At 45.2% G+C, this 68,884-nt stretch overlaps 6 protein-coding genes across 18 annotated transcripts in view; 3 read left to right on the top strand and 3 right to left on the bottom strand.

Moving 5' to 3' along the window:
* LOC120739879 (transmembrane protease serine 9-like) overlaps positions 1–5,074 on the top strand; it is a 10,789-nt gene extending 5,715 nt beyond the window's left edge. Inside the window, exons 5-10 of the mRNA XM_040041836.1 lie at positions 304–446; positions 533–825; positions 1,788–1,964; positions 3,387–3,640; positions 3,779–3,876; positions 4,387–5,074. Coding sequence (XP_039897770.1) covers positions 304–446; positions 533–825; positions 1,788–1,964; positions 3,387–3,640; positions 3,779–3,876; positions 4,387–4,743 — 1,322 coding nt within the window. The 3' untranslated portion in view covers positions 4,744–5,074. The remainder of the gene's footprint in view (positions 1–303; positions 447–532; positions 826–1,787; positions 1,965–3,386; positions 3,641–3,778; positions 3,877–4,386) is intronic.
* Positions 5,075–11,757: 6,683 nt separating this feature from the next.
* Positions 11,758–14,168, bottom strand: eif1 (eukaryotic translation initiation factor 1). Its single transcript, XM_040041544.1, has 4 exons — positions 13,994–14,168; positions 13,184–13,347; positions 12,986–13,087; positions 11,758–12,905 (listed from the first exon to the last, which is right to left on the bottom strand). The coding sequence occupies exons 1-4, from the start codon at positions 14,022–14,024 to the stop codon at positions 12,861–12,863; spliced, it is 342 nt and encodes a 113-aa protein (XP_039897478.1). The 5' UTR covers positions 14,025–14,168; the 3' UTR covers positions 11,758–12,860.
* A 1,599-nt stretch (positions 14,169–15,767) lies between these two features.
* srsf2b (serine and arginine rich splicing factor 2b) lies at positions 15,768–21,018 on the bottom strand. 6 transcript variants are annotated; one of them, XR_005697269.1, is made up of 5 exons: positions 19,567–21,018; positions 18,939–19,238; positions 18,710–18,773; positions 17,529–17,595; positions 15,768–15,960 (listed from the first exon to the last, which is right to left on the bottom strand). XR_005697269.1 is itself a non-coding variant. In XM_040041502.1 (3 exons), exons 1-2 carry the CDS (start codon positions 19,923–19,925, stop codon positions 18,941–18,943), a joined length of 657 nt encoding a protein of 218 aa, XP_039897436.1. In that variant the 5' UTR covers positions 19,926–20,824; the 3' UTR covers positions 15,768–17,595; positions 18,939–18,940. The 6 variants fall into 6 exon arrangements, 3 of the variants coding, with proteins under 3 accessions (XP_039897436.1, XP_039897463.1, XP_039897452.1); XR_005697265.1 differs by having other exon boundaries at positions 15,768–17,595; XR_005697266.1 differs by lacking the exon at positions 18,710–18,773 and having other exon boundaries at positions 19,567–20,827.
* An 898-nt stretch (positions 21,019–21,916) lies between these two features.
* On the top strand, positions 21,917–30,573 carry mfsd11 (major facilitator superfamily domain containing 11). Of its 3 annotated transcripts, none has more exons than XM_040041490.1 (14): positions 21,917–22,193; positions 22,727–22,834; positions 22,916–22,971; positions 23,673–23,780; positions 23,864–23,943; positions 24,032–24,128; positions 24,642–24,700; positions 24,815–24,974; positions 26,676–26,719; positions 26,807–26,872; positions 27,038–27,163; positions 27,247–27,421; positions 27,759–27,894; positions 27,981–30,573. In XM_040041490.1, the coding sequence occupies exons 2-14, from the start codon at positions 22,739–22,741 to the stop codon at positions 28,140–28,142; spliced, it is 1,365 nt and encodes a 454-aa protein (XP_039897424.1). In that variant the 5' UTR covers positions 21,917–22,193; positions 22,727–22,738; the 3' UTR covers positions 28,143–30,573. The 3 variants fall into 3 exon arrangements, with proteins under 3 accessions (XP_039897424.1, XP_039897409.1, XP_039897417.1); XM_040041475.1 differs by having other exon boundaries at positions 21,918–22,193; positions 22,647–22,834; XM_040041483.1 differs by having other exon boundaries at positions 21,918–22,233; positions 22,647–22,834.
* Positions 30,574–31,542: 969 nt separating this feature from the next.
* Positions 31,543–48,880, top strand: LOC120739608 (glutamine-rich protein 2). 5 transcript variants are annotated; one of them, XM_040041430.1, is made up of 20 exons: positions 31,544–32,383; positions 35,450–35,530; positions 36,438–36,515; positions 36,644–36,706; positions 37,381–37,789; positions 38,375–38,463; positions 38,573–38,904; positions 39,841–39,937; positions 40,357–40,641; positions 41,279–41,401; positions 43,413–43,481; positions 43,728–43,892; positions 46,091–46,209; positions 46,629–46,694; positions 46,796–46,897; positions 46,971–47,135; positions 47,396–47,543; positions 47,646–47,757; positions 48,045–48,155; positions 48,439–48,880. In XM_040041430.1, exons 1-20 carry the CDS (start codon positions 32,057–32,059, stop codon positions 48,567–48,569), a joined length of 3,072 nt encoding a protein of 1,023 aa, XP_039897364.1. In that variant the 5' UTR covers positions 31,544–32,056; the 3' UTR covers positions 48,570–48,880. The 5 variants fall into 5 exon arrangements, with proteins under 5 accessions (XP_039897378.1, XP_039897364.1, XP_039897368.1 ...); XM_040041434.1 differs by having other exon boundaries at positions 31,545–32,383; positions 40,357–40,626; XM_040041444.1 differs by lacking the exon at positions 35,450–35,530 and having other exon boundaries at positions 31,543–32,383.
* Positions 48,881–50,887: 2,007 nt separating this feature from the next.
* On the bottom strand, positions 50,888–61,330 carry ubald2 (UBA-like domain containing 2). Of its 2 annotated transcripts, XR_005697246.1 has the most exons (4): positions 60,956–61,330; positions 56,435–56,491; positions 52,255–54,233; positions 50,888–52,222 (listed from the first exon to the last, which is right to left on the bottom strand). XR_005697246.1 is itself a non-coding variant. In XM_040041428.1 (3 exons), the coding sequence occupies exons 1-3, from the start codon at positions 61,073–61,075 to the stop codon at positions 53,886–53,888; spliced, it is 525 nt and encodes a 174-aa protein (XP_039897362.1). In that variant the 5' UTR covers positions 61,076–61,330; the 3' UTR covers positions 50,888–53,885. The 2 variants fall into 2 exon arrangements, 1 of the variants encoding a protein (XP_039897362.1); XM_040041428.1 differs by having other exon boundaries at positions 50,888–54,233.
* Between the last annotated feature and the right edge of the window lie 7,554 nt (positions 61,331–68,884).

The following is a 68,884-nucleotide window of genomic DNA, read 5'->3' as shown; positions in this document are numbered from 1 at the left end:
TTTGAGATAAAACAAGCCACTGCAGTCAACAGGCCTGCAAAAGGAGTGCATCCAACCTGCCCACTCACCTCATTTTTTGGCCAATTTTACGTTAGAATCTTTCCAATTTTTGTCTCGCCATGTGAATACTGGTGTTGTTTCTCCATTTCACAGCCAAAGCGTCATTCCCCACTGTTAAAATATGACTTGACAAGAAAAGTATTTTGATACGGAAGGAATTACAGCCACACAATAATCCTGGTATCAAATGAGGGAGACCTTTCATCTACTTTACTTTTTCTGCTTTATACTTTTTTGCCTTAGCGTCCGTTCCTTCACCCAACCTGATGGAGGTGCAGGTTCCCGTGGTGGGAAACAGGAAGTGTAACTGTAACTATGGAGCGGGATCAATCACTGACAACATGATCTGTGCCGGGTTAAGTGCAGGAGGAAAGGACTCCTGTCAGGTGATTGTTGTTACCTGTGTTTGGCACATTTTCACCTTCTACAGTTTCTTCTCCTCAGCTAACAGTAAATGTTTCTGCTCTCAAAGGGAGATTCAGGAGGTCCAATGGTGATCAAGCAGAGCGGTCGCTGGATTCAGGCGGGAGTCGTCAGTTTTGGAACAGGTTGTGCCAGGCCGAATCTTCCAGGAGTCTACACCAGAGTATCCAAGTACCAGACCTGGATCAGGAGCCTAATCTCATCCAACCAGCCGGGCTTCATGAGGTTCACGTCCACTGGGACCAACAGTGACCTCAGTGTCTCCTGCAAAGGACTGCCACCAGTGCCAACCACCATCCCTACAACCACCATCCCTACAACCACCATCACTACAACCACCATTACTACAACCACCACCCCTCCAACCACCACCCCTAAAACTACCACCACCCCTGAAACTACCACCACCCCTAAAACAACCACCACTCCTAAAACTACCACCACCCCTCCAACAACCACCCCTAAAACTACCACCACCCCTCCAACCACCACCCCTAAAACAACCACCACCCCTCCAACCACCACTCCTAAAACTACCACCACCCCTCCAACCACCACCCCTCCAACCACCACTCCTAAAACTACCACCACCCCCTCCAACACCACTCCTAAAACTACACCACCCCTCCAACAACCACCCCTCCAACCACCACCCCTCCAACCACCACCCCCAAAAAACCACCACCCCCCCTCCAAACCACCACTCCTAAAACTACCACCACCCCCTCCAACCACCACCCCTCCAACCACCACTCCTAAAACTACCACCACCCCTAAAACTACCACCACCCCTCCAACCACCACCCCTAAAACAACCACCACCCCTCCAACCACCACTCCTAAAACTACCACCACCCCTAAAACAACCACCACCCCTCCAACCACCACCCCTAAAACAACCACCACCCCTCCAACCACCACTCCTAAAACTACCACCACCCCTCCAACCACCACCCCTAAAACAACCACCACCCCTCCAACCACCACCCCTAAAACTACCACCACCCCTCCAACCACCACCACCCCTAAAACAACCACCACCCCTAAAACTACCACTACAGCAAGTGTAAATCCTAATAACCCCAAACATGACACAAATATGCAAGCCAACATCACAAATACTGCTACAACAATCTTAATCCCTGCCACAACCACCCACACCACTACAACAACCACCCTGCTTCCAGCCACTCCCCAGCGTAAGTGCCCATCATGGCAACACTTTATTAAAGAAAACAATTTAACTTTTACTCTAGTCTAAAATACTTGAACTGATGGGTTTAATTGGTCCAAGTTTTTATCTCCTCAGCAGTGGTCTGTGGACAAGCACCGAGGAGTTCTCACATTTTGGGGGGAACTTCAGTGGCGATAGCCGGTTCATGGCCATGGATGGCAAGCTTACAGAAAAATGGAAGTCACGTGTGCAGTGGGACTCTGGTGGCCTTGGACTCTGTGCTGAGCAACGTCGACTGTTTCTCAAGGTGAGTTGGAGCTGAGGTTGAAGTTTGCACAATTTAATCAACAAAAATCCGAACAGCACGCTGGGTGACGTGGATAACACCTGTGCACCATTTAAATACTGACGGGTTGACAAGTTGACCAGAACAGGGAAGGAAGAGATAGCAGAGTGCACAAGGACTGGAATAATCACAGGAAAAACATACAAAAATATAGCATGAAGAGCACAGCTGCAGTTGTAACTGTTCAGTGTTTTTAATTTTCTTCATCACTTCAGCTCTTTGTATGTTGGGATGTCGCTCCTCTCTAAATCTGCCTGACGAAAAACAGCACGAGTAAGAGTTTTAACATGTTTGCATTTTATGCTCAATCATAATTTATCTATTAGACAGCAAAAAACAAAGAGACAAGCAGCACCAAGAATGTATTTTTTAGTTTTTAGTTCATGCGTTTTTCATCACAACAAGGTTTACGTGCTCTCTGCTTGTGAACTGAAGTAGAACTGCAAAACCATTTATGATTTATAATAGGTACCTTTGTTATCTAGAACGAAATTGTTCTAAACATATTATTAAAATAGTGTTTTAGATTACTGTTTTAACAAAAAATCTTTTTCAGATTTACACTCACTACTTTTTACAGTTCAAACTGAGTCAACGTGTTGTAAACAAGCTTCATTCCACTGTGGATCAATCCACCAGTGAAAACTGTGGTGAAAACTGTGCTCAACAAACTACAAATGTAACCATCCCTTGAAATGAAATGCAATGAGCGAGTGTTTAAAAATGGAAACTGAACACAGTCCCAGCAGATCAGATGATCTCAGTGCCAGCCCACATCACCTGATGGTGCCACACTTCTACACTTTCCACACAGTCCCACACAGGGTTAGCATTTAAGTTGGATCTCTGTTAAATCTAGTCCATGGGTACATTGTCATTTACAGTGTAACCTGATGTGCATGTCCACCTGACGTGTTTCTGGATACTTTTTTTGAAACAAACTTGGAGAGAAACTTCACTGCTAACTGGTTTCTTCCTGTTAAAAGGGAATTTTTCCTTCTAAGATTATTCATTGGGGGTCATGTGATTGTTGGGTCTGTCTTACAATATAAAGCACCTTGAGGTGACTGTTGTTGTGAATTTGCACTATATAAATAAAATTGAAGTGAATTGTTTTGACAGTGGTTACTGTGGATCTGCAAGCCACAATGCAACCCACCTCCAGCCCTGTTCCCGACTTAACATCACACCTGCCGTCATGGATGCTGCTCTGCTCTGCATGGGGTTCATCTAGTTAAATATATACCTCTTTAATTAGAACCAGGCCTGAATGTCACCAGGTTCAAGTCTGTAAAACTTGGGTCCCATGAAGTTGAGCGTAAAGGTGTAGATCTTGTTTGAAGCTGATGAAGTTTATGTTTGTGTGCTTCGTTCCTCCCACAGCTCCCCTGTAGCGTCCGAGTGGACTGTCGTGTTGGGGCGTCTGAAGCTAAATGGATCCAACCCCTTTGAGGTGACGCTGAACGTGACAAATATCACTCTGAGCAACACGACCGGGACCAACATAGCCATCCTCCGTCTATCTGCCCAGCCCACCCTGACCGACTACATCCAGCCCATCTGCTTGGACAACGGGAGAACCTTCGCCGAGGGCTTGGCGTGCTGGGCGGCCGGTTGGAGTCCTGGAAGAGGAGGAGGTGAGTCAGCAACATGAAGGCTGACAGAGTTCTGCCCAGACTCTGCACCAGTCCATCTCTCAGATTACACATGTGGACCACTGCACTTACAGTTTCTTTAGTCAAACATCAGGATTTTCTTATCTTTCATGATGTTAGCTGAGGAAGTTATGCAGCAGTTTCAGACCTCGGTGGTAAACTGTGGGAACTCATCATCGAGTGAGAGCATCTGTACAGACGTGTTTGCACTGCAGCAGGTAAATGACTGGATTCTTCTTCTTATAACACTGTCTGCTGACATGTTGTTTATTCTGGACTGTGGATTTAGCTGCTCATCAGAGCCACATGACGAATTTGGATAGTTCATCAATCTGCTTCAATTTTCAGTCTTCATTACAGGCCAGTTAGAGCAAAGCTGGTGTCTTTATGAAGTCTGTTAAAGTCACATTGTCACCGGCCTGTATGCTGGAATGCTTTGGAACATTTTAATTGTGATTTAAAAGAGTCCCTCTGTATTTTGTTTTATTTTCAAGCTTTTATAACTTTCCTCTTCATGAGAATGACATATCAACCAAATCATTCTGAATTTTAAATCTATGAGAAAATACTATAAAAGCAAAAACAGGGCAGAAGTGTATTTGTGATCTCTTTTCACATTTTTAGTTGCTTTGTTTCATTAAAATTTTGTTTCTCAAAAAAAGGTGTATCAAAGTCTTCCTTTGAGTCACAGGAAAATAATAACTGACGCTTCCCGTCTCTTTGTTCAGGGTGATTCTGGCGGCCCGCTGATGTGTAAGCAGGGCGGCTCTTGGTTCCAGGCGGTCGTGTTAACAGCTCCAAGCTCCTCTGCCAGGAGGAGACGAAGCTCAGTCATGACCTTCACCAGAGTGAGCACCTTTAACTCCTTCCTGACGAAGACGCTGGGGACACTCTTGTCTCCGGCCTCCAACACCATCACCAACACCACCACTACCAGAAGTACCTACACCACCACCACCACCACAGCCACCACAACTGACTCAAATAGTGTGTTTGACAGCAGCGAGGGTCGTCCTGCTCACTCCTTCGTCTTTGTCTTCGTCCATCTCCTCAGCCTCACCTTTTGTCTCCAACTCTGCCTTTAGAGGACTCAGACTTGATTCACATGATGTGATGGACACAGATGAATGTGAACAAGCCTCGACTTTGAGACTTTACCAGGGAGCATTGCGGTGCCAGCATCCAATCAGGGGCCTTAGGTGATGGCTGGTTTTGGTTTATAGACCTTTTTTTTATACTGTTTACAATGAAAACTGCTCAGGTTCACTGTGCAACACATTTCTGACTTTTGCCAGACTCGGCCACTGTGACTGCGGGTGAGTCTGGATTCTGTGTTAGTGTTAAAGAGTAAGAAAAGTTTCACTATCTCCCTGAACCACACAACCGCGTCCTGTTTCATTTCCACCTCCAGTATGACAACAAAGGTTATCCCACCACAGGTTGTGTTCATTCTGAGCAGAGGTCAGTAAGGCTTTGTTCTTACGCCGGCCTCATTATAAGAAACTGCACACGTTTAAGAAAAAGCACGAGTCCACTTTAAAAGAACTAAATGTGTTTCTGTACCTCTGAAGGACGACCACGTCGAGTCAGGCTGGACTTTGGTTTATGGGTGGAAAAATGAAGAAATTCTTAAAACTTGCACTGAACATGAAAATGTAGCCCAACAGATGCTTTTCTGAAGCTGAACAGATCAGTAGGATATCTACACCTCAGTTATGTGCCCACAGGACTGAATCGATTTGCTTTCATAAAATCGCCTCTAATATTTATCAGTTGGAGTTAAAGAAATATATTTTGGGGATCTCAGGAACACAGCGGCAATGATCATCCCTCTTGGACTGATTTGAAGTATAAAAGAAATTCAAATAACCTTTGTTTTTGTTGTTTTTTCTTTCTTTTGTTGAGATGAAAAAAGTAGAATCATTTAACATGTTTGTGGATTTGAAATGAGAGCTGGAGTTTGAACTGAACTGTCTTTGTCAGCAGCACACACACCAAGCGCTCGCCGTGTTGCTCGCCTGGTTACGACGATGTTCTCATTAGCACATGGATGCAAGCTCTTTCTCTGATTCTTCTTCTCATTATCATGATTTCAGTAACCACTTCATAATATTATTGTTTCTTTATCCTGGTGTAAATGTCATGGAGGTTTATAGAGAAAGGCTCCAGCCAGATGGGGGATTCAAACCCAGGCAGCAGTGCTAACGTATTACATCATTACAGCTGAACATTATTTATTATTTATAGTAAATAAATAAAACTCAGAAGCATACAGTCTCAAAAGCGGCAGGTGACCAAAGGAGAGAAGAGAAAGAAGATTCAAATTACACTTATCACAACATCATCACGACACCTAACATAAAGAAATAAAGAGCAGGTCTGATTTTGTGCTTGTTATAACACTTTATTTGATTATTGTCAAAATGTTACTAAAAATGTGAAAATGTTACTAAATGTTGGGGAAATTAAAAAGCTGAAAGTGCTTGTCCTGTGGACCTCAGGGAAATGACACACACTGTGTGCAGTGTGAAAACAGATCTTTTGGCACCCCCTCCTGGCAGATACGTGCATGTGCAGAGTGAGACCTGCAAACATAAACTTGTTTCCTGTGGATAAACTAAGAGCAGTGACTGACCAACAAACAGCTGCTGACAGCTGCAGCCTCGGTGTGTCACGACTGTAAGAGAAGCGTAGTTTTGGATCTCGGTGTCGCCGTGCCGGCTTCTTTTATGAACCGCAGAGATGCAGCTTAAACTCTGACTACATGGTTGGATGCATCGGTGATGAGCAGCTGGAGGAGTACGGAGCACTAGTGGATGATTCTCTGGAGCGGTGTGGAGCAGCCACAGACCTTTCGTTAATTTTACACCATCAGAGGAATTGTGACACCTGCCTGTTTTACACACCTGAAAGACTTCAGCCTGTAGTTTTAGATTGAGAGTCGAGACAAGTGTCAGAAGTGATCTGTGACAGAAGGCGAGCAGCAAGAGGGAAAGGGAAGGTTTAAAGAGTCCTCCCGTGATGGTTTAGAGACGGTGGAGGCCAAGATGAAGATGCTCAGATGCTCACTGGGAGTGAGCATGATGGAGTCAGAGAGGCTGAGATGGTCTGAGCATGTGCAGAGGAGGGAGGGGGGATGATGAAGATGGAACTTCCAGGCAGGAGAAGAAGAGGAAGACCTCAGAGTGTAGTGAAGGAGGACATGCAGAGGGTCGGTGTGACAGAGGAGGATGCTGGGATAGGAGGAGGTGGAGGCAGATGATCTGCTGTGGTGACCTCTAAAGGGAGCAGATGGAAGAAGAAGAAGAAGAAGAAGAGTGAGGGAGGAATCATCTCTACTGCTACAGCTGACAGAGAGATGGTGGCTGACTTCAGAAGGAAGAGGATGACCTGCGACAGGACGTGGATCTGTTGGAGGAGCTGGAGCACCTGGGCGTCCACGTGACACAGCAAGAAGTTTATTTTACTCTCAGTTTCTTTAATATTCAACGCTGTCATTTACTTATTAAAATTGAATTGGGATGAAGGGTTTTACGTTCACAGCCGTCACAGATCATTAATCTGGAGATGAAGCATCTTAAACAGGTGAGCGGCAGAGACAGATAACTCCTCCCCCCGCTGCTGTCGTTCAAAGCGGTGCGTTACCATGGAGACAGAGGGAAGCCTGTCAGGGACAAAACAGGCAAGCGTGAAAACAAACTTTTTCAGATCAGCCTTTACACGCCGTTTGTAAGCCCGGACACGTTCACTGTTTTATTCATGCACTGTCGTTTCAATCGAAAGATTTGATTTTCTTCTACTGCCATGCATTTGTTCCTCTATACAAATTAAACAAATGTTAAATGTGACCAAATATTCCAATAATATTTCATATGTAAAAGAATAAGTGGCTACTGATGATTTTTAAAAACTCAACTAAACCCGTGTTCCTTTGCCAGAGGACCGCAGCGCCTCACGTTTCACGTGTAAGTAGGAAATTCACATATTTGAACCACTTTGACTCATTTTCAAACAAAAACAATCATTTCCATGAAATTTGACCCTTCGAGCTTAAATTAGAACCTGTTTTCTATAATAACACAGCCGATTGGTGTAGTCGCAGCAACTTTGCATTTCTCTGCGCATGTTGAAGTTTCTGTGTCAAGCCTTAGTACATTTTTAGTTGCTTCTGATCTGATTGGAGACGCTGCTACTTTTTGCAGAACTTCTCATGTTCATGTAGTGAACATGCATTGGACATGTAGTTGCAGATGTTGCTGTTGTGTTACGGGTCTTTGAAGCCGCCGGGACTAGATGAAAGTGTTGCTGCAGTTTTCATAGTTGGTTTGGTTGTACCTGCAGAACTTCCTGCGTTCAGTGGCACGTGTTGTCTAAGTTTCATCGTTTGCAGTGACAGTGGTTTCGGTGTTGCTGTTGTTTCAGTGAGTAGTTTGGTTGCAGAATTCCCCATATTTAGTTACAGGTGTTGCTATACCACATCTTGACTTACATGCCAGTTTTTGAGCTCAGTTGTAGATGATCTGGAGTTCAGACCAGCTGCATTGGTCTGTATTTTTGTTTATTTGCAGTAAATGCAAATATTAGTGATGAGTCCAGCAACACTGACGCACCGGCGCATGTATCAAGCTCACAGAGCGAAACCTGTATCAGCGCGTGTTTCGCTTTAAGAAAAAGTCACGTGATCGATACAGCTGCTACCAAACTGTGTTTAAAAGGTACTAAATTACTCTCGCAAAGATAAAAAAAAAAACATATCTCTCTATAACAAAATGCAGCCCAAAAGAAAAAGAAAAATTTCTGCTGTGTGGGATCATTTTGATCTTTTAACTGCAAATAAGGTAACTGTTTGTCTGTCTTTGTTTCAGTGTAATCTATCAGAATAGGAACAACAGCAACGTGACCTGCAGTGTAAAATATTTATTTCATGTTATGCAGGTTAAATGTCGCATCTGTTCTGCGGAGCTTTCTTACACAAACAAAAGCACCTCCTCAGTGTTTAGGCGTTACAGAGCCAAACATGAAGACGAGGAGACAAGCACACCGAGAATGAACACAGGTCGGCCTATACAGACATTGAACAGCTTTATCGTCATTTTTCATTAATATGTGTTCTATTATTTTGAAATCAATCATCTAGGAAGACTGTTCTGCACCAGGCAGTCCTGGATTTTATTATAAATGGCTGCCAACCCCTTAGTATTGTGGAGAGTGACGGGTTCTACATTAATGAGAATATGCAGTTGTGCGCATCTGTGTTGAGTGTGAAACACTTTCCACAAAGTCACACTGCAGACAATTTGGCCCAATTCAAAACGGTCATGATGGATGACTGGGCCATCACAAATAAGGTGTCTTGTGACCAACGCAGCACCAAACATGACTGCAGCAACAAGAACTCTCCAAATTCGACATTCAGTTCGCATTGCACACAAACTCAATGTATTAGTCAAGAAATCATGCGATCAAATCCCTGAACTTTCATCCATAAGAGACAAATCTAGACAGATCGTATCATTCTTCAGATCCAGCACTGCAGCCAAAGAAAAGCTTGCTCAAGTGCAGCAGCAGGTGGGACGGCCCGTCTTGAAACTTATCAACGGGGTACCAACACGTTGGAACAGCACATATCAGATGCTGTCACGGCTTCATGATGAGAAAGAAGCAGGCTGGGTATCTGTTGCTTCTCTTCCAACAGATTTAACTGCACTTACGGCTGATGAGTGTGACATCGTAACGGAAGCACTTCTTGTGTTGGTCCCTTTCCATCAGGCCACAGTGGAGTTGTCTGAGGAGAGTTTCAGGATCAAAGGTGATGATGATGAAAATGCTATATTGTGCACTTGAGCAGAACTCTTTACATCTACACACAAGCAGCCACCCATCTCCATGACCAACTGAGGCGTCGTGTCACAGACACCGCTTCTAATCTGGAGTCATTAAGTGTGTTGACCCTATCAACACTTTTAGACCCCAGATTTAAAACACTCGGATTTCATAGTTCCTCCAAGTGTAGTGAGGAAGTCAATCGCCTGAAAGTGGAGTGTGCTGCAGTAATTGCCTGCACAACATCTGAGCCACAGCCTGGACCTTCATCAGAGCAGTCACCTGTTCCAGGCAAGTTCAGTATTATCAGTTTATTCGTACATTTATTTTGATGCTAATGTGTGCTAGTTTGGGGTAGATGACAAAAACTAAAACAGCCATGCATTTTTTATTATTTCAGAAAACCTGTGGCAGCGGCTCGATGGAGAAGTTGGCAGACAACCCAACAACGCAACAGCAGACTCCATCACTGAGGTCCAGCGCTACTTGGCGGAGAGAAACATTCCAAGATCAGAGGATCCTTTAACGTACTGGGGGAATAGGAAGACATCTTATCCGAACCTTTCCCACCTGGCTTTACAGTTTTTGTACCCCAGCTTCATCTGTGCCCTGTGAGTGTGTTTTCCAAAGCTGGGGAAATGGTGTCAAAAAAATGCAATAGGCTGAATGTAAAAACATTGGATAAACTTATTTTTCTGAATAGAAATTTATAATAAACTCTTGAGTCAATTACATTTAAATGGGTAATATTACATTCACAATACTTTCATTTTAATTTTCACTTAATGTCATTCACAACATATTTTAAAGATGTCTACAATATTTGAAATGTAAAAGATATAAAATGATTCCATGAAAAGTACCTTAGAGTGTATTAGGGCTGCCACGATTAGTCGACTAGTCACGATTACGTCGACTATTAAAATCGTCTACGACTGATTTAATAGTCGATGCGTCGTTTGAAGCTTTGTAAGATCCCAAAAGACGCAGGAATAAGTAGCAGGATTTAAGAGTGTAATAACGGACTGAAACAGAAGATGGCAGCACTGCATGTACAAGGATGCCAGCTGCCGTTAAACCCCGAAGAAGAAGAAGTAGCTCTGTCCCAGAATTCATAGCGCGGCCCAGCTCAGTTTCCAACAATGGCGGCAGCTAGTTAGTTTTAATATTACTCTTATTATTCTTTCTGGGTCACAAAATAAACGTTTAACATATTTTCAGGCGAGAATGTAGCTGTGTAAACCTCAAATATCTGCTCAGTTTATCAGGACACCACATATTTTCAAAAGCGCTCCGACGTTTTCGGAGACGTCTGTTACCCACTAGCTCGATAGCTAGCCAGGGTTCAAGGCTCACTAGAGCCGTGAGAACACCGGACTCCCGGCAAATCGTTTTCAAACCCACCACCGTCTTTCGTTACTCAGGTTAAACATGATATATGAGTCACTTAGATAACTTAAAAATGTTATTGTTTGGCTTTTTTCAGTATTTTTTTTGTTCCTGAGTAAATCGGTTTGGCTGAGATTAAAGTTATAGTTTTTACACAGCTGAATAAACATCAAGCAGACAGCTGATTATCAGAAGTGTGAAATGCTGGAGAATTTACTCCAGTGTCCTGTTATATTTTAGATAGCAAGGAGTTTATTAAACTTCACCGAAACAATCTGCAAATTTCATTAAAATTTAATAAACTATCATCTGCTCTTTATTTTTAGTTAGCACATACCTTAAACACTTAAAGCTGTAAGCTAATGATAGTTATATAAGAGCAGATGCTGCTGGTGCAATAAGCTGTACGTTTTACGTCCAATGGATGATGATCTGATTAGTCGAATAATCGCAAAAATAATCGGTGACTAGTCGACTATCAAAATAATCGTTTGTGGCAGCCCTACAGTGTATACAAGTATGACTAGGTCATTGAATCAGTGTCTGTTGTGAGTCTCAAGTAAGTTGCCTGCAATGATATTTAAGGTCCAGCAGGTGTCAGTATGGAGCAAAACAGCAACAGTATCGATAAGAGTTTGGGGAAATGTGCTGAAACGCTTCACGAGGCCTCATCTACACATCACTAGCAAATATGCTTGTTTTTATTAAATACTTTGACACGAGTCTACTTTAAACAGCTGTGCAGTTACAGAAATAAAGCACCGAAGTAGCATTTAGTTTAGCATTAGTATTTTACACATTAAACATGTCCACAGATTTGTGTTCACCTCAGAGCTCAAATCTGCTGCAAACTGAAGTAGTAAAATCAACCACACATGACAGGCTTATCAACTGCAGAAATTTTATTGAACCAAATGTGGAACTTGCAAAACACTCTCCATCACAGTAGCACAGTGCGACCTGGCCATGGCTTTGTGTTCGTTTTAAACCATTATTATTTCAGCATCACTACATCTGAACTTGTTTATAAATTATTGCATTGCAGGAAATTAATAGATTCAAGTGTCCATAAACCACAGGTTCAGTACCAAATTTGCTGTGGGGGTGAACCAGAAAGCTGGTTGAGGACCAGAGCAGGAAACCCTCACTAATGAATCCCAAAAGAAATGAAACCAGCTTGGACTAAATTTCCCACCCTGGTGTAACTTTGCCATCTGATCACAGTGAACAGACTCCACCTTCCTTACAGGCCTCGCGTCAGTCAAAGTGTGATACTTGGATTGGCAAAGAGAAGAAAACGCACCCAACAAGAAGCCCAAATCTGCTGGATGGTGGTGAAGATGGTCACTTAAATGCTCTCCACTCAGATGGATGTAAACAATGGCAACTTATGAGGCAGGACGAGAGGTGGTAAAGATCTGGAGCTGGCCAACTACAGAAACCCCTTTCTGCTTTTAACAGACATCCTCAGCACCTCCTCCGACCTGCAAACACTGGGACCCTCCTGCACACCCAGCCCCCACCCCGTTCCCCATGACACCACTCGACTCCAAAATATGGAGACTCATCGTTTTATTGAAACACCTTAAGAGTACAAAACAAAAACGTTACATGAGACTGTGCCTCCGTACTGTGGCACGAGACCTAAAAAGAATTTTTTTTTTTTTTTAAAGGAAATAAACAAAAGGGACGAGGAGGTGGAAGTGTGTGGGAGGGTCATCACCACTCATCCCTGATGTTGTGTGGAGCTGCAGTGGTGTGTCTTTGTGAGAGCGAGCCTGCCCCCTGGTGTTGTAGGGGGGCGGTGGTGTTACAGAGTCCCATGTTTGTTTCAGAGGTAATTCACGTGTTAGCTAACAGGAGCTGGTGGGATTGCAAAGAGGGGAGGGGGGAGGAAGAGCAACAGCAGCACATAGGAGGGGGTAGAGATGTAGCGGGGTGGGGAGTTTAATGGCCTTTGAGGAGAGGGGGGGTGGGTCGAGAGCAGCTCCTAGAAGCCGTGGACTTTGAGCTGCTCCTCCTTGGCCAAGTCGATCTACAGAAGACAAAGGGATCCAATTACACTCGGCAACTTTGAGAACAAACATCAGGGGCAACATCTGGACGAACACCTACCTCAATGAGGAACTGGCAGATATTCTTGCGCTGGTCTCCCTGAAGCTGGATCACTTCACCATACTCTGGGTGCTCAATCACTGTCCCATTGCAGGCAAATTTCTGTGGAGACAAAAACATGTCAATCAGCAAAAACGCTGCAGCAGCAACAACCAGAACCACCTCCAAACTCAGAACAAAGCAGCGCTGTGGCTGTACCTTCTTGAAGGCCTTGACTAGCTTCTTCTTGTCATAGTCGGCAGAGATGCCCTGGACAGTGGTGAGGGTCTTCCTCCCGTTCCGCTGTTGGATTCTTATGTGGATGTAGTCCTCTGTCCCGGCTGGGAGGCGGTCATCACCCTTAGTTGCATCAGCAAAGGGGTCTGGAAAGAGCAGAACACAATGGAATTATGAACACATAAGGCTGGCAGCTCACCCAGCTTGTCTGACAATAATGTCTCACTGATTTACATACAGATTGGCTGTCCTGCTGCCAAATCCTGCCCGTGTTTACCACTGGGGGTTCATATTTCAAATTGAGAGCTGCACAGATGCAGCAGGTCGGGCTAGCAAGCTTTTAACCATTGCCAAATAACAGCAGAGTCATGGCAGGGTGACTTCAGCGGCACCACCGAGCCCGCGGTATATCACACCCGAGACATTTATCCGATTTTTTTACGCCACCAGTAAATGAACTCAAGAAGAAGAAAAAAAGGCGGCAAAGGTTTCTAAGAAAACAAATATGTAGCTCGAAGCGGCTTTTGGGCCTAATGGCGGCCGTTTTGACGTTAGCAAGGCCGCTAAACAGCGTTTTTCCACAAAGTTAACACATCCGGGCAGACATTTCCCATTTATTTTCTCCAGTTTCACGCTTTATTTTGATCGAATTAGTTAGGTAAAAAGCAGGTAAATGAAACTACGCCACAGGAAATAAGCCTCGGCCCCAAGCTGAAGCTGGACGTTAGCCCCGTGAGCTCTCGCCCTTCCCCCACCCTCTGCGACTGCTCTCTTCGATCAAAAACCACTCACCAAAAGTTTGGAGGTTCTGGATAGCGGACATACGATAAGATTTGCTTTCCTTTCGGATAATAACTTGGTCAGCTAGCGGTCCGTCGGCTGCTTTAGACTCTTTTGTTCGTGTCTTCTGAGGTTCTTGGGGACGACACACGGCTCGGCCTCGGCAGCTTTCACAAAATGGAGATCGCGTAAGGTTGGCAGTGCTGGAAAACAACCCTTTATAGCTCCGCCCCGAAACTGGCGTCAGCACGTCTTTGACGTAAGAACGGCACGTCGCAGGCAGCCACGCCCAGAACTCTTTCTCAACTTTACCGGAAGGGTGACGTCATGTCGTTAGATTTCAGTCAAATTGGCAACTGGAAAATTACAAATAAACATATAATTATATTTAAAAATGTATAGACACAGACACACACACAAATATATAATTCAAAAGTGGACATTGGTTGTACACAGATGTTTTGCTTTGGCAGCAACTTAAACAATTGAGTTAAATTAACTCACTTAACTTTAAAACATGAGGCAGTTGTGTTGAATACACCCAAGGTGCTTATATTAATCCAAGAGATGGCCAGGTTTTTTCAGTTTAGCTTAATAAATAAAATGATTTTTTACAGTTTTGAGTTCTAAAAACTTTAATCTTTCTCTCATACTTGTTGTGACTTGGTCGATTTTCCTTTGTTTTGTATCTTATTGTCATAGTTAATAAATAGAATTACATTTCTTAGATTATTTCAAGTTGTAGTGTTTTTATTATTCATTCATTAAAATTCTGATTATAATTTGTTCATTTAAAAATAAAATAAATAAATAAAGGATAACATAAGGTGCACTTAACTGATCTAAGAGCTGGGAAATCTACTCGACACAGGGGTGGGAAGTGAACTTAAACAAAACCTACATCAGCTCGGTCTCGTTTGGTTGGTTGTAACATTCGTATATGTTGTTTCTTTCACTCCGTCCATTGTTGTCTTTTTCTGTATGACTGGATAAATCCGACTACTGTGTCTCCCTCCTCGGAGTATAGATTCTCAGGTATTCAAGTTTGTGAATTTGTGAATGTAATACTTTGACCCTCCTTCCATACTTTCTCTCGTTTTACTTAAACTGCACTGAAATTCAAATTTTATTTTTTACAAAGTCAAAAAGGAGAAGATATCTAAAAGTCAGTAGTATAGTATCCTATAGTTCTTTGATCTAACACTCACTCAGCTGACACATCAGAGCCAACCTGTGGCTCAGTCACCTGTGAACAGGTGGACTGGAGGTGAGGATTGGCCTACTGTGCCCCTCCTTCATTTTTCCTCTCCTTCAGCCAACAGTAGTTTCTACCAGCATCCTGCTGAACAATCGCACTGGAGGTGGTCATTTACCCGCCCGGACTGATCCCATTTGAACAATTTACGATGATGTAAATGAATCCATCAACAATAGAGCCGTGTTAGTGCATTGTTCATGTTGAAAAGAAAAACATTTTAGACATACCTATTCCTTCATTAGTAACCCATCTATTTAAGAGATTTAGTCACAGTCCGTATTTCATGTTCCAGCTGCTGCAACTCTGGAATTTCCCAACTGTTGGGATGATGCTGGGACAAAATACCACACTTACAATAGTTACTTAAAATGTCTTGCAGTTTTTATCCAAGTCTTCGTCTTTGCTGTGCTGAAATTCACATCCATAACTTTGACTTGTTTGGATTCCTTTGGAAACTAAAACGACAGTGAGGATCACTCCTGTGTGAAATCTCCACACGTACAGCCGAATGATGAGAGGACAACTTTATACACAAAACATCAAATCTTTATTGAAAGTCACATTTGTGTACAAGAGAAAAACCGTGTCTTTGTACAGAAGCCGAGACTGAAGCAGTCGTTAGCGCCGCGGTCACAGGACCAATCAGGAGAACACGGACACGTCGGCGCAACACGCCACCTTAACAGCTAACCAGCAAAACTCAACTGCTACACAACTGCGCCTAGTGCACAAAGAAACACACGAGCAGGGTTAGCATTAAAAAAAGAACAAAGAGTCAGTGTGTGTCTGTCCTGAAAAGGTTGGAATAACCTGACAAACACTGAGCTGCACAAATGTCTAGTTTGTGGTTTTTTTTTAAATGCGGAAATTCAATGAAAAAGCTAAATAAACACACTGGAAATAAGAAGCTACAGTTCTACAGGGTAAAAGTGTTTCATGTCACTTTATCAGACAAGAAAAGCAGATGGAGGTGCGACAGAAAACAAATGGATGCTTAAAGTATAATTCTGGCGGATTTCCGTCACTTTTTCAGAGATTTGGGGATTTAAGGAGCAGCGCTGGACGGCCTGAGCTTCCCTGCAGCTTCTGAAGAAGCTCCCGATCCGTTCTTTCCTTTGGAACACTTAAAATGACTTGTGTGTGACTCGTATTTTCATTAAAGCTGTCTCATCAATATAAATGTTGATTTTGTTGATAAGTAAGGTAAAGTTTATTTATTAAGCGCTTTTCGCAGACAGGCAGTCACAAAGCGATGTACACGAAGGTTAAAATAAAGAAAACATTAAGTAATTTAAAAAAAAAGTAGTTTGTGTGTCGCTCAGGAGCTGCTGCAGCTTCCAGGAAACGCAGTAAAGGACTTCACCGTTTTCCTTCTGCTGATTTAAATCACTGTATTTCTTTAAGGTGAGCTCATCTGAGGTGTCACCTGCTGCGTGTAACAGCAGGCCACACCCCCACGCAGACTAAGTCCACATACAGCTGTGAACACAGCCATCTCTGGAATTGCATCAGGAAGTGAAACTGCCGAACCAAACACGCTGCGCTCGTCGTGGAAATGGACGCCGTCTTTCCACACTACACCAGGCTCCGTTCACAAAAACTGGAATTTTAACTCACAGACACTTTAAGCTGCTTAGTTTTGTGAGTCTTTGGTGTTTTGACAGTGAATTCAGATGCTGATTTAAAGAGCGATCACTGGACTGTGGTGGCTCTGACAGCAGCTCTGGGTTTGAATCTGGACCTGCAGGGAGCTCAGTGTTTGCTCAGGTATAAACGCTTTCCCGTAGCCCCACCCCCAAGAAGATCTACACATAAATTATCCTTTAAGCATTATTTTGTGGGCCTGTATCACAAAGGGAGATTACAGCTAATTTCAAGCTTAAATTAGGTTTTCTGTTATCATAAAGGACAGTTTGGACACAAAGGACAGACCTTTGTGTCCAAACTCAACTAAAAACATCAGATGTATTATTATAGAAGGTTTATTAATATTAGAAACTGAGGCGATTCACCCATCAGGCCTTTAACACAGAGTTTTCTCAGCAATAATAGTACACAGTTCATCAGTTCACACATGTGACTGTATTGCAGTTATGACACCTTTGTGATACAGGCCAGAGAGGAGATGATAATATGAGAGGAGTGGAACATTCTATCTTATGAGCTTTCATTTTTAAATCCAGGTCTGAACACACCATTTAAACTGTAATCAGGACATGAAAAGGAAACAAAATCACAATAAATCAGCGAAAAAAAGGAAATGAACCAAAGCACGGAAGACAAAATAACCTTTCACAGCTGGACTCTGGTGCTTGCGTGGGAGCCGGTCCGGGAGGTCACACGTCTTTAACCGAAACTGTGAATCAAAGAAACGTCAGGAATAAAAGTTAAAGAAAGTACCAGCTGACACAGAAAGAAGCATTTTATACGAGGCTTATCAGAAACGTGCAAATTTACACGTAAAATCCAGATCACTGGAGCAGAGATCGTGATCGCCTTCTGTTCATCGAACTCTCATTTTACTCTCTGGCTGTGATCACGCAGAATATTTGGCGACTTATTTTAGGGTTAGCTACTTTATGCCCATCTGAGAAAAACACAACACACATGTGGAGGAAGCCCTTGCTCTTATTTTGAAAGTTCGGCAGCTGCTTGTGGACCAGCGCGCTGTCGTTGTTGCTCAGCTGCATGAGCTCTGAATATTCTGGACTGGTTTGGACCACAGCAGCTGGTTTTACTCCTTCTTGCAGGCAGCTGGAACCAGCTGGCTCTGGTGCTTCACATCTCATTTTACTTCCCTGCAGGACGTCCTGCTCAGGCCGCTATCTCGAGCTCTGCAAACTTCAATGGCACCGCTTCAGACCACAGCTGCTGTTACCTAATTCTTCTTCTGCTCAAACAAAACCTGCAGCAGCTGGAAAATCATCGAGCTCTCTGAGTCTGCAGAGGACGATGAGGACTGCCAGCAACAGGAGAGGATGGACGGGTTAACGAGCGTCCACAGGAGCCGATTATTGCTTTATTATGCATGGCATGAAGTTCAGGTCACAAGTGTGGCGCAGTTCATTTTGCAAGCACAAGCATGCGTCGCCTGCACAGCTAAGTGTTTGAAGTATCTGCGCAGGAGTAAAACATGAATACTACGGCAGAAGGCGTGGGCGTGCGCACCGTCAAGTACAAACATCTGACTCTCCAGCAAGACCCTGAATGTGTGGATGAGCACACGAACTTTCAAAATAAGAGCAAGAGTCACCAGATACACCTGGAGAGGCCAGCTCATGTAAAGTCACCCTTCTCTATCTAATGTGCACAAATTCAAATGAGGTGGAGCTAACAGGAAGTGATGCAACCCTTCGAGCACCACAAACCGCCACTCCTTTGTGCGCAGTCAGAACAGCAGACACACATACCTCAACACCACCAAACCAACACTGACTGCCTCCACCCTGTTGCTGCAGCTCGCCACACACCTTGTACCTGCTCATTCTGCCTCAGCTCAGCTCAAACACCACCTTAGCAAACAGGATACCGCAGCTTGGGGAGGAGAGAATTCCACATTTTGTTTTTTTAAATGCACAACTTCTATTACTGAAAAGTTTAGAAACTTTTGTTAGACTGGGAAAAAAAAAAATCCCCTGCTGATCATCTGAGGGAAAAATGTGTGTATCTAATAAAATGGCCGCTAACGTTTAAACTCACCTCTACGAGGTTTCATTTCCATTTTCTGCTGCTGACTTTGGCTGGCTTTTAGATCTCGACCTGGACCCTCTCTTGGAGGAAGGGGTGCGGCTTCTGGACCTGGACCTGGATCTGGACCTGGACCGGGACCTAGACCTGGAAGGAGAGCGCGCCTTGGTCTTCTTGGTCCTGGGAGAGCGGGACTTGGACCTGGAGTAGGACCGGGACCTGGATCTGCTGTAGCGGGACCGGCTTCGAGAAGGCGTGCGGCTCCTGCTGCGGGATCTGCTCCGTCTCCTGCGTCTCGGGCTGGGGGAACAGCTGGATACATTCAGTGGGTTGAGTTACAGTCAAAGAAAAAACAGCTGGATCTGAACTGAGGAGAACATGAGCTGCAGGGCTGGAGCTACAGTGAGCAGAGCTGGCAGTCAGGAGCCATCTGGTTCTCCTGGTTAGCTCTGAGCCTCCAATCAGCTGGTCTGAAGAAAACTTCCGGTCTTTATTTTAATCAAATAACTCATAAATCTCTGGATAATTAAATGCAATCATTGATAAATGGTGGAGTCTTAATCACAGTGTTGTGGGGAAAGTAAATGATCCACATTCAGTCACGCTCGCTCTGCACACCAGAGATCCGGCCTCTCCTTACCTTCTGCTCCGCCGTCCGCTGTACCTCCGGCTCGGTCCTCCTCCTCGCCGTCCTCCGCCGTAATGGGAGTCGGGGGGTCTGCCGTACCGGGCCATCTGGACCCGCAGCTCCCGCCCGTCCAGCAGCGCGCCGTCCATGGCGTCCATCGCGTCTTCGGCGTCCCGTTTGTCGTGGAACCGAACAAACGCGAAGCCCCGGCTTTCCTTGGTGTAGCGGTCTCGCGGGATGTAGACGTCCCCTACCCGGCCGTACTTCTCAAACACCCGGCGGAGGGCTTCGGGAGAGGTCCGGTACGTTAGATTGTCCACTTTGAGGGAAGTCATGCCGTCGACGTCCGGCGGAGGCCTGCCGTAACTCATGCTGCCTGGCGCGAGAGGCCCGGGAAGCTCCAAGAACAGTCCGGAAAGTAACACAGATTGCGCCTGCGCGGCTCAAAACGCTACGCAGAGACAGAACGGAGCGATTTAAGCAGAATCTCGCGGATCTGGCTCAGTTTACTGCCGCCAAAAGCACAGAGCACGCCACAAATTTCTCCGAACCGCGCCGAGCCAGCAGCGACTAGAGCTTCTTCTTCCACGCGGAAAACAAACGGAGTGTAATCCGCTCCCGAGCGCCGCGGTGCGGTGATTGCAGTCTTTACACTAAACACGAGGAAACAAAACAAGATGTTTTTATTGGGTCATTCTACGATGTTATGTTCTCTCTGATAACTTAACAACCCTTTTAGTGGAAAGTGACTTTACATTGACCATGTTGTGGATCAATGCGCACGTACACCACACTTGGTGTTCTTCTGTTTAGAACATTACCACTTAACAATGAATTGCTAGTGCTAAATACTGTCCCACTCATCACTCTGAAAATGACGCATGCACCAAACATACATTTTTTATGTAGTGAATTATGTTGTTGAAAATTTGATTTCAAACTGTTGTCTAAAACACAAAATAATTCCTGAGAACTTCCAGAATGGCATTTTCTCTTATCCCAGCTTCCAGAAAAGCAAAGTGCATAAAAAATAACAAAATAAGTTAAAGTTCACCTTTAATTGTGTAGATATCTCTCTTATAACGGTTTATCAACATCTTTTATATAACAGTAATCACAGGCTGTAAGTATCCCACAACATACATGCAGCCCTGTTACTGAAGCCTGTAAAGAAGAAACAAAACAGTGAGACTACAAAGTCCTGCGCTGACACCAGACGTAACCCAGAGACAGTCCTCTTTGATATATATTAGTTACAACATTTATATGTATATTTATTACTTTTGTAATAGTTTGAACTAATATAATAAATTGTGTATTTGAGCAAAAATTAAAAAAATTAACAACCCTAAAATTAATGAATACAAAAGCCAGTGTAACTATTGAGAAGTTGGGCTAGGTGCATTTTGAAAGTGTCTGACTCTGATAACAATGTCATTAAAACTGTTTCATTAAAAAAAAAACAAAAAAAAAAAAAACTTAGTTTTGATGGATATAACTTTTTTTTTAGTCATCTTGTGTGTGGAAGAAGGTCTGGTTTCTTCACTTATTTTCTCCTTTTGGCAATTTTCACATTCATAAATGTAAATTTCTAAACAGAAAACCTTATTTCCTCACCTTTATGATGGAATTCCACAACTTTAATTTAATAAGCCCTAATGAAATTATGTTTTAACACTATCAGACTTCTAATTAAAGACACAGTTAGAACTTCACTAAACTAAATATTAGTTCATTCATTCATGCTTGATACAAAAGCTTCTTCAGTTTTTGCTATTTTCCTCTTGTTTTCTGCTCCCACACTTGTCTCTTTTGTGTTTAAGCTCTGATAAGTATGACTGTATCGTATTTATTTTAAGTTAATGAGTTTGTACTTTGTTCTTTCTTCGAATAAAGATCTATATTAAAAAATTAAAACAACAACAACCACAAAAACTCAGAAGCGCGGTTAGCCCACAGCAGAAGCTTACCTGTGTGTAGAAAAAGCAGTAGGTGCTGATGATGCCACACCTTCAACCGCCACAACCTACTGCTGGCTTCATGCCCCAAATCAAGATGGCGGATGTCATAAACTGGACAATGTGATGTCCACGTTGCAAACATACAGTTTTTACGTGCGTGCGTGTGTGTGCGTGCGTGTGTGTGAGAAAAATAATATATGTATAAATATAAGTATTTTACGAACATTTTATTCTACAGCTCCTCAGACGCCTAATCATTCTTCTGGACGAACTCGAGAGCTCCCCTACAGAACAGGAAACCCAGACGGTTTAAATATAATAGATGTAATATTAAAAAAATTAAAACGGAAACGGAAACCAAGAGAAACGCCTAGCTCGCGGGTTGCGTGAGTTTCTTTCTGCGCATGTGCAAGTTTTTAGCCGTTTCCTTATAGCAGCGCCTGTTAGCCTGTCAGCTGATTTCACTCACATGACTCTCGTTTTAGTTTCAGGTCAGTCCTGTTTATCGGTGCTGTGAAAGAGCTCCGGGAACCAGCTTTCCACGGCGGAAACATGGTGTTAAAGTTGGTTTAGGATCCGAACGGTGATAATAAATGGCTGCGGGGGTTCCCACGAAGAGTTGACCGACTGAGTGAGGAGAAAAGCGGGCAGGTTAGCTCAGCAGCGTCGGCAGATTTGGTGAGCTGATCACGGCTGATTTTCCGGGCACAACTGCTCTGTAAGCGTGACACTTAAAAAACTAAAAATAGTCTGTTGTCATTGGAAATAGTCTGGAGCATTTCCGCATTATGCATTTCTAGCAACGAGCAGCAGACCGAATCTCGTTTAGAAATGTCTAAATTAAACGCTCTTTCCTATAAAATCAGATGGCACACAAGTGAGAGCACAGAGCTGTGTTCATTCACCCCAGACTGTCTTCTTTATAATTCGGCGTACATCACATCAATCACACTACACTGCTTTGAAGGCAGTGTTGCTTTTTATCTTAATTCTTTATCAAACAAACGCAGAAAATGGGTGTTTGCGGTAAAACAGGCGGAATTTAAACGTCGCTTAGTTTTATTGCTGTTGACTGATTAAAGCTTCTTAGAGACATATTCTGACATGTACTTCCTTTGTTTCTATTCTCAGATGAGCTCTTCACACCAACAGTAGATTATTATTATTATTATTATTATTATTATTGGTTTTTACTTCCTCTGGGAGTTCAGATAACCTCCAGAATGAGTCCAGAAGGGAAGAAGCTTTTAAACATCATCATCCTCGGCTTCGGCTTTATGTTCATGTTCACAGCCTTTCAGACATGTGGCAATATAGAGGTAAGTTTGTCACTGACCGCACTTCTGTCAAAATTAAGTAAACTTTACATCTTATAAGTCATTTTTTCTTTATCTTAACAGCAAACAGTGATCAAGAGCTTCAACAGCACCGAGTTCCACGGGAGCGGATACACGAGGTAAACAAGTGTCGACTGGTGGCACTTTCTCAAATCGAATCAGTCGCGGCCAGAAAGCGCTGAGGGGTTAATTCAATCTAAGGTTAATCTTATTGAACCGTCAGAGTTTTCAGGAACCTTCCAGAAACCAGAAAGTGAGGAGACCATAATCACCGTCGATTATTTAAAGCTTCCAGCTGATTTTCAGCAGTGAAAAGACGTCACATTAAAGTTTAAAACGGAGACATTTCACTGTTGTTGTTGTTTTAAATCTCTACTCATTTCAATCCGGTGCCAGCAGCAGAAAAAAACAGAAGCGTTCAGATGTCTGCAGAAGGCTCAAAAGACAACTTTCACCAAAAAAAACAAGCTAATGAAGGAAGCTGTTAACTACCAACCATGTGATTACAACCACATTTCCCATGATGCCGTATGAGTGGATCAAGCAGATCATCCGGAGTTTGTCAGTGTTCTGTGACCAAAGAGTTCAAGAGCATTTAACTGAAGTAGAGGGCTTCGTTAGTACATAACGTTAACAGAGGCACAGCCTTGAAAACAGCTGATTGGTGGAAAGCGCTGCAAGGCCGTCAGCAGGAACCTAAACCGCTCGTTTTTCTTCTGTTGGTGGTTGTAAAGTTTGGTTTTGTGCACTTTGCGTGGCTTCAAATTTTAAAAATCCATCAATTAAAGCAAGGTGCCTGACTGTGCTCTACCTCTCGCAGCATGGCCATCATCTATGGCGTTTTCTCTGCATCCAACCTCATCGCCCCGTCGGTGGTGGCGGTCATCGGGCCCCAGCTCTCCATGTTCTTCAGCGGGCTTTTGTACAGGTACCTGCACACTCGCATCCACTCTTTTCCACCCCTTCAATAGAAAACAAACCTCCTAATTCATGCACTGTCGTCTTCCACAGCCTGTACATCGCCATGTTCATCTACCCCTACACCTGGAGCTTCTACACGGCGTCCGTGCTGGTTGGAATAGCAGCAGCAGGTAAAGCAGCAGCATCCCTCTAGCCCTGATATTTGGAAAAGAAGCTTGGTCTGTGCACATATCTGACATTTTGATTTCTGCACTCTAGTGCTGTGGACAGCTCAGGGGAACGTCCTCACCATCAACTCCACGGACAGCACCATTGGAAGAAACAGTGGTATATTCTGGGCGCTGCTGCAGTTCAGGTAAACCTTCAGGAGTACATAGTCAGGATATAAGCTTCAGTGACCCCTATGTTGTCCCCAGTTCGGTCTAACAGCCAAACCACTGCCATACTTCCCCATAAACCTCAGAACGTTTCAGATTCTGCTCAATGACCACGTCAGCAGGCAGACCATAGACTGTATATAAAAGATGGATGTAGGTTTGGGGTCTTCCTGATGGCCAGTCGGGGGCGACTGTTGTGCCTGTAATAAGAAATCTGATTGGATATAAGCCTTACTGTCACTATGAACAGGTCAGAGGTCACCCAGCTGTACGGGAACCACGGTAACGATGGCGAGCTTTATGGCAGAGCATGTTCAGTGCAGCAGGCTGGTAAATATGATACTGTGGTGCTCGTGAACAGCTCTCACCGTGAGTGGCTCACGTGAACAGGAACGGTGGATTCTGAAACTCATGACGCTCTGTGGGAAGTTCAGTCACATGATGATTTCTGTGCACGCCTTTTTAAATATCCTCCCTCCCTCTCTCTGCAGCTTGTTCTTTGGAAACCTCTACATCTACTGCGCCTGGCACGGACACGTCCACATCACAGGTCTGAATCCAGCCGTTTTCTTTGAGCTCTCTGCCTCACACGGCGCTTTTTATAGCATTAACTTCCTGTGTGGTCGTCTCATGAAAAGCGTCTGACTCATGCTGTTCCTCTCAGACAAGGACCGGCGGACGGTGTTCATCTCTCTGACGGTGATAAGCCTGGTCGGCTGCTTCCTCTTCTTCCTCCTCAGGAAGCCTGATTCTGAATGCTCTTCCTCTGCTGAGGCGACTGAGCCGCTGCTGCAGGAGGAACCCTGCGACAACACCGCAACCAGGTGAGCACTCAGGTGACATTATGGTTTGTGTCTGTGTACGCAGAGGCGTGTGCGGCCTCGTGGGTCAGACGCTGATTGGATGGAACAGGACGAGGAGCAACAACAGAGCAAAAAAAACCCAAAAAACGCTCAAAGATCATGAGAGACTGCACACGCCGCTGCAGCGGGACTCTCGTTGTTTCAACCATCAGCTCTGTTAGAGCGCCTCTTCACTGCCCCCTGCTGACAGAAAACAGCTACAACATGCAGACTGTGGTCTGCAGGCGTAGGGCCATCGCTCAAGAATGGAACGATGTCATTTGGGTGACTGAGTTCAGGAAAAGATGGAGATGTCTCTGCGTGTTGCTTTTTGTTATTAAAGACCTGGAAATGATGCATTTCAACAAAATTCAGTTTTATTTTAAATAATTCTGCTTTTTAAGACTTTATTGTGACAGAACGGTGGACAGGCGGCAGGGAAAGACGCGCAGGAACACGGTTTCTTTTTCGTTTCTTTTTCACTATGACCTACTTCGACTTCCTGGTACCAGGATTTTTTTTTTTTATAATGCCTGCTCGGCCACTGATTGGTCGGGGAGGGACGTGACTAGAGGAGTCATCAGTGGGGCCATCAAAGCTCCATTTTTAAAAAAAAGAAAAAAAAATCCAGCAGTGAAGGAAGTGTGTGCACGCGCCGCCCGCCGCCTTCGTGGGCTCTCGTGTTTCATCCTGGGAAAAAGCTGCAGAGCGAGCAGCAGGTGGACCCTTACCTCGATGTCCTCCATTGTTGCTCGTGTCTCAGTGAAAGGAGGGCACAGGACCTTCTGCCCGCTTTGCCTTTATGACCCAGTTGGAATGGAAAATGAGTGAAATGCAATAGAGCTGAGTCGAGTAGATGCTAGCGGGAAATGACCCCGTGTGGATTCAGACCCCACCTCTGCATCAGCCTCACCTGCTCCACCCGGCGAGCGTTCACGTGTTTACGGCTGCTACAGAAACACACGAGATAAAATATTTCCCGATGTTACACGCACTGAAAAATATATGGAAGCTTTGAGCGTTTTCACTGCTGTCGTTGTGGTTTAAAACACAAACAGGCTGTGATGTGGAGTGGGCAGGTCCGACTGTGAAACTGCAAGCTCATTGGCTCATCACTGTCCAATCACACAGATTGGCTGCATGTTCAAACACGGCCTGGGATGGCTTCACTTCACTTACACACAAAGCTTTGATCTCAAACAGTGAAATGATTCATCATTTAAAGAAAATGAGAAAAATGAGGGCACGGAAACTTTTTCTCAGTCATTAATAATTCAGGTGATCAGTGTGCTGCGTGAGTTACAAGTACATTCAAAATTAAAATTGAGATGCGTTTTAAATAAGATCTCCGTGTATTATGGGAAGTAGATTGGGAATGTTCAGGAAAACTCTTTTTCTTTTTCCCCTTAAAAGCCGGATGGGTGCCGTGGTTCTCTGGTCCACGGGAGGAAGGATGATTATTTCAGAGGGACTGTGGAAATGAGACAGGCGACCTTTAACTGTAAACACCATCCTTTGTGGTCTTTTGTGCATTTCTTGGGACACCGTCTCTGGGATACCAAGGCGGCTCAGGAAGGAGGGCCCAAATATAAATATGAACCTTAGAAGGTCGAGGGGCCGAAACTTTCACGGTGACTGTTTAAATGAGCATGATGGACCTCCCCCTCTCTCTCCTCTCTGCAGCTCGGGATGCTCTCACCTCTGCTCTCAGGCGCTCGACGCGTTTGGTGAGTTTCTGAAAAAATACCCTCGGTTTCTCGCCTGTAGCTGAAACGTCCCGAGCGGCGTGTTAACTTCTGCCGTCCTGTCTGCAGTCAAAGCGTGTAAGCTGTTCATCACCAGAGAAATGCTGCTGCTGGGCGTCTCCATCGGATACACAGGTGGGTGGAGCCGAGCTGGGCGAGGAGAGGACAGTCTCCTCCTTTAAGTCACAATCAGATGTGTGTTATGAAAATAACTGAATGCAAAAAAGCTGCTCAGTGCACATTTAAACACGACTGATACTGAAGCCCCTCAAACTGACCTGATGCCTGCGGCTCCGTCAGGTTTGGAGCTGACCTTCTACAGCGGCGTGTACGGCACGTGCATTGGCGCCATGATGAGGTTCGGCCAGGATGCGAAGAGTTTGATCGGGATCTCTGGGATCTGCATCGGCGTGGGCGAGATATTAGGTGAGTCATCTTCATTCGTCTGAAGGGAAAACGCCGCAGGGCGAGAACAAGGAGACGAGCTGAGTGTCGCGTCTCTCCGTCAGGTGGTAGCGTGTTCGGGATACTGAACAAACGCATCGGCTTTGGGAGGAACCCCATCGTTCTGCTCGGGTTCGTCACCCACGTCATCGCCTTCTACCTGATTTTCCTCAACATCGCCAGCGACGCTCCGCTGGCCCCGGAAGAAGGAACAGATCTGGAGGCCTTCATCACCCCCAGGTAAAGAAAAATCACGTGAGGCGCTGAGGTGTGAGTCATAACGACAAAATTGACTTTTAAAAAAGTTATTTGTTATCAAACTAATAAAAAAGGAGAGATGTTGATGGAAAAAATATAAAAAGGTTTTAATATATGATTATTAATAAATGTGTGTGCATTTAAAATAAAATCGAAATGACTGAAATAATGCAAATGAATGGTTGTTACCTTTTCACAATAAAAGCCTTGTTCTCTTTCCCCGGAGCCTCCGTTACGAGCCCTGACTGTGTTCATCTTTGGTTTTCTAAACTTATTTAAACGATGCTGTCGGGTTAACGTTACCATTTGTGTGCCTCAGCGTGGGCGTGGCCTTGTTCTGCAGCTTCCTGCTCGGTCTGGGTGACAGCTGCTTCAACACGCAGCTCCTCAGCATCATCGGCTTCATGTTCCACGACAACAGCGCCCCCGCCTTTGCCGTCTTCAAGTTCATCCAGGTGACACAAACGCTGAACAGGAGAGTGTATTGTTTTACAGCTGAGTTTTATTTTGAATTAACCTGTGTTTGTCATTTCCTGTGCAGTCCATCATGGCCGCTCTGGCCTTCTACTACAGTAACTACCTGCTGTTGCACTGGCAGCTGCTCATCCTGGTCCTGGTGGGGTTTCTGGGCACGATAACCTTCTTTAAGGTGGAGCACATGGCCAGCTCCAGCAGGCGGCAGTCGGACTACGACAGTATCTGAGCCGGGCCGGATGACGAGGGCACAGCTGGAGTTTTTTCACTCTCCACTGCTGGAAAGGAAAAAAACCTCGCCCAGGGACGACCGGCCCACAGACTGATGCTAGCTGTGGTACATTTAGATTCTGAACCCGGGACCAAACGCTCCTCCTGATCTCAGCATTTACCCAATTAAATCAAACGGCATGTGTGACGGTGGTGTGCACGCCTCATATACCTCGTTTAGTTTCATAACCAGACTCCTCCTTCTTGTGCACTCGGTCTGTAAATAAACTCTATTCAAGGCAAAGAGAGTAATAATCCCACTGCTCGTGTTGGCGTCACGCTGTTAGTCCTCCTTCAGTGCACCAACTTCCATCTTGACAACAAATTCTGTGAAAAGCCCTCGGTCATCTGTTAGAAACATACAGGACAGCTCCACGGAAACCACACCCACCTGAGGGGGAAAAATGGCGTCCAGATCACTGAGCAGTTTTAAAAGGTTAAACATATTTGTAGGGTTTTTTCTGGACTTGTTGACAAGAAGAAAAAGGTTTAAGTTAAACTTCTATACTCTATCTGCACAAATCCAGCTCTGGTTACCGCCAAATACTGAAGGGTTGTCACTCATGGGTTCCTTACGTGTCTCATAAATACTTTTCTTCCTTCTGATGTTGGAGTGAAGCGGTCACAGACTGCGATTCACGCCACATGAGGCAGTTTTACTGTTCTCGGCTGTTCGGCTTTAAAATCAAGCCGTTTTTATTTAAAGAGAAACCAAAAAGAAGTCTCTTCTTCTGGTGTCAGATCCACGTTCACCCCTCGTCTTCTGTTCTTTTACACGACTGGTTTCGCCGTAATGAGATCCGTGTCGTCAAAGTGCATCTCTGCGGTCCAGGAAGCAACTCTTAATCAGGCGTGGCTGACGGCGCTCGGCTCAGACTGCAGAGCAGACGATGTTCTGTTCGTGCCTCTAAGGACAGGAAAAAGTTTTTTGTTTTGTTTTTTTCTTTCTCATCTTTGCTGCTTTTCTCACCTCTTCGTGTTTAACAAAAAGAAAATAAAGTCAGGGTTTTTTGGGGGTTTTTTTGGGGGTTTTTTCTGCGCTGATGGTGGCGGACAGAGTTGAAGCTACACAGACTTTGACCTGAAGGGGCGTCTCAGTGATTGGGTATCTCTAACATTTGGTGGCTCACACGGGTAGGTGTCTACAGTAAAAAGAGAGGGAAAAGTGCTTGTTCCTACAAATCCCATAATGCAACATCCACTGAACTGTTTTTTCCCTTCCTCTTAAAGGCACCCTGTGCAGTTTTTGCCCACTAGGGGGTGCTATTTGACTTAGTTTGAATCACTTTTGGTAAACGTGACGATGGAGGTGCCACCAAAAACATGAGAAACAATCATGGGGAGATATCCAGGGTTTTCCTGCATATAGGGGTGAAAAATCTGTCCTTCCACTAAAAGAAAATCACCAAAACTGATTGTTTTTAACAGCTTTTACTCTAGAAATACTCTTTAAAAAAAAATGAAATGGCCAATAATAAGAGGACATGCACTTATTAATGTGATCTAAGGAAATGCAGACTTTTTACACTGACTGTACGTAGACTGGTCATGCCTACATGTGCAGCTCACTTCCTTAAACCACATTTTAACTCAACCAAATGAACTTCAAAATTTCCCCATTTAATGTTAATGATCGGGATTAAAAATATGATTAAACTAAAAGAACACAAATATAACAAACTGTGCCCTCGTTCATCTTTCTGCTCGTCATCTGACTCCCCTCTGCCCGTCTTGAACTGAACTTAATCGTTCCTTTGGTTCAGGTTTAGTCAAATGATAAATTCTTGTTTAAAAATAGTTAAAGTGCCACAAAATGAGTCGAAGCAGTTGTGATGTTCTGTTAGATGGTGCAGTGAGTTGGTATAGCCTTTAACCAGTTAAATCATCATGATATATTCTCACTTATGATGGTGGACTGTAGCTCAACACGTGAAAACACTGCCACCTAGTGGCTGCAGCGTGCACAGGGTAATCACAGAAGGTATCTTTATTGAGGTCAAGCCTCTCTGGGCTGCTGCTCAGTGCAGATTCACAGTTTCACTCTCTGGTTTAAACTGATGTGACGCCAAACAGACACAACGTGACATTTGAGCCTGAATGCTTTTTGTAATGTTGCCATGGTGACGAGGAGCAACATCAGACATGCTGTAGTTTCTTTTTTTTCTGTTCCAAGTGTCAAACAACGAATGGCCGTACACTATTGTAGTTAATTTATTGCTGGGAGTCGGGTTTGCTCAACTTTGGTTCATGTTGCTACTGCAGTGAACGCAATCAAAGGATAAATAAGGGAAATGTACCAAGATGATGATTTTATACTTGAATGTAATTAAAAATGACACCCAAACTTCTGCCTGCATGTTTTTCTTGTCAATAAAATACTGTTTTCTGCATTCATTGTGTTTACATGGAGAGCTCCACAGCTTTAAGGACGGAAACACGAGATGATCTGAACAGAGCTGTCGGTCACTTCAAACACACCTGGATCCTCACTCACTTTTGAGTTATTTGTGTGTGTGACGCTAAACCAAAGAGAAGTTCCTCTAATGTCCGCAGGAGGCTCCAGCAGTAAGTCAGTCCCTGCAGACTCCTGTGTTAAACCTCTGCAGCAGCAATAATCATGCTTACTGCCTGATACACAAACTGTTCTGGGCTCTGAGGCTTCACTCATCTGGACCTCTGGACTGTTTAATATGAACAAACATTAAACTGTTTAAGTTCCTTTCTTAAGTAGTTTTAAAGTTTATTTGTATGACATGTCAAAACCAGCATCGCAAAGTGCTTACATAGAAACTACAAATCTGATAATACAGGCTGTGCAATGTAAGCACGAGAGCTGATGTGTTTCCAAGGGTGATGGAAAGTGAAACTCAAGAAAAAAATCTAAAAGAATAAGATATCTGTGAGCTATATCAGCTCTGTGATATGAATGATTTTCACAGTGATTTCAGAGCAGACGGTGATGATGTGAGTCTGTGTTTTTCTTCTCTACTTATAGAGACTGTGACTGCGAGTTATTTGCCTTCAAATATGTCCTTTTATTGTTCATTTCATTATGATACTCATTAAATAGCTCCCCTGACAAATCCTACCCATGCCACATAAAAGAATACGAAAACGTGATGCAAGTGATTAAATCTCATTTTCAACAAACTAAAAACTCAACAATCAGTTTCTCCGTGGAAGCGAAGTAAAGCTGGAAACAGAAGATAAAAGTGAAGTGTAAACTAAAAACGATTTAAAAAAATAAACTCATCCTAAAATAGTCCCGGACGTGCTTTCGTCTCCATTCGAGAGCTCTCAGAAATCCGCTTTTCCTCAACACAGCCTTAGGGCTGCTTGTTGCCTGGCAACAATCAACGCTACGAGCTTTCCAACGTGGGACTGCCGCGCGACGCGACGTCAAGTAAGAGTAAACGGTCAACACCACATCCGGTTACCGTCTTAACAATAAAAGTATAACTGGTAAATATTGCTGGCAAGATTCACAACAGAGCCGAAAGACGTGGCGCTAATCTGCATATTTATATAATAAAACCGGTCATGTTAGCATGATTAAGATTTTTGTTTCCACAATACGGGTTTTATTTTGCATTCAAACTTTATTTTGAGAGGTCAGCGTTTGTGCATCCGGCAAATATGGCTAGCTTGTTAAGTGGGGGCTGCTGTTTTCTGTTGAACGTGACGAGATTCCAGCACAAACCCGAGATTACCGCCGCTGGTGGGATGTCTGACTGGAACACCGGAAAACCGACTCTAGGGAAAGACCACTGACACTTGGAATTGTTTTTATTATAAATACCGGGTCTTGAGTAGCTAAGGGTGAAGTTTGAGCTAACGTTAGCTTCACGGTAACGGTTTAACGGTCCGTCAAACATGTCGGAGGAGGTGAGTCTGTACGACCTGCTGAACCTATCCATCGGGACCCCCCAGAAGTCCTCCGTGAACTTCGGCGCCCTCCACTCGCTGCTCCTCGCCATGCTGAAACAGCTGAATCTCCGGGAGGTGAAGACCCGGTGGAGGGACTCCTCTCCGGGTTATTGGAGCCCCGATCTCACGGCGGCAGAGCAGGAGGTTCAGGTGGAGGTTCAGCCGGACACTGACTTCCAGAATCGGGCAGCCACTCCCTCATGCCCGGGCCCGGTCCCCGACCAGCTGAACCTCCTTTCCCGCATCCAGACATGTGAGGACGGCCTCTCTAAGGTGAAGTACTCAAAGACCACCTTAAAGAAAAACCACCTATGATCACTGAGAAATACATCAGAATCTGTATGATGATATACAATCAGTGGAAGATTAAATATAAATTCATACACTTCATACATTTAAATGGAGAAACCTTGTGCTCGATGACACTGCGTTCATAAACAAAACAAAATAATGAAACAGAAATATTCCTTCACCTGAAGTTAAATGAGCAGGAAGGCAAAGTCACCCACTCAGTGGCTCTGATTCACTCTCATTCGTCATGTGTCATCCCAACCACCTGAACACAGTTTTCGAAGTAAAGAAAGGTTTGGTGCCCGTTTCCAATAAATCAAATTACCGAGGTTGACCCCAGTGACCTCACAACCAATGGCCACCCAGTAATAACCATGGTTCCCACAGTGTGCTGGGCACCAGTGTAACATCCATAACCTGCAGTCACTGTCCTGTGTTTGTTGAATTGTTTGAAATTACTGTCTGCTTAAAAAACAACAGTTCCTCAGTTTATGCTCCTTTCCTGGCAGTGCTGAGAACGCAACTTCATTAACATCTGCAGCGTGGACGTGTAACTGTGATTAACAGGCAGTATGATGTGGTGACACCACACTACTGTCGTGGTCTGCCTGTTGGTACCATGTATTAAACAATCATCACATTTTGCGCTCTGGGCCGCTTTAACTGCGCTGACACCTGTAAACGTGCGTGCGCCTGAATTCTTTGGTGGTTTTGTCGCCTTTTTTGCATCTTAAAAAGAAAGAAATCCTTGTTTTTCGAGACACTGAACATCAGTGCCAATGCTGTTGCCTGATGTGGTGGGTGATGCAGTAATGTTCAGAGACGAGCTAAAAGACTACATTTATTTGTTTTTAGTGAATATGTATTGTTTTCCTGCACAAAGTGAGAATAAAGAAACAATAAAGCGTCAGTAAAGACCACACACTGTAGATAACTTTATGACGCTGCCCCTGACCGTGGCCCAGCGACGTCTTCTCTTCTTCCATGTCTGGCTTGCAGTGGTGAACATTTCAGCATATTACTAAGCCGCTGATGATAGAGCAGAGCACAATGGGAGATGGGCGCCACCCTGACATCTCAAATGACCCCGGAGTGTCCCCGTTCAGGTTTCTGCAGAGCTGCCGCCGGCAGATGAGCACATACAACATCATCAGGCCGCCCAGCAACATTTTGATCTTAAAAACGTCATGCAGCGTGGAAGACATTAAAGGTCGGAGGTGTTTGTGGTTCACACGTTGCTGCCTCCCCCTTCCCCTCCTCCTCCTCCTCGCACTCTCCTCTCTGCGTGATAGAGGGTAATTAGTCCCCTGCAGAGATGCCTCTGGTTGTCAGGGGATGAATAGCTCTCAGGTGAAGAGCGGGACACCGAGCAGGTGCACGGAGGTGCGGCTGAATCATTCATGTCCTCTGTGGGCTCGGCCCGGGTCAGCTGCTGTTTCTGCTGGCGCGCCCTCTTCATCCTGCTGCATGACCTCAGTGTGTTCTCCATGTGAAAGGCCGGACGGCAGGCATCACCCATTAATCTGACAGACAGCTGTTTACCTGAACATGGCTTTTGGTGCATCGGGGTTGGGTTGGGGGGGGGGGGGGGTTGTAGTTAATGAGTGACTGATCTGAACGAGGCTGGAGTGTAACCAGAACACAGACGGAGCTCGTAGCCCTCACAGAACTGTTCCGCCATGTTGGCGAGTCTTTTTCCTAAATCAGTTTGAGAGACATCAGCAGGTTCTCGTTATTTAGAGAAGCAGTTATGAATATTTTGGATATGCAAGTGATAGGACTTCATCTAATGATGATTTCATAATGTTCTCCATTTACTGATGGAGTTTTTGCTTTCTGAACATTTTGGTTGTGTTGAGTTAAAGGCCGTCACCAGCCATAACATAGACTGTAGATAAATGATGGACAAAGCTAACGTGACCTGCTGGTTTTGGTCTCATTATTGCCAGAAGAGACCAGAGCGAGCAGCGTGGGAGACTGCACAGGAGCATCACACTGACTTGGATACCTGCTGATCAGTGCTCGGTAACATCCAATTAAAATCCTCGAATTTCACCCAAACTGGAGCTCAGACTTGTTGGACTGCACAGCAGCCTTGTTAGCCAAAAGTCATCCCAGAAAGCAGCGAATCAGAGTCTGTGTTTTATACCAAAGCATGAGCGTCGTAAAGCTGAGCAGGTAGCTTTGGTGCTGAAAGCGAACCAAACGGCGGGAGAGTTTTCCCGAAGCGTAATGAAGAATCCGGATTAGCTGTATGGGAATGTGATTTGTTTTAAAGTGTTTGAACCGTCCCGATGACCCCGGACACAAGGTGAGGCTGCACTCATTAACCAGCTCTGAGTCACTGAGGCCCGAGCCGTGGGGGGTCGCCATGCATCACTCGGCACATTTGACACAAGTTAAACAGCAGCTCGCACACAGCTCAGGAATTTCCTTTGCTTCGGCGTGAAAGGACAGATCGAACCGTGTCCGTTTGCTCTGCAACACACCTCACGCCACCCCCACAGGAAGTGTAAATGACCCGCAGGTCAAAGAGCCGATCATCAACCCAACGCACTTCACGCTACATCCATCAAATTAAATTTAAAAAATAACAACGTCAGAGCACATCAGCTTCCCTATTCTGATGATTTCTCTCATTATTGGACAATTACTGTACTACAGCAGTTATTTCATAAATACGTCACTGCCACACATGGACATCCACAGAAAATGAGTCCAGCATCTTGTACCACTAACCCAGGCATCAGCAACCGCTGCTGTGGCAGCGCCAGTATTCATCCAGATAATCCATAATCTATAATCTATATCTAATCCATACATCAGCACAAATCGCAGGACGAGATGCGAGATAAGAAAGAAAAACCTGCATCACCAGTACAGACACGCCCCCACCCACACATCTGACTTCCTGTGACAACTCCTCTGCCAATCGGTGAGCAGAAAACCACCAGGCGTCACCTTTTACACACCTCCAGGATGAGAAGCAGTTTTTTTGTAGTGAAAATGTGCGGCGTACTGATTCGAAGCTGTGTGCTGTGTCTGCAGTCGACGAGGCTGATCCTGGACCTGAACGAGCAGAACGAGCGTCTGAAGGAGCAGATGGAGGAGCTCCGGCAGCAACACGAGGTCGGGCCGTGCACAGCGAAACACACCGCAAACACCACGACCGATCAAACCGCACAAAGAAATAACACTGAAACGTCTTCAAATGATTACAGTCAATTAGAGCAAAAACAAAAAATCACAAACGCTGGGACAGAGTCTGTCACCTGCACCGATTCCAGCCTGCTCTGATGAAGCTCCACGTACGGACGCTGCTGACCACAAAGCAGATGGTCCCGCTCCTCTTTAGCCCGCAGGACCATCTGGAGTCAGATCGGGCCAAATTCATTAAACATTTTTAATTATATTTAATTTTTCAAACTTTTTCTATGAAACTCTGATCCAGGTTTTATGGAAGTGCTTCTACTTTCAATAATCAGAAATCAGTCAGTCAGAAAACTCAAAGAGCCTGATATACTTTATTTCTACTTTATACTTATTTAGATATACTTTATTTACTACAGAAGTAATATTAGACACATCTTATAACAGCATCACTCAAATAAACAAAATGAAACATTTTAATGTGGTAAAACAGGACACACAATAAAGGAGCCCAGTTCAACAGAAAAAATGAAATACGCAGAATAATAAAGCTCCATAAACAAAAAGTAGAATAGAAACCTGCAACTAGAAATAAAACAATAAATAGAAACTGTCAGAAAAAAAAGTTCTGGTCTGACTGGATAGATTCATGAATCTGAACCACAGAAAGTTTCTCTGCTGTCCAAAAGTCTCAGTCAATGTTCAGCTGAAGAAAAGAGCTCATCATCATAGCAAATATTTCATGTATGTTTGACTTTTAGTGGCTCTGCAGGGAAACACGCTGATTCTGAGCCACGCCGTATTTTCAGCGTCTTCTTGCCCTCAGGCCTCGGCGATGGAGCTCAGCTGTGGGATGTTCTGATCTCTCCCTCTGTCCTGTGTTCAGATGGTCGGTGACGCTTTGAGGACGGCCGCTCGGGTGGAGAGCTGCTGCCACCGTGTGGACGCTCTGGAGGAAACTGTGGTGAGGGTTTGTCTGAGGGGAGGATGTGACACTGTTTAAACTGTTGGCTACTGGCTTCTGTGTAATAATGTAATTCTGACAGTTTAATGAGGACATGCCCAAACCTCGTGATTTCACTGTTGTTACAGAAGTCTCTGAGGGACGCAGTTCTGCCCGGCGACAGAGAGGGCGAGACAGAAAAATTCCAGAAGGTGAGAAAGAAACAGAAACTTGTGTTTGATCAGAAACAGACGAGCTTACAGCCAGATGTTTAGAGTCCTAAAGTTATTTTAGTGTCGAGCAATTGGAGGAAAGCAGCCATGTTTGTGTGCAGAGCCGAGCTGAGGCCTCAGCAGGAGAATATTTACCAAGAAACAAGAGACAACAAGCCAAACAGGCGGATGTGACATGAAATTTTGCTTTTAAAGAAGGTTCTTTAATCAAATTTAGATAAAGTTGGGGCAGATGTTCATGGGAATCTGATTTCTTTGGCATCAAAGAGAAAAAAATAAAAATCCCAGCTCTGCTGTTTTTATTCGAACCATCCATATCACACATGTCTCTGTTTTGGGGTTAATTTGATCTTCACCCGTCTGTTTATTATTGAAGAACCTCTGCGGCTCACTCCCAGCTCCATGTTTTTATGCTTGGCCTCTGCTTTGTGTGATTAAGAGGTTCATAATAATCCTTCTTAATCTCACCCCGAGCTTTGGTGCAGCTGCAGAGTTTTCCCTGAAACAAGCTCTTTTAGCTCCACTCCCACTAAATCAGCTTGATTCTGATTGGCTGCCCTTCCCTGCTGTGTTCCTGACCAGCGGTATGGATTGGAGTACAGTGTTGATATTTGTCTGCAGTTTCAGAGTGTTTGTCTCTGACTTCCTCACAGGATCCTGGAGATTCAGGGGTCGATAATCAGCTCGTGGCAGCCAAACAAACCTCCTTGCCTTCCGGCAGTGACCTCACCGAACCTCCTCAAAGCAGCACACCTCCCTCCTCCCACCCCGACAAGGTCACCGTTGGACCAGCAGCTCCAAGTTCTCCAAATAAATCCGAGTGCTCTTCGGTCCAGTCAGGGCCGCCTCCACAGGCTGGTGTTAAAGCAGACTCTGCGGGTAAACCTCCAGCTTCAGATTCCAACAGCTCCACACCATCCACAGAGGCAGTGGAGGCCCTGAGGAGTGTGAGCCAGCTGCAGGAGAGGCTCGTCCAGGTGGAAGCTCACGTAGCGGTGTTAGAGAAAGGAAAGGCAGACCAGAGTCAGCTGGCTCAGCTCAGAGAGCTCATCGCCACCAAAGGTGACGCCATACAAGCTGTTAGAAAGTCTCTCATGAACACAGCTCTCATTTAAAGTGTTCAGATCACAGTGTGAGATCTGAAGTCATAGCATGAAGAATATATTAGAGCTGCACCAACCTTTGATTTTATTTTATCTTTCTTAAATGTTTTTACAAATTATTTTATTTAAAAATGTCTTAGCCTCCCAAAAATCTATCAGCAGAATGTGAAGAAACAGCTGCTCTGAGTTTGTGCCCGAAACATCTGTTGTTGCGTGGCCACACTTGTGTGTAATGCCTAATTGTACCACAAGGTGGTGCAGTCTTTCTTTAACCTGGTAAGTCAGTGAGAGCACTTCTTGAGGGAGCGGGTATAAAGAACACACACATCCCAAAAGTGTAACACCCCTCCTGGTAAAACACTGCCCCCCAGTGGTAAAAGTTCGAGTAAACTTTTATAGGTATTTACAGTAATTACTGTAATTTATCCTGTAACTATTATTTGTACATATTACAGCTTCATGGAATGAATGAGAATTTCAGCACTTTTAGAGCATCTGATTTCTGCTCCCAGACTGCGATGCTGATGTTATGTTGAACATTTAGGTTCCCATGGAGACGCGTTCAGTAACCTGATGGATCAGCTAAATGAGCAGAGAGGTTTGATAGACCGCCTGATGAGCGACCGAGGAAAGGTGAGTAAGAACCAACTGGAACAACCCTCTCCTCCTCAAACATCAGCACAAACGCTGCCGTGTCACTTCCTGTCTGTCTGCTCTGATGGTTAAATTTGTCCGTCTGAAGCTGGACGCCTTGGAGGACATGCTCATGAGCCTGATGAGCCCACACAAAGAAAGCGCCTCCGAGGTAACTATAGAGAGGGCGGAGTTACAAGCGTCAGAGCGGGCGGAGTCAGAAGCTTCAGAGAGGGCGGGGTCAGAAGCTTCAGAGAGGGCGGAGTCAGAAGCTTCAGAGAGGGCGGAGCCAGAAGTGTCAGAGAGGGTGAAGTCAAAGGCAGTTTCAGAGAGGCTGGAGCAAAAGGAAGCTGTGGAGAGGGCGGAGTCAGAGGTTTGCAGAAGAGTGGGTTCAGACAGCGAAGGTTACCGAGAGCTCAGAGAGCAAATATCCTACCTCAGGTAAAGACACACAGGAGGGAGAGCCAGTTTTACATCACCCGACAGAAGTTTTAAAAGGAGCCCTGACCATGAATATACATATGCAGCTTCCTGTAGTAACACCAGCTCAGCTATTTTAAGCTCGCTTTAACTGTTTAGAGAAAAAATGGCAAATTTAGGAGAAAAAAGTTTGAAAAATTTTGAAGTCTCGGCTTGAAGCTGAGGGCAGTGAGAGAAGCGTGAACGTGATGTAACTGAGGATGTTACTCAAACTGCCCCTGCAACACGAAGGCAGTCGCAGCTACGGAGGCGAGAGGATCTGTGCATGCGTTTAACTCTGGCCCCGCCCACTTCCCATCACCAGCAGTTATTTCGTCCGTCACAGCCGGAGTTAAATGTCATTGTCCTTTAAGACCGAGTTCATGCTCGCCGAGTTCATCACCCAAGAGCTCCTGCACCAGCACTCCTGCAGCGCCTCGAGGCGACTGTTGTTGAGATTTGGAGCTTTATAAATAAAACAGATTTTTTTACAGCAAGTGTGGCACGCCTAAACGAGGGCGGTGTTGTGGTGACAACGATGATGGCGCCTGACAGAAACTAGACCTAAAACTCTTATTTTATAATGAAGCAACTTCTGCTAACACCCGTTTCACAAGAATTCACCGACTTTGTTATCAGGTCGGTTTTATGGTCACGTGTAAACACGATCAGTCATTTCCTGTCACAGAGGAAACACTGGTGGGATGCAGTTTGTAGCGTCATTGCGTGCATTTCCGGCCACTTCTTCTTCTGACATCATTTTTGAGCTGCCTGGAAGAGAATGATTCAACTTGCAGAGAGAAACTTGTTAAACACGCTGAATCAGGGCTCCTTTTAGTCTTTCGAAACCTGTCAGGAGTTTTATTCACCCGGGTCACTTTAGTCGTTGTGCTTTCATGATGGCGCCCTCGTGTCCAGGAAGCGTGTGCAGTGGCTGGAGGAGGACGTGAAGCAGCTGCGGGTGAAGCAGACTCAGTGTGAGGAGAAAGCGGCAGACCAACAGCTACAACGTCAGGTCAGGCAGGAAGTGCTGAAGCTCAGGAGGCAAACTGGCGCCACCTACAGGGAGGGAACGGAACAGCAGCACACGTGTAAATGGCGAAGTCATAATTTAGGAGTTTTGTTATGCTTGGCACATTTGGAAAAAACAATCAGAAAAAATATCAGAAAAGTTGTTTGTTTTGGTCAAGGAGCCGCCTCACTTTAGTTTTCGGTGTCAGGTGTTTACCTGTAGGTGGCGTCTGTTTCCTGAATGTCATGCAGGAGACATCATGTAGATTTCCACACTGTAAAAAAAGTCTCAAATGACATTGTGAGTCTGAAAACATTCCAGACAAAGCACGAGCAGAGGAAACAGAGAAACAGTCAAAGATGCCCTGGTGTTTCAGGCGACATGCATCAGTCTAATCTCAGTTCTTTGCCCTCCGACCTCAGCTGGACGACCTGCGGGGAACGCTGGAGGACACAATCTTGTCCTTCACATCTCAGCTGTCCACGAGTCTATGCGATGAGGCCGTGCGGGCGGAGAGTGGTGGTCCGAGCGTCCGTCAGAGCGAAGAGTGGTCAGCTCTGAATGCCAGAACAACAAACATTGGAGAGAAGCTCAGCTTTCTGTTCGAGCACTACCAGCAGCTGCAGGACGCGGTGAACAGAGTGATCCAGCAGCAGGGCGGAGCCAGAGAAGGGCCGCCGCAGGACCGAGAGGCAAGCCAGAGCAGGGTGAAGCTAGGGAACATTTCAGAGCTGCACGCTGGGTTTAAGAGAGTGCTGAAAACACCTGACTTTGATTTTTACCTTTTAAGGTCACGTCCAAGCTGCTCCTACCTTGGCTGCTGTTTTTAGATCTCTCCATAACTCACAGTCTAAGTACTGTAGGTGGCTAAAAATCTCACAACTTTCCTCATGATGTTCTTCCTCAGACACCACAGGAAGTTCTAGCTGTCTCTTCCTGGTGGACAGATTCGTGGCGCTCAACACTGTGAGCGATGCGGTCCTCACCTGAGATGCCGTAAACTGCAGATTGTTGCAGACGCAGCAAAAGTCTGCAGGGTTTGAGGCTTTTGGTGAAACCGCAGAGCGTGCAGGGTACGAGGTCTGGATGGACTGCCAGGAAGTGATCTAAAAATAGCAGCAGTGGTGGAAGTGGCCCAGAGGTGCTCCAGGAGATGATGTTAAAGGGGAGGTCAAAGTCCTGGAACCTCGTCTGGAAACTAAACGTCACTGCTCCGATATACACAGAATACACCGGGGTTAAGCTGTCTGCAGGAAGATCTCTGATTCCTTCTGTGTGTGTGTGTGTGTGTGTGTGTGTGTGTGTGTGTGTGTGTGTGTGTGTGTGTGTGTGTGTGTGTGTCAGAACGTGGAGCTGGTGAACGGCGTGCAGCAGGCGATGCTGCAGCTTCAGGCCGACTGTAAGAAGCTAAACGAGACGATGAGATCGCTGCACGAAGACAGCAGACGCAAGCAGAGACACATCGAGGTAAAACATGAGCGCGTTCCTCGTCACATGTCGTTCAGTTTCAGCTACCACAGCATCACACAACAGGACGAAAACTATGGCGTTATTTTTGTGCCACTATTCTGAGCGCACGTAAAAAACATTTGCAGGTTGTGTTGCATTTTGAGGAGAAATTTATTTTGAGCAAAGAAAAGCTGAATTTGAGTGAACAAATTCATTCCTGCGTGCAAAGAATGTATTTCAGTGTTTGCTGTTATACACACACACACACACACACACACACACACACACACACACACACACACCACAGCAGCCCCTCTCGCTCAGTTTTTGCGCTCGCTCGCAATGTGTCGCTCGCGCTCTCAACATTTCTGCCCGTGCGCGCTCAACTCTTTCTCTACACCGTTATATTTGTGCCACAAAACCAGCCAATCACAGACTTGGATGCACAAAAATCTGATGGACTTTTGTCTGCTGGACCAATTACAATACATCCATATTGAGAGGAAAAGGAACGCGATTCGTCCCACATTCAGCTACAATGAAAAAGGCACAAAGCTGGATTTATTCTGTGTCTTTGCTGCACAGCTGCCTCTTCTCCTCTCATTCTCCTCCCTCCCTCTCCTGTTGCTACTTCAATCATGAAACTGATCAATGATCAGCTGATCGTCTCTCTTGTTTGTTGCGCCAGAAACAGGAAACCAGCGGATGTGGTGCTAAACAACAGCAGGACGTTCAAGCTTGATCAGCTGTTGTTAGAATTTATTTAATATTGATTTCAGGTATCAGCTGATGTTTGCTGGAGCCACAGCTGTAAAGCTGCTGCTCATGATGTCGGTTTGGAAACATGAAGGTGATACAAATCACACATATATACCAACAACACAGTGTACGTCACTGTCACAGCAGCGTTTTAGTTCAAAGGCTTTATGGTTTTTCCTGTAACACCTGGTGGTGTAGTCGGTGATTTTTGGTCAGTTCAGCCTTTTATATTATGTTTAACCCGAGTGACCCGGTCAGCTGGTGGGTAACAGGCATCTCCGAGAACGTTAGAGCACTTATGCAAATATGTGATGTCTTGATCAATCGAGCAGATATTTGAAGTTTACACAGAAACATTCTCGCATGAAAATATCTTAAAGTTTATTTTGTGACCCAGACAGAGGAATATTTCAAACTCCGCCCCTCTGCGTTCCTCCACCACTGCCTCGCTTGAGTTCTGGACGACATGGATTCTGGGATATTGCATTTCGTCATTTTGAGCTGATTGGAGACCAGAACAGCCAATCAGATTTTTGTGCATCCAAGTCTGTGATTGGCTGGTTTTGTGGCACAAATATAACGGTGTAGAGAAAGAGTTGAGCGCGCACGGGCAGAAATGTTGAGAGCGCGAGCGACACATTGCAAGCGAGCGCAAATGCAAAAACTGAGCGAGAGGGGCTGCTGTGTGTGTGTGTGTGTGTGTGTGTGTGTGTGTGTGTGTGTGTGTGTGTGTGTGTGTGTGTGTGTGGATAACAGCAAACACTGAAATACATGTTTTGCACGCAGCAATGAGATTTGTTCACTCAAATTTACCTTTTCTTCGCTCAAAATAACTTTTCTCCTCAAAATGCAACACTTGCACCTGCAAAAAGTTTTTACGTGCGCTCAGAATAGTGGCACAAAAATAATACCATAGAAAACCAGCATCTTAATATGAACTGTGATGACACTTTTTACTTTTAATTTAAGGTGTAAATGCACCAAAAATAAACCAGTGTGACACCACGGTGTTACTTACTGCTCCACTCAAACGTCTCCACCAGAACAAACCGCAGAGGTAGGAGGTGCTGCGCCGTGTGCGACACGTGACGGCAAGAAAGAGTCCTTGAAACAGTCATTTAAGATTCAAACTGCAGGTTGCTCCCGAAACTGCTTTTATCCGAACAGGTTTTCATCCGTAAATATTTTGTCTTTATTGTCATTCTTCTAAAAATGTAAACGTTGAATTGAACAGCTGAGGAGACGAGCTGACGGACTCTCGTCTCTGCAGGAGCTCTACAAGACGACGGAGGAGCTGGAGGTGAACAAGGCCGACAAGGAGATGGTCGAGAGTGAAATCGTGAGTTGGCTCATTTTAACCTCCCACCTGTGGGAGGAGTCAGACTCACCTGCTTTAGTTTCAGATGTTTGGGTGTGATCCGTCCCTCCATTTCACTGCAGGGCAACCTGCATGTGGCGACTAAAGCCTTGATTGATTGATTGATTGATTGATTGATTGAGACGTGTGTGAGGCGACTGTTTCAGGACACCTGTCGGCCTCCGCCTTCTCGCCGTTGACCTCCCGATTCTCCCTCTGCGCCCGTAGAGAGCAGACAAATCGGCCCTGGAGGGGAAAGTGAGCCGGCTGCAGCTCGACTCGGTGACGGAGCAGCTGAGCGGGATGTTCCACGAGCTGCTGAACAAGGTGACGAGTCAGGAGCAGGACTGGCACAAACTCATGGGCAAGCTCTCCACCGAGATGGAGTGTAAGGTAAGAGAGCCACGCCTGCAAACTCAAACTGATCCGAGATCAGAGGGAAGGGTAATGGGTTTAAATTTAAAAACATATTTTGTCTTTAAATCGTGACGACGTCTCTGCTACAGCTGTGACAGAAGCTGCAGTATTGGAGATTTTACGCTTCGGTCATAACAGGCTGATCCGGGGCGTCACATGTGTGATGTAGGGTTTTCAAATTAACACCACAGGAGCATCTGTTAAAGATCTCAGACTGTGTCTATATGTCAGCTTGGGTCTTAGACTCCGCCTCTCTGGGAACATCTCAGGCTCTCCGAGGTACGGAGGCCCATCTCCCCTCACCACACTCCCTGCTGGTGGCTGATGCCCTCAGACGTTGGTGTGTTGGTGGTTCTTGGTGTCTGGGGCTGGGCGCTCATGTATGTACCGACTCCTTCCTGGTGGCCGATTGGCGGGGTCTGGCGCCTGTGGCCCGGCTGGGCCCCTTCCAGGGGGTGGGGTGCCCTCAGGCCTCTGGGCCTGAGGCTCGGTCCTCTCTGGCACAGCTCACTGCTGGCAGAGCCGGCGGGCACATCACTGCATCCCCTCTGGCCTCTGCTCCGTGGCTGCTGGGTGACCTCTTGTTTGGGGCTCTTCCCAGGAGGGTGGCACGGTTGCCCCCGTGGTGGTCCTCCTTGGGTCCTCGTATTCTGGGGCCTCTGGATGTCTGGATCTCCTCCATACCTGCTTCATGCCCTGGGGGACGGGGCTATGGCTCCCCACACTCCCTAGCAGATCGTTACATGGAGAAACCTTTTGAATACAAGCATGCTGATGCACACAGGTGTACACACAGGTGTACACATGGGTGTACACATGGGTGTTCAGAGACACAAACTACACCTTTCTTGGCTGCTACCTCAAAGCACATTGTGCGCTGCACTCTAAAAAGTAATTCAGAGGCTTTTAGTAAACATCACTATAAATATAAGTTAGAAGAGCCTGATCAAATCTATGAATATCCTTTTAGTAATTATTTGAGTTTGATAAGTTGAAATAAATGTCTAAAACGTTAACATGCAGTGGGGCAAAAAAGTATTTAGTCAGCCACCGATTGTGCAAGTTCCCCCACTTAAAATGATGACAGAGGTCAGTAATTTGCACCAGAGGTACACTTCAACTGTGAGAGACAGAATGTGAAAAAAAAATCCATGAATTCACATGGTAGGATTTGTAAAGAATTTATTCGTAAATTAGGGTGGAAAATAAGTATTTGGTCACCTCAAACAAGGAAAATCTCTGGCTCTCACAGACCTGTAACGTCTTCTGTAAGAAGCTTTTCTGTCCCCCACTCGTTACCTGTATGAATGGCACCTGTTTGAACTCATCATCTGTATAAAAGACACCTGTCCACAGCCTCAAACAGTCAGACTCCAAACTCCGCCATGGCCAAGACCAAGTTACAATTACAGAATATTATATATATATATATATATATATATATATACACACACACATATATATAAATAAAATATACGAAGGGGATAAATAGAATAAATAGGAATAAAAATAAAAAATTGAATTGCACATTTCAAGTATTGAGGTCTATTGCACCGTTGACTATTAACAAAAGTATTGCACAGTGAGGTGAAGAGGCACTACAGCTTAGTTGTTCCCCCCTCCTTTGTCCACCTGTTTCCCCTCCCTTATTATGCTGCTCTTTGTTGTTTGTTTTCTCTTCTGGTTTTTTATCTCCATACAGGTGATCCAGGTGTTTTGTTTCTTTTTCTTTTCCTTCCCCCCTTCTCACCATCTCTTCTCTCCTCTGGTTTTCTCTCTCTCCCTCTCTTTCTTTCATTCCTTCTCCCTGTCCTTTCCCCCAGTCATGTCTGTCCCGTCTGTAACAACTGAAAATAAAATAAAATAAATTCATAATTATAATAAAGGTCAATCAAATGGACCAATATGGCAAAGCCATGATGATCCGCTTGGCATCTTTCTTGGCCCTCAGACAACAATTCTGACGGCTAAAGATCCAAACGGGACAAAGAAAAAGGTTTGGATCTCAGTGACCTCAAAGTCAGGGTGTTGTTGTTTTGATTAAGAAAACCAAAAGAAGGTGGAAATATTTTTATAATTTACTGGAAACTATGAATGCTAGAAGTTTTCTAGAATTGATTTTAAAATAAGAGTCATGGTTCTGATCTGATGGTTCTGATCTGGTCCCTCTGCAGCTGAACCGGATCGAGCTGGACTCTGTGAAGAAGCAGCTGGAGGATCGCTGGAGGAGCATCCATGAGAAGCTGCAGGCTCAGGCGGCGCCGGAGTACGAGGACGCCGCCGGGATCAGGAAGTGAGAACACTGCACCCTTACACGCAGTACAGCTCACGATCACAGGTGCTTCCAGGAGATCCAATCAGGAGAAAGAGGGCTTTTAGGGAGGGGCTAACAGAGATAGGATGAATTGAAGGATTATTTTGACCCGTCAGTCACGCACAGCTGCTCTGACAGACGATATATGTCCCTAACATTATTATTATTGTTAACATTATTGGCTTTGGTCTGAATGTAATTTGTTGCTAAATGTTGCATAATTAGCGTCTGACTGAAACATCTGCAGACGGTGTTTGTTCAGATTTCGTCTGAATCAGACACGTGAGGTAACAAAGAAGGAGGAGCATTTTTTATGAATGTCTTCAGAACATTTGAAATATGTGCAGCAGGTGAAGGGCTGAGAAGCACTGAAGATTTGTCCTTGTGTTTATTTCCAGACAGCTCGTGGAGAGATTCCACTGCCTCTCCTGCGACCGGCCCATCGTGAAGCACACGCCCGGACCGTGAGTGAACGCCTCTCACAGAGTACGTGACCCAAACCTCTGAGCTGCTGTCTGAACTCCTCCCCTCTCCTACATTTGTACCTTTTCTTTGAGGGTTAAAGGCATCTGGTGACGCTGCCCTCGTTTCCTGCATTCCCCTCGCACAAGTCCATCCGGCCGTTCACCGTTTACACCATGGAGCAGTTACGCCAGCACTACCGGAGGTGAGTTACCTGCACACACACGGTGAGGCTCCTCAGTGTCTTCTGTTCTGATGAGCCCCTGTCACCGCCTCAGCCAGCAGCCAGGCACCAACCGCTGCAGGTACGAGGCAGCTAAGGCGTGCAGGAGCAGGGAGCGGCTTCAGAGGAGCCGCGTCACCGCGTGCAGGCAGATAGAGAGCGTAGAGATGCAGGGACGGCCGCAGCACGGCGATGGCACGAACACAGCGCAAGGCCAGCAGTGAGTCAGGGCAGGGGTGGAGCTTAAAGTCTGCGGTTGCTACAGGGTTAACGTGGAAAGAGCAAGACTGTAATTTCATGCGTTCACTCGATCACTGAGTTTGAACCTCAGTGCTGCCGTTACCGTTCTGCAGCGTTTCCGAGGTGAAGCTACAGAAAATCAGCACGTACATGATGATGACGTCATTAGAGGTCAGTGAGCAGATCTGTGATTTCTGTGTTGATCACCGTTCCATTTCTCTGTCCTCACGCCTCGGGCAGCGAGCGCATATCTGAGCTGACGGATTACGGTCACCTGGCTGCGGCGCGGAGCTGCGGCGGGAGTCACCACACCAACGCTGCGGGCAGCCAGCGCCGTGGCGGCCCGCAGTACACAAAACTCCACGGTGAGGTGGACGGTGCGATTCAGGTACGTCTGAGGAAAACGGGCCTGAAACTGCAGCGAGGTCTTAAAGATCTGTTTGAGGTTTCACATTGTGTGTGTGTGTGTGTGTGTGTGTGTGTGGGTCAGTCGGAGGAGGTGGATATCGTTGGACTGGACGGGCGCATTTACAAAGGGCGCCTGAACGTCCCGGCCTGCAGGAACTCAGAAACTAAACTGCCAACGATCCCCACCAGAGACGGTAAACTCTGAATCCATCACACGTCACTAACGCTGCGTCACGCTCCGAGGGAAAAATACTCACATCTGAATAACACACAGGCTACACAACACAACCCCCAACAAACACCTGGAGCTCGACTCCAGCAGACGTTTGCACTGAGTTCAAGTTAAAAATTCCAAAAGAGCAGCCTGACAGCGCTGCTGTGAACACACAACAATGACACCTGGTTGTCATGGTGACTCCAGCTTTGCAGTGCTTGTTCTTCTTCGCTTTGGTCACATGTTCCACCTGCTCCGTGTCTGCAGGCGTGTATAAGAGTAAGGACAAAGCCAAGCCTGCTGCCTCTCCGGAGGTGGGACACAGCACTCCTCTTCATCCGCCCTGCAGTCCCAGGAGCGCAGCGTGCAGCCGCTCGGGTGAGTCATTCACGCAGGTAAAGGTGTCATCAGTACCAGTTAAAACAAAAGAAGGTGAGGAACACCTCGATCTCTTCCCCCCGAGAGTAGCAGGAGGAGGTGGCCGGGGTGAGCGAGGTCTGGGAGTGTCTGTTGTTTCTGCTCCACCTTTAAAGTTTAAACTGAAGTGAATCCTTCTGTGTCGACAGCAGAGCGCCTGAGTGTCTGTTGCTTTTAAATTCATCTGATGTCCAAATGTCCTGCAAACACAAACCTGGCTCCTCCTCCTCTCCTTCCTCTCCAGCATCCAGCTGCTCCGGTCGTGATTGGCCCGTCTCGGCTCTGGGCTGTGCGTCTCAGAGCTCCATCGCTCAGGGTTCAGCTGCGGCTGACAGCACCGCAGAGCCTCCAAGCAACGAGCCCCTCAACCTGTAGGGGGCAGCGTCCGCCTCCATGTTGTGTTTAGTTTGCGAGCGCAGACAGAGGTTCAGGTGACCTCCTCCTGCTTATCGTCCAGACTACACATCCCAGAAACCCCCTGTGATGTGGCTTTGTACTTATTTTTTCACTCTGAATATTGTTGTTAACAGATAATAAACTTTAGTGTGAATTTAATCACTTTTTAGAACATCAGATATTAAACATCAAACAGATGTTATTCATCATAAGTGAGCCACGTTTAACGTTTTATCTTAAAGGACCCTTTTGATGTAATTCACAGTAAAACGTCACAGAGTCTGTCTGAACATGGTCTTTGTATGTTTATTTGAAAAACAGAGGATTCCCTCTTAATCAAACCACCTGATCAACTATTGATTACTGAAATAATCAATAGTCTTTAAAAGGCTTTAAGAAGGTCAGGGGAGGTATAGAATTATTTCACCTTTCTTTCACCTCCACACCCATTTACTCACCTTAGCTCGTGTGATTAGATGGGGACAGTCCCATAGGACTTAAAATCTGGGACTCCCCACCGGTCGCTCTTAGAGGGTTTATATATATATATATATATATATATATATATATATATATATATATATATATAAACCTTGTAGTAGTAGTATATATTTTTATAGCAGCAGTGAGAACGATCAGAAACACTGATTTAAACATGCAGAGCTCTCATAAAGCCTCGTGGGCCAGAGAAGAGTTGTGTTGTTGTCGTGTTGATCTGTCAGCGAGCCGAGGATGGTAAATGCTGTGTATTTGTATAGCGCTTTACACTATACACAATCATCCACACATTCACACACACATTCACACATTCAGGACTCAGCTGTTGCATCATGTGGGGAATTACATCATCACTACCAGCAACAAAAGTACTTCCTGTTAACAGGAACACGAGGCCGCGAGCAGGAAGGACACGCTGATGAGTAAATACAAAAGCAGGAGGGAGAGGTGCGGTTACAACTCCTGAAGCTTCCTGTCTTTCAACACATTAGGTCTGTGCTTCAGTCCGACTCCAGGCAGCCTGGAAAACCTGGGAACTCTAAACTGTTTTCCAGTCCTGGAAAACTCCCCAAGTTTATAGATCAGGACCTGAATAAAAAACACTGTAAATACACAATGTAAACATAAAGTCTTTATGAGGGTCAGATTTTTCTTTCCCCTCAGTGATGTTTTACACACATCGTGTCTGAAACCAAACTTTTACTCCCTTCATGCATTAAAGTCTCCGTGCAGAAGCTTTTAATGCAGACTGACTTTGACTTTTTCGTGCTTTCTTTTTAAACTACCAGTCACATGAGTGACTAACTGGGCTTTAAATCCAGGCGTCGTATGAAAGGCGCTGTCAGGTGAGGCCGTGGCATCAGAAGCCGAGTTCAGGTGTCAGCATGTTCAGTGTGATTCAGGAAGCCGGGTCAGTGTTTGTACACTGCCTGGGCTGTGGCCCCTGATGTTCTGTTTCCGTTCAGTCAGGCTGCTGGAAGCCAACTGAGATTTCTTTTGCATACGTTTATTTTCATTGGCAGCATTTAATATAAACACGTGTCGCCAGTGTAACGTGAGAGAAACTAACATCGGCCATCTTTAAACTCCACCGCGTACAAACACCCAGCGAGCAGGTCTCACACCAACCTGCCCTTTCCCTCCTGCTGCCACCCCGTCACTCATCTCCACCTGGTCTCCAGGTGCTTAAACTCCGCCTTCACCGTTCCACCATCTATTCAGTCCTCTTCTCTCCAGGCTCTTCTCCACCAAACCCACTGAGAATATGCTGTGAATATTTTGTCTTCAGCACCAGTGTGAGCAGACTGTGGTCACTGTAGGCTAACTGCTTCATGATGATATAATGTGGAAAAATGTATTTTATAACTGATCATTTGAACCATTTGAAGGTGATGGCTGATGCCTGGCTAAGAGCCCAGCAGGGTTATATTAAATGTGGCCAAGCAGGCCTTTAAAGTTCACATCAGTCAAGCGGAGGACGCTGTGAACTCGTCAGACTGGAGCTGCTCCAACAGTAAAAAGTTCCTGAAATCTCGTCCCGTTCGTGTAATGGCGTATCCTTCCTTATTTACATGTGTCACATAGCTGCGTTCGCTTCACTTTCAGCAGCGGCTCATTAATCCACGTTACTTTGGTTCTTACTGACTCTTCAGTTTGACACCCGGCCCGACCACATCCTTCCTCAAACTTCAGTCGCTCAAATGCAAAGAAGTACAACCGTCTTTCTTTTGCTCTTACAGTAAAACTAAAATAGGTGTGGTGTGACTAAACACTGCCAAGAAAGACAGAAGAGCCCAGAGGAAGTACACATCAGAAGTTGTTTTATTAAACATATAAATACAAATTTAAACAAAGGAAGTGAAAAAAAAGTACATGAGCGAAATCTCTAAAAAAGAGTCGTGGATCAGAGTCTGTGAGGAAGTGACCAGAGCTAAAAACATCTTTTAATGACCCTTCGACCAGTTTGTAAAGTCCTCGGCTGGATTTGAAAGGCCTAAAATATGTTGCAAAAACAAGAGTAGGAGCAGAGTGGACAGGCCGGTTAATCCACGCTGCGGGAATCTCAAACAGAGCCTCCGAACCCCGCGGATCGTCGCCAACAACAAACCAGGCGGGAGGTCACCTTCCAGCCGCTCCTCATTTGCCTCAACTCGTCCAGAACGAGTTCAGACTGGAAAAAATTTGCCCTGAGGTCAGCGAACGCATCGTCAGAGCTAAGACTTTTAGGAAAAGGTCTCTTTAAAAGCTCGGACCCTGAAAGGCGTCCACTGACCTCCGCGTTTCACTGTGGAAAAGCTGGCGGCGGCTGTGCGATCCACCAACGACTGAGCCGATAAACCAAAGCTTTGGTGGGTTCAGTCGCAAATGTGAAATTTTGTACTTGGAAAAAATCAGATTTTTCAAGTTTTTTAAAGCCAAACTTGCGTTTACTGACACGATGGACTGGAAATCATTAAACTTTAAAAGGGATCGATCAGCCGATCATTAGTTGATCTTCAGTCCAAGTGTTTCACGCTTAAACTTTTCCAACGACTCAGCTGTAAGACTGTTACATTTACATCGTTAACTCTAAATACTCGGTTACGCTTCCACCAGTGGAGCCGATCGAGGCTCCAACAATCGAACCAGTGTCGATTAAACTGTTAACGATTGATTAAGAATCTGTTCTTAGTTCATTTTAAGCAAATCTCTTCATAAAGTTCCGTTTCAGGGTTAACGTGTGGGCTCCTCAGAGGGTTGGATTTCTGCAGAGACGAACAGCTACAACCTGACACCATCGCATGAAACCAGACGAGTCAAACATGACGTGTTTGACTGTGGCAACAATTTTCCCACCATTTCAGCGCCGCGACGTTCTGCTGAAAATGTCCTCGCTTTGTAAAAAGGAATTTGGCGTAAACAGCGTTTGGACAGCGTTACGTCACATTAAAGTCTGCAGGCGTTGCCCTAAAGCTGAGCGTTTAGCCTGTTAGCTCACGGCGCTCGAGTTCCCTCGCATCATTGAAATCTGAGAGTCTCCGATGTCAGAGACCGACACGCCCCTCCTGCAGCGAATAAACGCGGTTCACGAACGGCTGATTGTCAGAACAAAACCTGAAAACTCCTCACTCCTCTTCCTCGTGACGTAAACGCAACTTTATTTTACTCGCCGTGACGCATGCAGGACTTGTCAAACAGGAAGTCCTCCGGAGTACATTCAGAGCGAGCGCGGGGCCCCGCCCACTCACACAGGTGGAGGTAGGAGCGTTTGAGTGTCTGAAAGGTTGTGTGGAAATTGCTGAGTTGACCTTTAACCTCTCGCAGACACATGGCGGAGGAGCCAATTTCCGAAAATAAAAATAGAAGCGCTCTCAGATCAAAGTTCAACTGGAATCTTTTTATTTACAACCCAGAAAAGTGGACGCTCGAGTTCTGCTCTCTAATCTGGCTTCACATCAGCAGCTTATTGCAAACTTTCCATCTCAGCTCATTTTTGACCTTCTTCTTCTGTCATTTATTCGCCGCACTCAGCTCATCATCACAGCTGACCCCACCCACAGACGTCGGCGAACATTACTGAGCTCGTCTACATCGGTGCATCTGTATCAGTGCAATGAAAAAATATCAAATCTGCTGCACAATAAAGATGAAAGATCTCAATCCAAACAAAGATACGAAATTTTTTTAAAAAAGCAGGAGATATTTAGGTTTCGTTTTAACCCTAATGCCCAACAGGGGGCGACTCTTTTACTTACTGCTCACTTGACCTCTGACCTCAGCTGTACTTTCCTGATAAGTTTATGGTCAAAGTCACTCAGTAAAAGTCGCCAACTGAATGTTTTAAAACAGGACTTTTCAAATTAGTGGGTGATGTCCATCTTTTATATACAGTCTATGATGGTGTTACAGTTTCCATGACAAAACACAAACTTGATGATTTAAGTCCAATTTTTGATTTAAATAGTAAAGAAAAGCCTGAATCATCCTGAAAGAACCTCAGCTGTGCGCGAAGGTAACGCTTTGACTGTCAGATGAAGACTGAGGACGTCACGTTCTGTCCAACCTTCTCATATCTGCGGTTTATTTCATCACATCAGCAGATGTGAAAGAATCAGAGCACGTGTTTAGTTTTATTTATTTGTAAGTGGAATTAAAAATCTGTAGATTCAGGAGGTGGAAACGAGGAATTGTGAAGCAAAGAGAACGACAAAAAAAAAAAAAAAGAATCATTGGACATAAACAAGGTTACATTTATTTTAAATTTTCTGCCTCAGGCACAGTTTCTCACTTCCAGCTGTGTTCACATCTGGCAGGTGTGCAGCAAACTCAACATTTTTCCATCCAGCACAGAAAAACTATCCTTAAACAACCCGGCACTCAGTGAGAAGCACAAACTGGGATCGTCTCTGACATCACGTTAGTGTCTGCAGCCCGGGCGGAAACTTTGTAGCTGACCTGTTGATGCACATCTGTACTCCAAACACACACACGTCTGATTCGTCCTCCTCTTGGTCTGCTGGTTTATTGTCGACTTCCTGTCTGATTTTTTTCTGACAAATGAAAAGAGAGTCTCTAAAAATCACGTCTCATGGCTCCGATCCTCGGTAAGTGCTCTGTTGGGGTTCTGCTCAGAGCGTGGCTGGGTTCAGTTTCTCAGTGTCCTCGGAGACCCTCCAGTGTCGCCCTCCGGCTCGCAGCAAAGCCAAACTGCTCGTGTTCAGTTCAGAGAAACGAGAAACAAGAAATCCTCCCCCCTCCCGCCCCTAAAACCCCAGACCCTCCCGCCCTGCCCGAGCTCACTCAGCCCGCCGCTCAGCCTCATCTCTGTCCGTGAAGCGCCGATACAACAGGGGGCTGCTGGGAGCCGTTGGGCTGGGAGACGGGGGGCCACATGGGAGTCTGTTGCATGTGGTGGTAGTGATTGTGGTGCATGTGGTGGCCCGTGGGCGATGACGGGGGCAGCCAGGCCGGCTGGTGGCTGGGTGGCGAGGACGCCCAGAAGGAGCCGAATCCCGCCGTGGAGGAGTGAGTCGGTGGAGAGCACGCCATGGACACCTGGGAGGGCCCACTGCCGGAGCCACACTCGGACGCCCGCAGTTTGGAGAACATGGTGATGGCATCGGGGAAGTTGGGTGGCGTGGCGGGGGTGTTTCTGGGAGTGCACATCTGCAGGAAGAGGAGAGAGAGGGAGGATGGTTTCAAAATAAAAGCCTGGAGGACTTGTTGTAAAACTTCAAATGCTTTAATGTGAAGTCAGAAGAAGAAAAACCTGAACTGTAAAGAGTTGGAGCTCTGCTGACACACACACACACACACACACACACACACACACACACACACACACAACGAAGGAAAGTCAGGAGGGCCATTGGACGACCCAGACTTTCTAAGGCTGCTGGAGGCGGAGCCACACATGCTGCTCAATGAAAATAAGATTATTAAACAGCTTCGTTTTAATGAGGTCAGCAGCTGCGAGTCTGCAGACAATAAACCAACACGGTGGAACCAAAACCCGAGCCACGACGACACGCTGGCTGCACCCATATTTATATATTTTTTTATGTTTATGGTTTACTGGGGGGGCAATAACCGTCTGTTGGCAGGTCGCAGGAACTTCCTGGAGTCTCCACCAGCACCCGAGATAAAACTGACATTAATTACCCTCCATATGTGGTACAGATGGTTGAACCCGAGTCTCAGGTGCAGACCTTTTAGCCCTTCCCCTTCCTTTTACGGCGTGCGACCCGCCCATCTCATGAGGTGATGTTTAGCGACGTCAATTCGGAGCGCACCGAAACAAACAGAGTGGCGCCTGCAGCCACAGATCTGTGTCACCAAAACAACAGCGGGATGACCACAGTGACTTTTACGCTGCCTGTTGGAGCTCCGCCTTCTCACATGTTCACGATGAGCCGGCGAAAGGCCCCCTTCCCGACGTAAACAGCCGGATGTGTTGTTTCAGCGCCGAGGTGCACGGCGTGCAGAGGCGGTAAACCTGCGGGCATTTTCCTGCTGCTGTTCAGGCCAGATCGGCGTGTTCGTTACAAACGGCCTCGCCTCTCTAGATTTCCAGTGAGCCTCGGAGAACCGGTTCTGTGGTATGCTGCGTGTTGATGCATCGCACCGATGACGTTGGACCAAGAACAAAAACACCAGCTTGCCGGGCGCCACGTGACCTCACGCAGAGCCAAATAATCAAACTTTTACTTACGAGTCAAAAATGATCCTCAGGAACAGGATCGATTGGTTCTTATTAACTCTGAGGCGCTGCTGCACGTGCACACACGCTCTCTCATTAATCTCCGAGGCGTCTAAGAAGGAGAAGAAGCCGCTCGGCTGGTTCCCGCAGAGCTTTTTATTTCCTCCAGACTTCAGTGTTATCTTTAATAGTTCATCAGTTTACAGACACACATGTGGATTCCCATTTCCCCCATACTCCGAAAAACTGTTTGTACTCAAAATATTTTTTACATTTTTCTAAAATATTCCACTAAATTTGTCAATATTTGTGCTTACGGCAAAAAGTCCAAACTCTGCCATTTTCTGAGCCTCAAACAAACTCAGTACTTTCACAATAAAGGCTCCACATCGCTGCTCCCTCCTCCTCCTGTGCACCCCGGGAGGAAGTTGGGCAGCTGATGCTCGCTCAGAGCGCTGAGTTGCTTCAGTGCAGATGATGAAGATGATGTCACCCAAAATAATAACAAAGCAGCCTGCTGCCTCAACATGCCCCCCCCCCCTCCCAACGCGTGCAAACAAACCAGAGGAGGAATGAAAACAAAACACGCCTGCTGCAGGCGTCCCAGCACGACCGAGGATCAGACCCAGGGAGGCAGAGGCAGGAGATTTAATGAGAACACACACACACACACACACACACACACTCACACTCACACACTCACACTCACACTCACTCACACACACTCACACTCACACACACACACACACACACACACACACACACACACACACACACACACACACACACACACACCTGTCTGCTCACTGTGACGCAGGTCTGCACATTTTCTCTTTATAAGCCAGTAATTATTAAATTACAGGGCTGCAGTTGGAGATTAAACAGTTATTATGGCTGCACACGCCCGTCGTCCTAACAGCGCTCAAACACAAACACAGCGTCTGTGCGAGCAGCTCGCCCTCCACCTTCTGCTGCTCTCTGTGACTAAACCAACCGGCAGATGCAGGAAGAAGGAATGGCGTGGACCATCGAACTGCTTCCTGATGTCTGAACGGCAGCCTGTGGATCGCCACGCTGAACCCCCACCATCCAACCACAACCACAGTCCCAAACAGCTGGAGCGCCCGTGTCCCACCCGTTGTGTTTAGTAACGTTTTCACACACTTACCATCTGGTGGTGATGCCCGGGGACGTTGGCCTCCTGGAAGAAGGAGCTCAAGGCCGTCTGCAGACAGAAAGAGAGGCAGAAGGACGAGTTACGTTTCCACATGGAGAGCAAGCAGGACGCATTCATTTCCCCCAAAACCTCAGACAGGAAGGGCCGCCCCATACCCCCACCTTTCACCATCGTTAACACAAAGGGCTAAACGTATCATCTCCACGCTGCGACCTGAAACTGAGTCATCAGACCGCAGAGACTCTTTTTTCTGCAGAGCTGCTGGGAGTGAAACCTCGAGGGAGGCGAACAAAAACCAGACTTTCTGTTTCTGAAGAAATGATCTGCAGCTTCCTGCAGAGCTGACAACATTTTTAAAGCCACAGAACGAAAACGAGCTTATTTCACAGCCAAACCACCTGAAGCAGCCGAGGTCATCGCGCCTGGAAGCTTTGACGTACCCAATAATACCAATAATCACTGAAACAGGAAAACTGATCAGTTATAAAAGGACCGACTTATTTATGATCATCGACTCATGTGTCACATCATTTTTCATTTCCTGTCTCGGGGCATAAACGCCAGAGACAACCTCACAAAACCCAAAAAGACGTTTAGTTTCACGTTTGCAGAAACACTGGCAGTGAAGTAAGAAACAAAGAGTCTCATCAGCGTCTCCTGTTTCGTCCTGTGTGACATTGAGCTGGGTTGGACTGACTCAAACGCTCGCATCTCTGAAGGTCTGCAAGTTTTCAGAAGACAAAACACGAGCGCTCGTCGAACTTTTCCAGCTTTCCCTCACAGCAGCCTGAAATGTAAACAGTGCGTCTCCTGATTGTGCAAACAGGGAAACGAGTTGGCTTCACGTACGCAGCGTCTTTGTTGTGAACTCAAACGCACGCCGTGATCGCAGAAGGAGAGACACCGGGCCGACAGACGGAGCCGACCCAACGCTACAAAACATTTCCCGAGGACCCAAGGGACCCCCCCCCCCCCCCCAGCAATGTTGCGGGGGGGCGGAGTCATCCCACAGGTGGGAACTGACCAGGAGGGGACCACTTTAGACTTTCCATTCCCAACACTTAAAACTGAGACAGCCAGTGGACTGATTTCTGCACTAAGGACTCGAACGCCCCAGAGCTCCACTGTTCCCAGCATCTTCAACGTGCAGGAACATTAAAACCAGCACAATATTTAACCGTGCATAACAGATAAAAATCATTGAATGTGGTGTCTGCTGAGTTCAATGTCTGCAATAACTGTGGGACTGCAGAGCTCCTGTGGTCTGAACAGGGAGCGTGAGCTTGTTTTGCAGCTCAGTTTCTTCTTTTTGTTCCCAACACTTGAATGAATGCCGTGCCCTTCCCTCCCCCTCCCCCCAGCCGTGGTTGTTTAACAACAGCGGTGGCGCAGGAATGTCTGCCGTACAACGTGACACCCATCTCAAAGAGCGAAAGTGCTCGGCCGCTATTGTGCAAAGAGCCGCTCTTTGTCTCGTCTCGTTTAATTTTCTGGTTTGTTGCAGGAAACTCCGTAACCTGCGAGTGTCTTTAAAAGTCCTTGCAGAGGGGAAACGGTTCACGGCGGCGTGACGGCTTTTACTTTCACTCTAGTGCCTCATGACCAAGGACAAAAAAAAAACAGAAGCTCCAACAGAAAAAGAAACTTCCTCTTTCAGCAAAGGGGCAAACCGGGCGGTTCGACAGGAAGTTAATCAGCAGCTATTTTCACTGTCATTGTAGTAATTTTACAAAAACAGCATGAACACGTTTCCTGTTCGGGCTCCTCACGTGTCACTGTGTTCGCTCAGAACGAGTCAACACTGTACAAACACAGTCATCATCATCAACATGATAATCAACACAAAACACTCATCTGGACCTGCCAACGTCACTCAGCGCTCGGGTCTGTTTTTAAAAGCTTTCTTTCCCCACAAACAAACTTCTTCCACCAACTTCGTTACTCCAGTTACTCGTCCACAGGTTAAATCTCAGGATTATTTAAGGTCCGTGCGTCTCTTCACAGACAGGCTGAAGGTCTGTGGTCACGCGGTTCCTTAAGATCATTCAATCTTTCCCCATAAATGTAAACTTTGAAACTTCTACTCTTGGGTCTGTATGATGTCAGTGAGAGGCAAGTGACACAGGAAAGATAAATACAGATTATTTTTGACCTGTGAGTCAGCAGGACATCCAGCGTGAACGTAAACACCTGGACGATTGTTCTAAAAGAGGAAATTGTCCACGGAGACTGAACGAGTTTGTGTATCAGGCTGTAAACCTGTTGATTTCTGCTGGAATGTTCCAACATGGGAGTCTATGGGGACTGACTAACTGCTGGAGCCTCCAGTGGACGTTAGAGGAACTGCAGCTCGATTCTCTTCATTCAGCAAACACCAAAACAAAATAACAGCCTGCTGTGGGGACATGTTAGCGTGGGACTGAGGTCTGACTGCAAGTCCGGCGTCTCAGACGCGAGGAACGCCCACATCCTTCACACCAAGGTTGCGCCTCTAACCCGTGCTTCTCCCTCAGCGTTGTCTTCCAGGATTCAGCTGTATTATGTTGTCCAGGTAACGTGAAGGTTAGTGACTCACCCCGGAGACACAACAACACTCCTTAATCCCAGTTTCCAGTCACACAAAGTAGCAGCGCACAGCGCTTTTTTCCAAATAAACAAGTCAGCCAATCAGAGTCATAACCCCAACTCCTGACAGTACTCCAAACATCACCACCGCCTCCTCCCCTCCCGGTGCAGCACCTGGCTGCAACAGACAGAGGTGTGGAAGCTCAGGTGACCGTTAGCTGTTCAGCAGGTCAATGCTGCGGATGGGTGCGTTTGATGAAATGTCAGTAAGATGTTCTGGAAGGTGGTCAAGGAGAAATCATCCACGCAAACGCAGACAGATGGGGGCAGAACTTGTAAACAGGACCTGGGTACACCTAAATCTTTTTTTATCCTTTATTTATTTCATTGAATAAGAATAACGTTCACAAATTGCTGTGAGGTGAGGCAGCACAGAACCGTAGTGAAACAACTTTTCAGGAATGGCTGATGGACTCCCAATGCTGCCTTATCAGGCTCAGCACAGTCTGTGCATTTCTGCTTTTTAAAGACGGGCCAAAATAAAAATGTCAGACTTCTTCCAGCGATCCAGTCTCTGAGATCATTCAATTAACATTTTGGATCCATGAAAAGGAAAATCCCCAAGTCTTAATCCGATCCACAATCTGTGATCGGTGGTTAGAGAGAGGCTGAGGAGGATTTCAAACACGAGTGCGCGTGTGTTCTTCATAAGCTGGCGAAAACACAGCGCTCTGTGCTGCAGCACATGAAGGAAACAAGCTCAGGCCTGTTTAGCAATGAAAGAGGAAACCAGTGAGGAGCAGAGGGAGCCTGACCGTCACTTCATAGAAATTTCCAAGTTTGCTGTTCAACAAAATCTGATCAATAGTGGCTACTTTTCATTTTCCAGTGAGCACAGAGCCCTCTGTTATGACTTACAGCTGGCCTGTGTATTTACACTGTACGCTTTATTGAGTTATTAGCCTGACCATCACAGGCCCAGTAAACAGTCACGTCCCCGGCATGCGTGTCAGATTAATATCATGGGACCCACTTTCTTCATGAGAGGGGAAAAAGAGGGGAACCAGCAGCTCAACCACGCATTTTATGACTCCCGCTAAACACAACGAGCAGCTAAAGGCTCGTCTTCTGTTGTCCGCTGGCCTGCCTCGCCCTGTTAGAGGAGGACTTCTCGGCTTTGAAGCATAGTTAGAGACACGAGCGCCACGTTGGGAAAACTGCGAAGAAACAGCTCAAACTGACCTCCACCAGCCAGCTTCAACTTCTAATAGGTGTTAATGGCACACGGAGGTCCGTGTATAGGAACAGCTGGAAGGATAATGCATCTTAATCGGTCTATATATAACCGAGAAGCACCGGGATCAATGTCAGGGCGCTTAGCGGGGAGCACGCACGGTCTGACCTCTTTATCCGCTCCGTGAAGCGGACACAAACAGGCAGAGAGCCGCTCGCTGTGCTTCCAGAAACTCACACAGGAAACGTGATGAAACGATTGTTTTTGAGCTGGGCAGGGAGGGGCTGATCCATCAGCTCACCCCGCGAGCTCTGACGGTAAACAAGCCTGACCTGTAGTTTATGATCTGTGAGTAATGCGAGCGGATGAAAAACAGCGCATCTTATCTTATCAGCATCTCCACGCCAAAATAAACACCGCTCTACTCCAGCCTTACACAGCCCTGGTCCAACCCGAGCGCACTACCGCTCTGCCCGGCTAACAGCAGCTAGCTTAACGGCGAGGCGACGGAGAATGTAAACAAAAAGCATCGAACACCACGTCCTCAGCGCGGCTAGGCGGCTAACGCTAGCCCCGAGAGCGCATGGCAGCGAGGCAGCACGGGAAATCCTCAAAACAATCACCACAGCGAGTTCACGGGCACCTCTTTGTACACCAAATCACGCGTGGGGGTTAATAAAAGGACTCAACGTGTAAATAAACCTCCCACTCACCTCGAACTGCCAGTGGGCCGCCTGGAGGAGCTGCTTCGCCTGATCCGCGGCGCAGCCAGCCGTCAAAACAAACTGGTTTATCATCACTTGGTGCCTCAGTTCTTCCATATTCACCGACATGGCTGCTCCCGCGGCTCCTTTACAGACAAAAACTGCCACCTTTTTTTCTAAAAAATAAAAAAATGATAATAACTAAACCCGGACCTGAAGGAAGCCCCGCGAACCTTCCGTCCTTCCTGCTCGTCTGTCCGTGAGTCTCCGCAGCAGCAACAACAATGTTTTCATGTCATCGCAACAACAAAGAGCAACGCGTCACTGATTGGACGGCTCCACGGCGAGAGAGTACTACAGAGGCGCTGATTGGCTATCGATGAAACGAGTTTAAATTTCTTCGGTGCGCTGGTTTTAAGTGTTAGGACTGTGTCGGTGGGTGGAGTCCTAAGGAGGGGTGAGTGAAAACCGTCCACGCCGCCCTCAGTGTTTGTCGAGTATTGTTACACAAGCGCTTTCATTTGTGTTCGTTACGCTGACGTAATGTTCGATCGGCCAGTTGCCGTAAACTCATAGAGCCGATTGGCTGCTTCCTCACGAGCTTCACACGTGTAAACACTGTAAATATTTTGTTTTATTTTTTGAAACATATCCCTTCATAGAGTCAACCCGAGAAAGACATAATAAATTAAATACATTTTTAAAATTTAATTTTATAATTTATAACTGACAGCCTATATTTTTCTCATATACACCACAAAAACCTGATATATCAAAAATACATTTTAAATTAAATAGGCTACTATAAGGAGTGTGTTACATAATACACGAAGGTTTACTTTGCGTTTGCTTTTGCATTTATCAAAACTGTAATATATACTGTAGTAATATGAAACAACACATTTCGAACACAACTGATTTATTCAGTAATTTGTTTCCACAGTAATGCAGAATATTTATGAGAATTAAAGGGTATTTTAAAGATTTGTAACGTATGTGTTAATTTACAAACGTTTTGATGTAAGAGATTTTTCTGTTATTAGTACATAAAGTCCAGGATTTAAATAATTTTAATTGCTTTTATTAATAAATGTTTTCATATAAAGAATATTAAATCCATGTTGGAATCCAAGCAACTTGAATTTGCCTATTAACAATAATAATACTCATCCATCCATCTTCATCCGCTTTATCCGGGGCCGGGTCGCGGGGGCATGAGTAATAATACTGATATTCATATAAAATGTACGTGTCTGTTATTCATGTATGTCTAGTTTTTCACTACTTTTTCTTTTTCTGACCACATACACATGTCTTAAATGTGTATGCTCCATATAATATATCATATCCTATAAACGTGACTTACGTTGATGTTTTTCTGAAATAAGGAGCTAATAATGAAATTGATTTTGCCTTCACAAACATCTTAGTTGTTGTTGTTATTGGACAATAAACCAAAATTAACATCTCAGGAGCACATCAAAAATGAATCATGCTGCTTTATAAATGATGAATCATAATTTATTTAAACACTAACGTGACAGTGAGAACGTAAAGAAGGACATGAAACTGATCTTTGTATTGATATCCTGACCCCTTTTCACCACGTGAGCTTGCAGAGATGTTTCTAGAAACTTTTAAACGGTGTGGCCCCAGGGTGGCAGACTGTAGTTCCTCCAACATCCACTGTCAAAAAGCTGACCGGACTTCTGTAGCTTTCGTGAGGACATTTGATTTCCCATCCGAGAAGCTTCTTCATTTCTAAAACCAAATGGTGGCATCTCCATCTTTGAACAGAGGGGTGGCTTACTTGTAAGCCACCCCTCTGCTCAAAGATGGATTTGTAAGTTACAACGCCAACTGTCTGCCACCTACAAAACAGTTTTGAGACCCTTCCCAGGTGCCTCAACCTCCACTCACGTTTTGCATCAGTTGATCTCAATGATGATGGTGTGAGGGAAAGTCTCACAATGGATTCACCCGAAACCTCTGTTGATAATGACCCACGCCCTTTTTTCACACCTTTGCTCATGCTAATAGTGGGTCAACGACCCTCTTAAGGGATAACTCCCATAGACTTTAAACGCCTCCACCATTTGGTTTTAGCACTGAAGATACATTTTGCTTGAGACCCCAAAAGATTCCGTTTTGATTCATGATCAATCGTCCAGGTAAGTAAATCCCCAAAGTTTGATTCTGTTCATCTGGACGTAGAGTTTTCAGTGCGAGAAACGTTTCGTCACTCATCCAAGTGACTTCTTCCGTCTCGCTACGTCCAGATGAACAGAACCAACAGTGATTCACTTACCTGGATGACTGAGCAGGTAAAATGTCTTCACAGAATTTTAAAAAGTCTTTCCAAGCTCCTTAGATTTCCGTGACCTGGATAACTGAGAACCTACACAGATATATGTGGATGCATCTTACTAACCGCTAACTTAGCACTCCAACATCTAACCTAAACATGGTCACTTCTGGCTTCAAAAACCAAGATGGCTGCAGCTAAAACTCTAACACAGAGACTTCAAACATAGAGTCATGTTCCAGGGGGTACATCCATCTTTGATATACAGTTTGTGGTTTCCACTGGTAACATGCTGCATTTTTCTGCAAACACTTTTAAAATTTAAAAAGCCTTTTGGATGATGGGCTACAGATAAAAGGAACAAGTGTTTGTGCTTGGATGAGCGTCGTGGCTTCGACATGAAACACTATCAGCCTGTCCCCTCAGAGCTGAGCTCCAGAGGAACCACAGTGACGGTTCTCCTGATGAACACTGGTAATCTTCTTATCGGGGCAGAGCAGCTCTCGGCTGCAGGCTGTCCGGCTCTCTTTCTGCCATCAGGTGAATAATTCAGCCCTGCTGCAGGTGAAGGAGCATGTGACACAGGAGGGCATCTATTATGTATTATTGGAGGAAAGAGGAAGACTATAGGGACACAAAGCTCCTGACAGGCTTCAGCAGGTCTAGTGGTTCTGTTTGCTCATGAGAACATCACAGCAGATGGACCTGCTCTCCTTTTGCTTTATTACCTGTCAGGTATCTCAGTTCAGGAGCTGGATGTGCAGATTAAACATGGCCAAAGTTTCAGTTAATGAGGTCAGTGTGTGTGCTGTAATCCTCAGGATTCAGACTGCTCTGAACGCTCAGTCGGTCACAGTGTTTTCTAATCTTGGCTCTCTGTGATGTCAGAGAGGGAGGATACGTATAATTTAGTCCAAAGACTGTATATAAATGATGGATGTAGCCACTGTGATGGCCCCCACTGGAGGCTTCGCTGGTCTGATAGTCTTTGTGTCCTTGAGATACTTAAAGACGACAGGTCGTGTTAGTTGGTGGTGTGATGTTTGCAGCTGCTGCCCGAATTCCTCAACTTTTATTTCTGTCCAGTCTTAAACTTGACAAAGAGCACTCAGCTCTGATGATCATGTGAGTCCTCATTGTGTCAATTACACACAGACAGGGGGGCATATACACAGGAAACAAGGCTGGTCCCCAAACTGACCCCTGGCGCACATCGAGCCAGGGCGTCCACGAAAAATGATTTTAGTGCAAAGACGCCGACGTCCCTTTCTTTATTTTTATTCTCTTATTCTGTAATATTTTTATTTCTGATGCTTGTTTCGTGTTTGTTGTGCTCAGCCTGTCTTTTATCTGTGGAGCACTTTGAACTGTGTGAACATGCTGTTTGTGGCCTGATTCGCTGGCTGAGGCGACACCATGTTCAAAACAAAGTGTGTCGGTTCTTATCTCTGAATAATTCCTTCAAATGCAAATATTCCTCAGATCTTTGGAATTCTCTTCAGAAGTGGCGTCAGGGCAGTGAAATTAAATCGAATGTTGTGAAAAGTGATGTTTTATCAGCGAGCGGAGACTTTTTAACCTGCATTTATCTCTGGTGCATTATTTCTCATCTGTTAACATATTTATTGAATTCTCAGTGACTCACAGCCACTAACTGACCTGACCTTTAACTTGTACTCGTCAAAGGAGGGGGGAACAACTAAGCTGTAGTGCCTCTTCACCTCACTGTGCAATACTTTTGTTAATAGTCAACGGTGCAATAGACCTCAATACTTGAAATGTGCAATTCACTTGTATTTTTATTTTTATTCCTATTTATTCTATTTATGCCCTTCGTATATTTTATTTATATATGTCTCTGTATTTATGTACAGTGGGGCAAAAAAGTATTTAGTCAGCCACCGATTGTGCAAGTTCCCCCACCTAAAATGATGACAGAGAATAAATTCTTTACAAATCCTACCATGTGGATTCATGGATTTTTTTTTTCACATTCTGTCTCTCACAGTTGAAGTGTACCTCTGGTGCAAATTACTGACCTCTGTCATCATTTTAAGTGGGGGAACTTGCACAATCGGTGGCTGACTAAATACTTTTTTGCCCCACTGTATGTGTGTGTGTGTGTGTGTGTGTGTGTGTGTGTGTGTGTGTGTGTATATATAATATTCTGTTACTCTGTAACTTCTGTCGGTGCTGTGCTTTTGGAAACCGAATTTCCCAGAGGAACCCACCCGAGGGATTAATAAAGTTTTATCTTATCTTATCTTATCTTATATTCTCGGTGGGGGATGTTTGCTCGTAGCTGAGGGTTTGTCTCTGAGCGGATGTTAAAAATGAACCTGAGCAGTAAAACAAAAGCACATTTGGATTTCATCCAGCAGGACGAGATGCACTTTTATCCGCCTGCTGGAGACGTGCAGGCCAGGGCCCCCGATGCAGCCGTCGTCTCTGATGAAACGGGAACATCAAGCTTTCTGTATCATTGCTTTTTTCTTTTTCTTGCTTCCTGGAGCTGCTCGTGCTTCATGGTTCCCGTCTGAGCTGCTGCTGAATGTTAGAAAAGTTCAGCTGGGGGTCATCTCACCACCAGAGCAAGAGCAGGGAAGGGGGGGGGGGGTGTCTGTGAGAGTCAATGGTTAACAGCCGTCTGCACAGCTCAGTATTTACAAAAACACAGTGATTATTGACGGAAGTACTCAAGTACTGCAGAAATACTCAGTTACACCCTGAACAGCAAACTCACCTTTTAAATGAGGTGATTCATCCTTTAGTTTTACTGCACAGTTGCCACCTTCACTGCGCTCTGTGTGATCACAGCTGAAAGCAGTTACTGCAACCATCCACAGAAAAATGAGGCTTCAGTCATTTTTCAGTCAAAACTACAGAAATAACCCCAAAAATCTGCAGTTCCACACTTTAAACTTTAAACGAGAAGCTTTGAAGGAAAGTCGGTTACTTTATAAAAGTAATACATGAATCGGTTTCTTTAATTATCACAGGAGTCGTTGCACAGACGTCTGACAGATCCTGTCACGTGTTCCTGTGATGACAACAGAGAACAGGAAGTGCAAAAAAAACCCAACAAAACCACTGCGAGAGAGAAAAAAACCATCACTACTGCACAAAAGCATAACAAGCACAAAGGAGAATACATTAGGAAATACAACAATAGTAATAACAACACAAATAAAAGTATAGTGAGACCTTCTCTATAGAGAAATCACAGTATAAGGGAATAAATAAAGGCAATAACACAGTAATAGAAAAACAAACAAAGAAATGCTAAAAAAAAAATATATATATAACTAAATAAATAAGATGAATAGATTAATAGTGTGTAAAAGTGGAGGTGAAGATGTGTTCATGGAGTTTCCTCTGTTTCCGAGCGGGAATCACTGAATCCTGCTCAGCTGTGGAAGAAATCAGTGGAGAAAAAAATATGGATGCGACATTAATGTAGCAGGAATAACTTTTTAATGACGGCACAAATATAAAAGCATCTCAATCGGTTCAGTTTTTTCCTCTTTCACGTCCCACGTGTATACGGCGCCCTCATCTGTCCAATCATAGACATTACACCAGAGCGCATTTAAACAAAACGATACAAAAACGAACAGACAAACATATATACCAGATTTCAGAAATTAAACTGAGTGAAATGACGATGGAGTTTTTATTATTAATAAACCTTTAAATAGATTTTCATTTGTGTTCAAAGGGCTCAGTTTTATTTGACATTTTATCTTTTAGATTTTCTTCCTGCTGCCCGACTGTTCCAGTCCAAAGTGACCATTACATTTTATTTTTACTAAACCAGCAGCTCAAAGTGATTAAAAATGCATTCAAAGATCACAAACTTTGGAGCAGAGTTGTAATAAAAATATTTGAATCTGGAACAAATTTCAGTTAATATACTGAGTATGTGTTAATAATTCTGCTGTCTGTCATTTTCTTTTGGAACACATGAAAATAAAAATCAGAATAGCGCTTGGTGTCTCTGTTTGTGTTTTGCATGTATTTGTGCACATTTTGCCTCGTGTTGTATTTATCTGGTTTTACATCTTTGTGTGTTTTCTGTCTCCTCTTTGTTTCACAGCATTTGTCACTGTGGACGATGTTTCGAGTCTCTGCAGCTGTTTTCTCAGTTTTTCACCTTCTTGTTTCCATTTCAGTGTCCCTACAGTCATGATTTAGTCTTTATTGTGTTTTTTCTGCTTCAGATGAAAACGTGTTTATGTGTTTATGGCAGTAATCCATCTGCGGTGCATGTCCAAGGGCCCATCAGCCAGTCTGTGAAGTTTAATGACAGATTTCTGTAGCCGCTCTGAGTCCAGATCGCTTCTCCCTGCTCCTCTGTTCTTTAACGTTAGTCTGCTTCACTGGTCCCTCTTTGACCTCTGACCTCTGTATGAGAACAGGTGAAGAAGGCTAACAAAGCAGAGAGTTGGGACAGAGACAGGACTACAGGCATAAAATCAAAGTAAAATGTGAGCATTGCTCATTTTTGACTTTCATGCCAAATAACAACTGTATTCTAATAAAACTCATCCATTTAAGTATATTAAGGTTTAAAGTTAATCATTTACTCCCTGATGTTAGCATTACTCACGCATCAATCGAAATATCTGTGTCCTCAATGAAAACATCATTTATCTCTAGAGGAGGTCCACAATTCAGCTTTTATTCTGAAGCTCCCACTTCCTCCCCTCACACCTGAAGAGATTTGTGAGCAGGTGAAGCTCTGTTTCTCTGACTCAGCCTGCAGCTGTCAGCAGACTGTGCAGATCAGTTGAGACCAGCTTTGAGGAGATGAGGAAGCCTTTTTATAGCTTTACAGTTTTGTGAGGGGCCTCAGGAAACCACTCAGCCACACTAACAGAACATTCAGGGGCACCGAGCTCTTTGTTTCGCCTTTCTCTCCTTTTCTGCCTTATGGACAAAAGTACATTCCTTCACACACGCCTCCGCCTGCATCAGTCCAGACGCTCGGTCCAGCTTTTGGTTTGTCTCGTATGTTAAATTTATTGTGCAGACAAACAAGCAAGCCCAGTCAGGCACAAGAAGTAACCGTATTAAAGTACTCGAATACTCTCAGAATCAGACAAAAACCTCGTTTTGCAGTAAAACCTGGGGAGGCTTCTCCTCCTCTGTGACCTGGAGGAGGACAGAGGAGGGAGGAGTCTGCAGGAGGAGCTATCAGTGAGGACGCACAGGTGTATCCTGTGGAAGTGTTTTAGGTGGAGGGAGGTGGGCACTTTGAACAGCGGGTCCTTTTTCTCCACAAACTGTTTCTCTTATTAAAGACGATCAAATGTTCCCCCGTCAAAACCAAACAAACACTTTTTAATATTTTCTCCTTTTGGTCGCGTCTCAAATGAACTCTCAACAGTTTTCAGAAGATTTGTGGGGAGTTATCATAGAGTTAACATAGAGTTATCATAGAGTTATTATAGAGTTATCATAGAGTTAACATAGAGTTATCATAGAGTTATCATAGAGTTATTATAGAGTTATTATAGAGTTAACATAGAGTTATCATAGAGTTAACATAGAGTTATCATAGAGTTATCATGGAGTTATTATAGAGTTAACATAGAGTTATCATAGAGTTATTATAGAGTTAGTTATCATAG

Source organism: Simochromis diagramma, unplaced genomic scaffold (assembly GCF_900408965.1).
Source record: "Simochromis diagramma unplaced genomic scaffold, fSimDia1.1 OVJJ01000321.1, whole genome shotgun sequence".
NCBI classification, from domain to species: domain Eukaryota; kingdom Metazoa; phylum Chordata; class Actinopteri; order Cichliformes; family Cichlidae; genus Simochromis; species Simochromis diagramma.
The sequence above is the reverse complement of the archived record's forward strand: the minus strand, read 5'-3'. Positions and strand labels throughout refer to the sequence as shown.

Bases quoted from the DNA above. Each gene is read 5' to 3' on its own strand.
- LOC120739608 (XM_040041430.1), top strand. From the start codon at position 32,057: ATGTCGGAGGAGGTGAGTCTGTACGACCTGCTGAACCTATCCATCGGG. The intron at 40,642-41,278 runs GTGAAGCTAGGG...TGTGTGTGTCAG, and splicing joins GAGAGGCAAGCCAGAGCAGG to AACGTGGAGCTGGTGAACGG. The intron at 43,893-46,090 runs GTAAGAGAGCCA...GTCCCTCTGCAG, and splicing joins CCACCGAGATGGAGTGTAAG to CTGAACCGGATCGAGCTGGA.
- mfsd11 (XM_040041490.1), top strand. From the start codon at position 22,739: ATGAGTCCAGAAGGGAAGAAGCTTTTAAACATCATCATCCTCGGCTTC. The intron at 23,944-24,031 runs GTAAAGCAGCAG...TCTGCACTCTAG, and splicing joins GGTTGGAATAGCAGCAGCAG to TGCTGTGGACAGCTCAGGGG. The intron at 24,129-24,641 runs GTAAACCTTCAG...CTCTCTCTGCAG, and splicing joins TGGGCGCTGCTGCAGTTCAG to CTTGTTCTTTGGAAACCTCT.
- srsf2b (XM_040041518.1), bottom strand. From the start codon at position 19,925: ATGAGTTACGGCAGGCCTCCGCCGGACGTCGACGGCATGACTTCCCTC. The intron at 19,239-19,566 runs GTAAGGAGAGGC...GAATGTATCCAG, and splicing joins AGCGGACGGCGGAGCAGAAG to CTGTTCCCCCAGCCCGAGAC.
- ubald2 (XM_040041428.1), bottom strand. From the start codon at position 61,075: ATGTCGGTGAATATGGAAGAACTGAGGCACCAAGTGATGATAAACCAG. The intron at 56,492-60,955 runs GTGAGTGGGAGG...TTCTGTCTGCAG, and splicing joins CGGCCCACTGGCAGTTCGAG to ACGGCCTTGAGCTCCTTCTT. The intron at 54,234-56,434 runs GTAAGTGTGTGA...CTCTTCCTGCAG, and splicing joins CCGGGCATCACCACCAGATG to ATGTGCACTCCCAGAAACAC.
- eif1 (XM_040041544.1), bottom strand. From the start codon at position 14,024: ATGTCCGCTATCCAGAACCTCCAAACTTTTG. The intron at 13,348-13,993 runs GTGAGTGGTTTT...TGCTCTTTCCAG, and splicing joins CCAGAACCTCCAAACTTTTG to ACCCCTTTGCTGATGCAACT. The intron at 13,088-13,183 runs GTACAGCCACAG...TTGTCTCCACAG, and splicing joins TAGTCAAGGCCTTCAAGAAG to AAATTTGCCTGCAATGGGAC.